Source organism: Saccostrea cucullata, unplaced genomic scaffold (assembly GCF_032062105.1).
Source record: "Saccostrea cucullata isolate Sc308-1 unplaced genomic scaffold, CSIRO_AGI_Scuc_v1 ctg262, whole genome shotgun sequence".
In the NCBI taxonomy this organism is placed as follows: domain Eukaryota; kingdom Metazoa; phylum Mollusca; class Bivalvia; order Ostreida; family Ostreidae; genus Saccostrea; species Saccostrea cuccullata.
Window position 1 is genome coordinate 186,205 of NW_026925668.1, and position 72,089 is coordinate 258,293.

The following is a 72,089-nucleotide window of genomic DNA, read 5'->3' on the forward strand; positions in this document are numbered from 1 at the left end:
GTATTTAATACTTATATTATTGTTCAAATATTCAACTATTTTTCAAAGTGTTAATTGGAGGTCTTTGATAGCAAATTGCTTAATTAAAAATACATATCTTTTCAAACTTGCTTTCACTGGGCAAGATGACAAGTATCATTTTTAACCATCTGCCTTCCTTCACTAAAACGATCAATCCAATCATTAATTAAGGATGTTATTATCAACCCATTCTGTTGCCGACATATGACCATTTCTGACAAATTAACTGTTCTTGTCATAAAAATTAACTCACATAAAAAGAGATATAAAACTCGGAAAAATCTTTTAACTTTTGTGTCAGAACGCTACGGAGGAGGTCACGTGACCGCCAATATCACGTGATTCGCGCATGCGCAGAACTATGGTTGATGTGCATTAAAATCGGGGAGGATTAATTTAAAATATAATCAACATTAAAACCAAATATTGTTTCTTGTATGGAAGTTACTCAATTAGTTTGCGAACTGTTTGATCACCCCTCGTATAGGAACTCATTTATCTCAATAAACTGTGTACAAATTATTATATGAGACTGCAGAGGGATTTCTAAGATATACAGTAAATTGTACAGTCGTTTGTTGAACGAGTTCGTCCGAGACAAACATTTTTCGTCACAAGTGACCTACATAGTGACGTCATTTTCACATTGTGACGTCACAAACAAGGAGAAAAACTTTATTCAGCATATGCTATTTATAGGCCTTGTGTATGGCTATGTGTGCACCGAATTTCAATCTGATCTGAATTGTGTGTTTATAGATATAGAGATAGATCGCGAACTTTTTGATCACCCTCGTATCCTGGTGAGCTTGAGATAAAAGATACCACAGAGTCTGACACATATGTTTCATATTTGGATGTTTTACTTGAAAAAGACGTTAATGGTAATCTAACAACCAAGCACAGGCACTTGTTTCGGGAATAAATTTTAACCCATAGTATAATAAAAACACAAGGTATCTAACTCCAAATTACACGGAGTACCCCCTCCCTTAGAATCGCGCTCATTTACACTTTCAGAGAAAAGGCAGTGGCAAGCTGTTTATACTTATGCCATCTACGATAATGTCCACACTTCATTACACTATGCAACTTTATATATAAACGCAACACCTTAATATGCATTGTAGCGCACCGAGCAGGTTGACGCCAGGTTTATTATATTGAATATATTCAAACATACAAACAAAGCAGTTTTGATATAACATTTTGCCAACAAACAAACAGGCAAAAACACATACACACAACAACTTTTTATATTGATGCAATAGAATCTAAGTCTTAAAGCCTCCTCTGCCGCCCAGGAAAAACCATAGATAAAAAATATTTTGAAAAAACTATGGAAACCTGTGTATCCGCGGCAAATGCAGAGTAAGCGAAAAAATTGAGTGGCGGACCCTCACTCATGATTTAAACATCCAAATAGCTTATTCTTAGTTTCAAAAAAAAAAAATTATTAATTCAACTATTTTATTTCAAAACAAAATTTTAAACACGACTTGCTCGGGAAAGCGTGCGCTAGAAAGTGAACTCTTACTAACCACCCGTAGATACAATCGAACACGTTTTCTCAATACTGACATTTCATTGGCTGAAACCTACATAACAATTTTACCTTAGTAACACCACACTTTCGTATTCGTTTACATGTCGTCAGGACAATTATTTTTCGCTATACTTCGTAACGCGAAAAAATGTAAGTCCACACTTCATTACACTATGCAACTTTATATATAAACGCAACACCTTAATATGCATTGTAGCGCACCGAGCAGGTTGACAATAGACATAACCAAAGAAAGGGAGAGAAAGGGACTAAAAAAAATATATATATATATGTAACTCACAACAACAATTGTTTTGATACATGTAACCTTTTTTCTAAAGAGTCTTTGACATAAACATTTTTACTAGACACCGATTTCCATCGCCCGTGCTTTTGTAAACACCTTTCATTAACACCAACATTTGCAGCAGCAGTTGCACCCCCTGATCTGAGAGAATGGAGACCAATATTAAATTTGGAGCTACCGTTTTTAAAAGAGTAACAATATTTTGCCTTGCTGCAGTATAACTAAGCTTCTTGTTTTTAAATATCAATTTTGAAAAACCATTACTTCTGAAAGCGGGCTTAAAAAGAAAATGATCAGAACATAAATCAATTTCCGCTTCTTTTGTATAACGTAGAAACATAGCATATGGACAAGCACTTGTGATACCTTTTGCAATAAGTACTTCATTTCCATCTCTATATTGATCGTTTTTGCATTTTTCAATAAAAATTTTTAAATAATTTTCTTCAACAATGATATTATTACATTTCAGAGAACTCAGTTCATCAAATCTCAAAAAACCAGCAAAAGCTATCAAAATCATAGATAAATTTCTCAATAAAAGAACATCTGTACTGTCAGTATACAAATCACACAAATCTTGTAACATCTGTCGGTCGACTGGATCTTTCCTGCGCACCGGTCTACCAGTTAAACGTTTTGCTGATTCTTGTAACGATTTCACAAAAGAATTTTCGGTAGGATCTGGATAACACTAATTTCATGCATCCATTTGATTGAATAAATAGCACTATTCACTGTAGAATACGACGCACCAGAATCTAGCAAATAAGTAATATACAAGGCAACGTGCACCGGCTGCGCTGGAATTTCACTTTGCTCATGCTCATTTATGAACTTCTTCCATCGTTGAAAACTATGTTTGTATGCCTTGTTGGTTCCGTCACTCTTCGATGATAAAAGATATCCACACATATGCTCACTAAAAGATCCCAACTTGCTGCCCAATGAAATACCACTCTCAGTAACTGCTTTGTTTACATGTAACTGCACTCCTAATCCTGGAAAAAATACTCAGTGCCATTAGAATACATATATTAAATAATCTTGCGCACTTACTGTCAATTTTAAAATTGAATCCTCAATACCAACATCTTAAATTTCAATGGAAAGTTTGCAAATACTGATTTGTTACTCTTGCCATGCGTTATTAATTTTTCATTAAGTAAATAATCATAATATTTTACAAAATGTTTGAAACAGTTTCCTTCAAATATCAAAGGCCAATATGGAGATGACTTCCACTCTGGAATAATCAACGTACCCGAGGCCTTCTCTGCAACCATTTTGTTAATAACTCTAGGTATAAAAATGGGCGGGGGAACTAACCAATTATTTTCACTTACCCATACCTGTGTAAAAGCATCAATTGCCTCTGTACCAGGACACCAATATTTTGAATTAAATCTTTCACATTTTTTATTGTAATGAGTTGCAAATCTGTCAACAGTATGAACTCCCCACAATTTCTCATAAATGTCAAATACCTCATCCCGAACTGACCAATCGTCCATGTCAGTTACACGGCTCAAAAAATCTGCCCTTTTGTTTTCAGTTCTAGGCTTCCATACATTGCAAACCCGAATACTGTTTTCACAGCAAGTATCAAATATTTGATTTGCAATAATTTGTAAATATGGTTTTTTGCTCCCAACTTGCATAATTTTTGAAACGTTTTTACTGTCCGAAATTACATTTAAATTTGAGTTTTCAATGATATTGACTTTACTTTTCATAACCCTTTTAACAGTTTCAAGTTCTCTCCATGTTGAGCTTTGTATTGCTTCTTCTTCTGTCCAATTTCCAACTACACTACCCATAAACACATTTTCATCTCTGTCATTCAAACTTTCAAAATAGCCACCAAAGCCTACATCTGAGGCATCGCAATATAAATACAAATTGCATACATCTGATGCGCTTACCAAATCAATTGAACAACCATTTTCGTTCAATGTTGACACACTTTTTCGCCAAAATTCAATTTCTTTCAAAGCTTCCGCACTTATTTTTACCTGAGATTCCCAGCTAGCTTTGCTTGATATACAGTAATACAAATATCTTGTTTTCATTCTAACTATATCACCGAAAACCACTTTCATGGATATTACTTGACCAACAATTTTAGCCAAAAATTTTACATGAAAATAAAATACATTTTTCTGTACCTCGCAATGTAAAGCGTCTAAACAAGAATTTAAACGTTGAATTCTGTCACCACTGATATAAACTTGACCTTTTTCTGTATTCCACTGCAGACCTAACCATAAACAATTTTGACTTGGAACCCAATTACATTTTTCTTCTGCAAACAAGAAACCCAAATTTTGAAAAAGATTCTTTATTGAATTACTTGCCTTTGATGCCTCATCAAAATTTCTGCCTGCAGCTATACCGTCATCTAGAAATGTTATAATTTTTATACCTTCTGACCTTAAGCGTTTCACAGGCTCTCTAAGAACTTTAGAAAATATGTACCCTGCTGTTGAAATGCCAAAAGGTAGTACATTAAAAACAAAATAAGACACTTTTCCATTTTCTTTCCATGAAAACCCTAAATATTGTCGATGTTCCTCGCATATTTCTAAATGGTGATAAGCTGATTTTAGGTCAAAAGTAAACATGAAATCTCCTATCTTAAGCATTTCCTTTGCTGTTATAGCATCTTCGTATCTAAACTTAAATTTGTGTAAATGAGGATTAATATGCCTACAATCAAGCACTAACCTTGGCTTACCGCTTTTATTTTTAGCCACAGTGAAAGGATTTACAACTGTAGGTTTTTCAGACACTCGTGACACGCACCCTTTTTCTAGCAAATTTTTTATCTCACCTGTAACGAAATCTGGCTCATCTCTCGCTGACCTATTGTTGTTTAATTCAATAGCCACAGGATTAGTTTTGAATGGAATTCTATAACCTGTCTTTATAACATCTAGGACTGTTTTACCTGTTCCAATTTTCTCCCACTCGTCATAGTGTGATCTTAAGCGACCAACTGGAGATTTTTTATTTTTCATATCAACAAAATGTGCAAATTTTGAAATAGATAAAATATTATCTAAGTTTTCACTTATCTTGTTTGACTTGTCATCTTTCTTTGTGCAATCTCGGCTCCAGTGCCCTTTTGCCCCACAGTCAAAACATCTGCCGGGTTTTCCACTGCCTGTTGACTTCTCGTCAGTCTCCATGCGAGTAACCGTTGCCGGTTTCTTTTGATAGGGCTCGAATCTAGATCTCTTCTTCCCGTTGAAAACTTTTCTCTCTGCCCTCATCTGCGCTCTGTACATCTTTTTCTCATCGTCTGAATCGTCTGCTATCGGATTGGCTTCATACTCTTGAACCACTCTCCAACCAAGCTGCGACGAATCTGCTAACTTAATGACTTTTTGGCGATTTTTAACCAGCTCAATACCTTCATTTATGCTGCTTTTGGCTAAATCTACACCGTCATCGCTGTTCAAATGTTCCCTTGCTTCCTTCAGTTTTGTAAGCACTTTTGCCTCATGTTTATATTGATTCTCGTTTCCTTTTTTCCGGAAAACATAATGTTCATTAAGATTTTCTTCTATTTTACTTATCTGGGAAGTTGAAATTTGTTGAATATTCTGCTGAAACGCTGTCAGACGACTATCCATCATATCTTTCAGATTGTCCAATAATTCCGACTGTTGACGCGACACAACTCGATTAACTTCTTCAGAAATTGCACCCTGTATCTGCCTGGCGTCCATGACCGAAAACACGACTTGCTCGGGAAAGCGTGCGCTAGAAAGTGAACTCTTACTAACCACCCGTAGATACAATCGAACACGTTTTCTCAATACTGACATTTCATTGGCTGAAACCTACATAACAATTTTACCTTAGTAACACCACACTTTCGTATTCGTTTACATGTCGTCAGGACAATTATTTTTCGCTATACTTCGTAACGCGAAAAAATGTAATTATCTACACAACTATATATGACTTGCTTGTCTTTGTTTTCTTTAATCTCCGTAAACAGCGTCAAAACTCTACCCGCCGAATAGAAAAGTCGAACTAAATCATAAAACGGTATGTGCTAATCTCAGGCAAAAAGAAAAATTAAAGAATGCGTGTGTTTAAAAATTCAATTCCAGATTTTATATATTGTATTGAATAAATAAAATTTCATTTGTGTCTTATTTTCCATAAAAACACTACGATGTTTTTCCTATGAAATTTCAGAAGCAGATTTTTAGCCAATCAAATTCGAGGTCTAATTGTTTGCCCGTGACTAGAGCATACCATTCTATAGCTGAGTTTTACTTTCCACTCGGCGAGCAGAGTTTTGAAGCTGATTACGGAGAAAAAAGAAAATAAAGACAAGCACGTTAGATATGGTTGTGTAGATAAATTATCGTAGAAGACATAGGTATAAACAGTTAACCCGTGCATTTCCTCTGAAAGTGTAAATGAGCGCAATTCTAAGGGAGGGGGGGGGGTACTCGGTGTAAATTGGAGTTAGATACCTTGTGTTATCCTTATACTTTGGGTCAAAAATTTATTACAGAAACAAGTGCCTGTGGAACCAAGCTCTATATCGTGATGACTTTAACTTTTCTATCGTCAACTTCCTTTACTTATGCAGCAATATACCTTCATCACCTGCATACGGAGTTTACATCTCTCAGTTGATTCGATACGCAAGAGCATGTCCCTCGTATGAACAATTTCTAAAACGAGGTAAATTAATGACGATTTGGTTAAACAAGAATATCAGCAGCCTCGTTTAAAGTCATTATTTCGTAAGTTCTAACGTTGATACAATGACCTCGTCAGCAAAAACAATTTATCATTGAGTCAAATACTGAGTGGCGTTTTCAAACTGATTGTTAGTCCATTATTCATACACTGAACTGACGACAGATTCTTCTGTTATTTCCCGATCATGACAAGGTAATCACAGCGGGTGTGACCGGTCGGCAGGGGATGCTTACTCCTCCGTTGCACCTGATCCCACCCCTGATATTTAAGAGGTCCGTGTTTGCTCTGCTACTATTTTGTATTGTTTTATAGACTTTCGATATGGAATACTGTTCGTTATCTCCAAGTTTCATCCTACAATGGGTAACTGTAACAGGCAAGACCTCTCATCTTACTTTGGTAACTGTAACAGGCAAGACCTCACATCTTTCATTTGGTAACTGTAACATGCAAGAACTGACATTTTACAATGGGTAACTGTAACAGGCAAGAACTGACATCCTACAATGAGTAACTGTAACACCTGATATCTTACAATAGGTATACAGTACAACTGTAACAAACAATAACTGACACCTTGTATGTACAAAGTATACCTGTATCAGCTGAAAACTGACAACTAACAACGTTACCTGTAACAGGTAAGAGCAGAGAGCTTACAGTGGTACCTGTAACATGACAACTTTTCACCGAAACAATAAAAATCACTGAACAGGACATAAATTATAGACACACTGTGATAAATAAAATAAAAATAAATTAACAGGACATAAATTATAGACACACAGTGATAGAAAAATAAAAATAAATTAACAGGACATAAATTATAGACACACTGTGATAAATAAAATAAAAATAAATTAACAGGGCATATATTATAGACACACTGTGATAGAAAAATAAAAATAACTAAACTGTACTTAAATCATAGACACACAGTGATATCGTCGGAAACCCACGAGTGATTACGTTCTGCGCCTCTCTCCATCACCCATATGATGGAGAGAGGAAGGAAGCGTATTCAGTCCTGGATTTCCGACGATGCACAGTGATAGTTAAACTAAAAAATCACTGAACAGGACATAAAACATACACACATACACACACCAATATACAATATATAAAATGAAACTCACAGATAAACTTCCAAATTCACTATATTATAAAAAAAAGTTATTTTTATATCAAAATGTTAATGTTTCTCTGTCTTTATTTTATAGAATAGATAAAGTTTAAGTTGAACAAGTATCGTAAATACGCGTACGCTATTTTAGACTTTACTATCTACGATATCAGCACCATTGTACACTCTTCGCATTCGTTAATTGTCAAGGTATCGGCATTAAATGGCGACCCGTGGTCGTGCTGGTCGTCTTGCATTACCTTTGGTGACACTGCAGATGCGTGCATTTGTGCTTGTTTGTATGTTGCACTAATCTGAGCAACTGTTGCAAGTCCCTTTGGTATTTTACTCTCCTGCATTTAAAGAACTAATTCTGTCGCTATCGAGTGTAGTATAGCATACGTCCTCTACACTGTTGACGATTGATTACACTGAACAGTGACTAAGTGAGCAGCTCTATACCTAGTGGCCCTCAGATATAGTAGAGACTAAACAAATATAGTGGACAAATTCTTTTACAAATCGTATTCAACTTTAATGATTAATGACGCAAAGAAAGCCTGGATTGTACATGTATGAATTACCTTTGCCTATTTAAATCGTAAATTATTCTAAAAATATAAAAATATAAAGAAAGTGTAAACTTTTTACGGTGTTCAAAATTAACTTCATCCTGCAACCAACCTAAATAGCTTTACATTTCTTTGACACTGTAAATCCCATTATTGAGAAACTTTAAATGAACCAGATGTCTCTGTCGAGACTGTAGCTCAACTGGTTAATACTAGTCTTATAACAAAGGAATTTAAGAGAAAAGTAGCAGTTGGGACTGGAAACTTTAAACAGCAATGAATAGAAAAATGCCTTAATGATCCTTGATTAATTCACTATTTCTGGCAATATTGCAATAAGAATACAACCGTAGGAATAGCTTTTAATAAAATTTTAAAGAATTTTCAATTTTAGTTAACATGGCAAGATCATTCATCAAAATAAATTAAAACAAAAATAGTCTATCTGCATGCTACATTATATTATCAACAAATAAAAACTGTATTTGTAATAGCAATTTAAATTATTTTATAGAAATTTCTATTTTTAGTTACCACGACAACACCGTTCATTGAAATCAAAAATCGATAAATAGAATTATGTATCTTAGTGTAGTCTACTTGTGTATCAAGTAGTATTGAAATTAGACCAAAATTAGAGGAGGAGTAGCATTCTAAAAGTAGTTCACAGATATTTCCATTCCTAGTTACCATGGCAATCATCGAAATAAAAAAAATCGATGCATAAAATTATGTATCTTAGTACAGTCTACTTGTGTGCCAAGTTATTTTGAAATCAGACAAAAACTGTAGGAGGAGTAGCATTTTAAATACATTTAACAGAAATTTCTCTTTTTAGTAACCACGGCAACCCCGTTCATCGAAATCGTAAACCGATGCACAGAATTATGTATCTTAGTATAGTCTACTTGTGTGCAAAGTTATATTGAAATCTGACCAAAACTGTAGGAGGAGTAGCATTTTGAAAAATTGGTTACAGACAGCTAGACAGACGGATGGACAACTAGACGGACGGACAACGGACGCATTACTATCGCATAAGCTCTTAATTCTGGTCTCTGACCAGTAGAGCTAAAATGAAAATCCGCACGGTTAGATTTATTCATCGTATTTGTATAATAACAACTTAATAAAATTTTGTATCATCTGTTCTGAACTGCTCCATAAAGGCATCCAGTTAAATGCAATAGTGAAAAGTACCACCAAGGGGTGTATGCATTTAACACTAACATCTTACCATTTAAAGAACCGTAACCCCTACTCAATGGATCGAAAACATCTTATGAAAATGAATACACTTGTAAGTGCATATTCAAACTAAAAACACACATATGCGAGATAAAGACAAAATTTTTTGGAGATTGATAAAGGGTATTTTTTTCAGTGACTATTTTTTCTGTATCAATCCAAATACTTAATAATTTTGATGCACGATTCACTGTTCTCTCCAACCCACAGGTTTTCGTCACTATCAATGCTGAGAACGAAGGGGTCTTTCAAACTGCAGTTGATGTACCGTAAGAACTTCCCGTTCCTGTCAACGACGTGGACGCAATCATTATTGCGATCAACAACAAGGATACGACAATAGTTGTCGGTATCTATTCCATGAGGATAGAATTCTTTGTAGCTGCGAGAGAGACTTCCGGTGTACCGAAATCGGAATTCCCCGGATTTCTTGGTAACGATGACAGCTGAGGCGTTCCAGTCTGACACACAAATGTCCCCGTTTCCATTTTCGGTGATATACATGTTGTTCCGGCCTACAGAAAACAGTGACTTTTTGTTGTCATCAAATTGAATTTCTTTTTTCAATTTGCCTCCAGAAAATATGCCAATCTTGGCCTCTGAGTAGTCGTTTCGTCGCATGCAGACCATCAATTCGTCTTCTTTGTTGAAGCAAAGACCAAATGGAATCCAGCCTATCATTTCTATCATCTTCTCGATGCGATCTTTTCTGACTAATTTAACACATTCATCCGTTATGTGTGGAAAAGCAACATCGCCGTGTTTGTTTACCGCAATGTCTTTCTGACTATTTCTCGAAATCGCCATAATGGAATTCAGCAGAGTACCGTGTTTGCTATACTGCTTAAGTTTTTCATCATCTCCATAAACCCACACTCCCTTTGTTGATTCACAACAAATTCCTTTTAATTTTCCGCTGTCGGTTTTTATAATAGCTAGAGGTTTTGGTTCTTCCAGTAACATGCGGGCTGATACAGCCGATACCCCACAGGTTTTACTTATGGCAAATTCTGGTAGAGTTGTTCGACTGGAGGGTTTGAGTGTCAAAATCTGGTTAATAATCTGTTCTTCCGAAATATCTGACGGAATTATTTTCGGTGGTAAGATGACTATTCTACTAGGAACAAGTCGCAATTCCTCGACCATTGAATCGTACTTTAGGAGATTCAAGATGTTGTTATCTTTCAAAAGTTTCTCGTTTTCCTGAATGCAGAATTCCACATGTTTTAAAATTGCTTGAATTTCTTCGATGCTATCCTGCATGTGTTTCTTGTCTTCTTTAATCATGCCATCAACATCCTTTCTAAATTTGTCTATCGTGACATCAACTTTCTCATGCCAAGCTTTCCTCAACTCTTCTAGAGTATCTGCTTCTTTCTTATTGCGATCTGCGTACTCAGAAAACTTTTCTATCATTTTCTGCACAACATTTTCATATTCACTTTTGAAATGCTTTAATTCCAATAAGTCGCTTTGGACGACGCTTTGAGTTGCTGTTGTAATTTTGGACAAATTGACAGTTCTGTGACCCTCATGGTTTCCCAAAAGACACTGAAAGCAAATAGGAACTGTGCAATCCTGACAGTACAGGACGTTTTCTTTCGAATGATCACTACATCTGTCTGGAGAGGAAACCTGTGGCTTGTACGGCTCAATTTCATGCTTCAATGCCTCATTTTCTAAATGTTTATTTCTACAGTCTCTGCAAAGGTTAAGACCACAACTTCTACAATGAACAACGACCACATTTGTACATTGACTACAACGAACGGCATCTTGGGCCATTTTTTGTGCGTTTTCATCACTCATCGTTCACTTGTACCTGAAAAAAAATTAAAGGAATGCATTAACAAATCGCTATTTTAGACAGGAATTTTTTGGGTGGAATATTTATAATTGCAGTAAAGCTTTTCAAGAGATAGCCCTTTGAAATATAGGAGCCACTCTCTGTAATAAATATACCTGGTCTATTAGATCCATGATAGGCATAGTCAAGGATTGTCATATGTCTTGATACTTAACGCTCGTTATAATTAAGCAAAAATGGTTACTATAGAATAGTATATTAGTAGTATAGTTTACAAACCTGTTATTAGCAAGCCTACTGCATGTTGTATTCATGCCATTAAGTCGAATGCTGACTGACGTTTTTTATTCTAATTGTTTGGCTATTACAAGTATTTACACACACTGAATATTAATTGTCGACGGATTTTCCCGTTATTTCTCGATCATGACAAGGAGCACACGGCAGGTGTGACCGATCGGAAGGTAATGATGATTCCTCCATGGAACCTGATCCCATCTCTGATGTCAAGTAACAATAGATACTTCAATTCTTATTTCGACTCGGTATAGCCCAGTGAACTTAAAAAACATGATACTATGAGTGTGGACAACTTGCTCGAAAAAGACTTTTATGGGAACCTAACAACAAGCCATAAAATAAACATTTCTCCATTTTTATAAATGATCCTGGGCGTCATGGAATTTTAGGTACTTATCGAGAATTGCTCTCAAAATCCACAAAGTTAAAGTATTTTATCCAAAATCTTTTACCTGAAAAGAAGAAAATACTTGCTGTAGCCTTCACCTCGACATTTCGGTATATCAACGAAGTATTGTCAATCAACAATGCTTATTTCTATTCTTATGTCGATACAATATATCCCGATGAGCTTGAGATAAAAACTACCACAAAGTCTAACACATCTGTTTTTGGATATTTTACTTGGAAAAGACGTTAATGGTAACCTAACAACCAAGCGCTATGATAAACGTGATGACTTTAACTTTTCAATCGTCAACTTCCCTTATGCAGCAATATACCTTCATCACCTGCTTACGGAGTTTATATCTCTCAGTTGATTCGATACACAAGAGCATGCACTACGAATATGTACGATTTCTAAAATGAGGTAAATATTGACAAACAATTTTATATATTTACATTTGCAAATATCTTTCTTAGATGAACCTATTGAAGAGAAAAATATGTTCAATTTAGTGTGAATGTTATTTGGGGGTCAGAGGTCATAGTGCGACCGAATCACAGAGCGAGGTGATATTTTGTTCCTGTAATAAATGCTATTTAACTCGAAATGCATGTATTCGTCTCAAATGTAAATATAAGTAATAAACAACAAAGTTCAATGGGAAATGAATGTTTAGTTGGTACGTGCTCAAATCTACCGAGAAGCCCTTCGGGCTTCACAGGATTTGATCACGTGACCAACTAAAAGTTCGTTTCCCAGATAACTTTTTAACATTGTTGTTTATTTCTTAATTAATGAAACAATAATATCAGCAGTCTCGTTTAAAGCATCATTTCGTAAGTTCCCTGGTCGATACAATGACCTTGTCAGCAAATACAATTTATCATTGAGTCAAATGCTGACTGGCGTTCTTCAAACTAATTGTTAGTCCATTGTTTACACACTGAATTGACGATGGATTTTTCTTTTATTATTTCCTGATTATGACGATGACCACACGGCGGATGTGACCGGACGGAAGGGGATGCTCACTCCTCCATCGCACCTGGACCCACCTCTGATGTTTTGGAAGTCCATGTTTGTTCTACTCCTATATTGTATTGACTTTTGGACTTAAATACTGTTCGTTATCTCCATATGTTTCATTTTAAAGGTAAGCTAACTTAACCCAAGCTTAGATCTTCAAATTTGTTGGGAATACCAGGAGGGCATCATCGATAGTTGGTAACGTGGGATAATTTGCATACCCAACTAGACAGTGATTCCTCATATTTCCAGTTCATTGTGATATAAAATTGTAAATTTAGATTTTATAAATGCTGTCTCATAGGCCACCCATGTCAGTTCCAATAATCTACATGAATGCCCACTGACGTCAGACACAAAGACAGCCGCGCGATTTATATAAAATACATGGTAAACTGTCTTGAAATATAAGCGATATTTGGGCGAGGGTAAGAAATCGTGATAGAGGGCGAGGCAAGCATCGCCCTCTATCACGTTTTCTTACCCTCGCCCAAATATCGCTCGCCCTCTATCACGTTTTCTTACCCTCGCCCAAATATCGCTTATATTTCAAGACAGTTTAATTACCATGTATTTTATATATATAAGGTCATTTTAGTATTTTCCTTTAACAGACACCCTGTCTATTCCGACATAAAATTTGTCTCCCAGTGCCTGGCCTTTCGCTCCTGCGAAATTTACATTCCGGTTGAATTGCCAAATAATCAACTCGATCATTACTAACTTTCAAATACACGTAGTTTATCACAGAGAAACAAATAGAAATGGAAATATATCTATATTTTGAAGTATTTTCAATACCTTAGCTCACAAAATATCAGAGGGAGAATACAACGTTGACAGTGGCGGATTTAAGGGGGGGTGGCTTTGCCCTGGACCCACTGGCGGCTTCAAGGCGGCCCCCAGACCCCCTGCCTAAATCTTGCGCCCCCTAACTTCAATTCCTGGATCCGCCCCTGGTTGAACTGTGTATGTCGCAACTACATGATCTGCATCTGCATGCTGCAGGTTTATACTGAATGAAGGAGAATACACTTATATTATACAAGTTATATCCATTTGCTTCTTTAATTAAACTTAATAATCAGCTTATACGTACGTATGTTTGTAGAATTCCACGCTACAGCACAGAGTTATGTAGTCGATATTCAACACGTCCGCAGTTTATAAATATCGATAACATAAATAATTGGATATCTGAAACCCGAGTTATTCCGCATGTGCAAGCACAATTGCTTCCGCCACGTTGGAAAAGTGCACTCTCTAAAACATAGCATGACCCGGCATGGCCTGACATGAGTTTGAGGTTGAAGTGAGGCTACCAGGCAGAATTCATATGCCCCCAACAATTGATTAAAAAAAATTAGGTGATGGAACAGTGACTGATATAAAAAATAAATTTTAAGAAATGTTGATTTCATTCTTACAAATTATCACTAATACTTTCAGTCAAATATTGACTGACAGCTTTTTTCACACTGTATTTTCCCCTTTACTAGAACATGACAGGGAGCAAAGGAAGGTGTAATATATCTACAGGGGAAGTTTAATCAGTCACCTGATCCCATCTCTGTTTTAAATGTCTAGATTTGTGTTCTGCTCGTAATTTATATGGTTCAAATGGACTATTAGAATGATAACTTAGCATTATCATGATTATAATTATATTCACATTCCATTTCAATCATACAGTTTGCTTGCCAGAAAGCCTAACATTCCCCAGCGCATTACTATATGATTGATATTCCTTCTCAATATTGGACATTTTCAATTGAAAAAAATTGATATACTATAAGTTCTACACTATGCTTCCTGTTTTCTGCACAGGGAAGTGCAAAAGGCGGAAACTCTGTCTCCAGTAGGGAGATTTTTTTTCCCCTGTTGTTAGCTTAATTCGTGCGAACCCAATTGTTTTTTTTTTCATCAATTCGCTTCATACAAAAAATTATGTAACTTTACTCTTTATAATAAAGCCATATTTAAAAGAATATTTGTTTTCCCTCTCCCGATTCAGGTTAAAGAAAGAGGGCGTTCAAGGCGTGGACAATCCCTACTCTGAGATAAAATGTTTCTAAATTTTCAAAAATCACTGAAAAGTTATATTTTTCTAAAATCATGTTCTCAGTAATGTCATCTTCAAAACATTTTTTTATTTATTTTTTTTACTGAACGACTTATCATTTGATAATCTTTATTTCAAAGTTGACAGTTAAGCATATTTAAAGGGAAAAGGGTTTACTTGAGCTATAAAAAAATGAATTTTGAACATGAATGGGTCAAGTCTCCATTCTTCGTTAACAATAACGTTAAATGATGCAAACGTAAATGTAAAATCTATTTCATGTGTTATAGAAAACGTTTTTCCTGAAAATTACAGCATATTTGCTGACAGGATAAGAGGAATAACTAGAAACGATCTCGTTGCTAGCAACGAGAGGTCTTCCGTCCGATTCTGGAAAAAAACTCATAAAGTCAAGCTGAGAAGTGATTAAAAATTTTGGTCACAAATTGAATCCAGGTCGCCAGCGTGAAAATCCAATCCGCTTTTTTCCCCTTTTATCCCCAACGCGCTAACCATTACGCTATTGGGAGTACTGCTCTAAATTACTTTTGCTACAGTACACCTGTCTAAGAATTATAAAAGACGTGCCATTATTCATAATTTCGCGCCAAACGCCACGTTAAATCTTCGTACCTTTTCTTTTGACTGATCTATTAAACAGGTGTGATAGTTTCAATGAAATTAAGAAAAAAGAACGTTCTCATAGCCTACATTTCGAGGTTTAGAAGATATATTTAACACATTGTACACATTCTATAGAAAAGTAACACAAAAGCAGGTGAAATGACTATAATTTAATTTTTTTTATTTCCCCTCTCAGAAGTGAACTATGCCGATTAGTTACACTTTCATAAAAAGGTTGAAATGTTTCGCCGTAAAACATGCCTCGCTCTACGACAGTCAAGGAATCAGATACCATTTATGTTCAATAACTTGATTCAGATCTTTGAGAAAAGAATGTTAATATAAACTCCATTAGACGATCTTATTAAAATGTTTTTCTTATTTTTGTCTTTTATATTCGTTTAATATCATACAAGTGTGCATGGGAAAAACAGTGGTTATACGTTTTATACTTACTATATACATGCATCGATATTGTTTCTTGAAAAACTATTACTTATAACTATGATTTAAGATCTGTTTTTCTGTCGTGCAAAACAGATGATAATAGGTATTTCTCATTTGCACATTTAGTCTTTTCCTTTTCTACTTTGAGAACCAACCAAAACCAGTTACAGAAGACGTTTGAGAAGACCCTGGAATAAATCTTTAGTTTGACTCAGAATTGTATCGTAATTACTACGTGATCTATTAACGCGCAAACCATTACGCTATTGGGAGCACTGCTCTAAATATACTTGTGTATACATTTGCAACAGTACACCTGTCTAAGAATTATAAAAGACGGGCCACTATTGATAATTTCACGCCAAACGCCACGAGTAAATATTCGCGCCTTTTCTTTGGACTGATCTATCAAATAGAGGTGATAGCTTCAATGAAATTAAATAAATAAAACGTTCCTATCGCCTTTATTTTATTTCGACGCTAAGAAGGTATATTTAACACATTGTACACATTACATAGTGATCTAGCCCAGTTAAACTAAAGCAGTGAAACGGAAATAAGTTTTAAGATTGACACGTAATTACAACGTACTACTACGTGAAAGTCCAGGTAGTTTTTTACATTTCATGTATCCTTATGTAAGAATGGTTTAATCAAACGCTCAGCTGCCTCCATAGACCTCTACTCGCGAAATGGCGGAGTTGACAGAGACAGCCTCCATCTTGGTCCCGCTTCAGATTTTTTAATGTTGATATCTAGAGTTTTGATTTATCAGTATTCAAACAAATTATATAGTAAGCATCAATAGAAGGGTCTCTATAAGCATTCCAAAAATAAATAAAAAATATTAAAAAACAAAAAAGTTAGAAAATACAATTTTTTTAATTCGTTTCTCCTAACGACAGGAAGTACCGACGACGAACGAAAGGTCGTGTCCTGGATAGTATATATCACGATCTATAACCCCTGAAAGTTTCACATTTATATCTTCTACCGTTCTTGAGATTAACCGTAGACAAAATGTCATTTTAAATTCAGAAAAATGTCCCATAACTTGGCACCAGAAGCGAATTTTCAAAAAATCTCTCGGAAAAAATAACTTCAGATAATAACACATAATATCTGCAAATTTCATGAAAATCCACCCAATAGTCTTCGAGAAATCGCGTGCACAAAATTTGGTGTACGGAAAAATAATAATAATAATAATAATAATAAGAAACAATAGAATCACTATAAGGTCTTCCGTGAAGACGGAAGACCTTAATAAGAAAAAACATATCGTGTCCTGGAATTTAAAAAAAAGTTTTGATTCGGGCCATTTTAGTCCGTCGGTCGGGAGAATGCAACCAAACAATTTTTTAAAGATGGCCCGATCAACATTTTGAAAAAAATATCCAATGCCTCTGGCTAAAAATTGATATAGCTCATTATCATATTTTACGCTTCTTAGTAATAAATAACTAGTCATATCAGGGGTCTATAATAAACGAGGGTTGTCCCAGAAAAACGCGAACATTTTCAATATCTTTTGTTTCACTAGGATAATAATATTAAAGATTGGCAAACATCATCATCAACATTTTTTGAATTATGCCTAAAAAATTTCATTGAAATGCCTGTTTAAATAAAAAGAATAGATGCGTACAAGGCGAGGACAATCCCCCTCTGAGAAGACATTTCTCAATTCTAAAAGATGTATTTTTCAAAAGTATATTGTTTATATAATCTTTTACACATTTAATTCTGTATTCCATTGTTTTAATATTTTATCAATAATTCATTTTTCACTCATGTTTTTAAGATATGGGAAAACAAAAAAGAAAAAGCTTCACGTATGATTCGAACTCTCTTCATAGCGCAGAGTTTGGTCCAAGACCGACTGCTTTAACCCCTACGCTACGAAGTATATGCATTATCGCCGTCTGTCAGTGTGATTTAAATGAACGGGTTAATTGAAGCGTACATTTTTTCAGATTTTTTCGATTTTCATATAGAATGGGTTCAGATTCCATTTTTTGGACGAATGAATTAGATTTCACATTTACTTTTCCATTTATACATTAACGAAGAATGGAGACATGACCCATTCATGTTCAAAATTCATTTTTTTATAGCTCTATCAAATCCATTTTCTACTAAATATTCTTAACAGTCAACTTTGAAATAAGGTTTATCAAATAAAAAGTCGTTCGGTAAAATAAATAAATAAAAAATGTTTTGAAGATGACATTACTGAGAACATGATTTTAGAAAAATATAACTTTTCTGTGAATTTTGAAAATTGAGAAACATTTTGTCTCAGAGCGGGTGATTGTCCACGCCTTATACGCCCTCTTTCTTTCCTCTCAGGTAAACGAATCTAACAAATCAGCTGTTGGCGCAACACTGAGGACGTTGACCAAAATGTATCTCGTAGTGTGGACTTTGTCCTGGAAACTGTGCCTTTAAAACATTCATTGAAGCATACATTCGGTTCTGAATTTTATTTTGTTTTACAAGTTTTACATCTTATATTCTATTGTTACCAAAAAATTGCGAAGTTAATATTTTTAATAGACAATTTCACAATACCGATCATAAACCTAACTGTTCGAATTGTTTAACAGCGGTCTTCACATATGCTTATGACGTCGACGTCCCGCTCTTGTCTTTTTTTCACTTCTTTATTAAAGTGGTCTATTCTCTTCGTTCGGATAACCAGTCAAGTCAACTTAAGAATCCCTTCCACCGGAGATAAACACGTTTCCGATACTTATGCTTGTGTTTTATCATCGTTAACATCCTTTTTCCCTATGAAGAGGAGTCATAGAGTTGCTTGATAACTTGGTGCTCCACATTACCACATTACCATTTCTAACAATGTCTAATTAAAAGTGCCTGGCTCATATTTTCATATATTTGTCCTTCATGATGTCAAATAAATGAATTTTTGAACACGAGTTCACCACATTATAGAGTATTTGTGTAGGTAAAATTTTGACATTATATTGCCGTATAGCCTGATGACAAAGAAACTTCATTGACAATGCTATTTGTACAAAAAAATTGTCGTGCGCCGCTTACCGATATTTAACATCTTATAAATGCTGTTTTTACATGCATATGACATCACAGGCCTATAAAATTTGGTCAAAATATCTAAAAGATGATTTTCCAACAGCTTGCAAAAAATTATTAGTTATGGTTGAATAGTATTTGTAATATTCAAAAAGTTTTCGTTTTTCTGGGGCAACCATCGTACTAAGTTGTCAGTCGATGTTATGGGAATTTTAATGATAATATTTGAAAATGCATGCGTTTAATTTATTTTTATAAATATTTTTTAAAATTCCTTTAACATTTCTACAGGAATCTTAATCATGACCTATACGAGGACAAGGGAAGCTCTTGTACAAACACAATACCAGTACTTGATTTAAGGAAATTATTAGGTTTTGATGTTTGAAAGGAAGTTTTTGGAAAAAATTAAAGGTGTTTGAACACATATAATTAGGAAGTTAATATTTTCTCAAATTTTCGGTATAATATCATGACTTATATATGGGGGCATAAAAAAATAAATAGAATAATTATTATTTTAGTTCAGCTGAGCTAAAAGCTCAAGTGAGCTAAAATTCTGATCACCCGTTGTCTGTCGATCTGTCTAGCTGTCCGTCCGTCTAGTACCGCATGCTTTTCGCATTTTAATCTTCCTCTTTAAACAACTGGGCCAGTTTTAACCAAAGTTACCACAACGCATTCTTTTTGAAGCAAAGAGGACTTTAAATTGTTAAATTGAAGGATCAGGCCTGTCATAAGGAGAGATAATCGAGAATAGACAAAAATAGGGTTGGGTCCTTGAAAAATCTTCTCAAAAAAAGGGGGGCTGCTTTCTAAGCTGAAACGTATGTGAAAGTATCTTGAGGTTGCGTAGCTTCTTTGTTGTTAAAACCATGACCCCCGGGGTAGTGCGGGGACACAATAGGCATTTCACAAAGATTAAATCTAACGAAGAACAGCAGGGCTAAAGTAACTCGGGCAAGCGTTGGTCCATGGGCCTGTTGTTGAAGAATGTTTCGTTAATTTCTAGTATTCGATATCAGATTTACTAAAATTTCAAAGACCAAAAGGATTTATCTTCCGGGTGGAATTTTATCTTTCCTTCAAGCAGTTGTGTCGAAGTCAAGAATACTCTTGGGAGACAAAACGGACCCAATGATCAAATTTGACTTCATCTATTCATATTAAGGATGTGCATTGCAGTATTTTATTCCCCAAGAAGTCATACTAGCATTACATTTTTTTTTTAATATGAGGTTTGAAAAAAAATTTCTATGACCATTCATTCTTTTAACAAAAAGTAACGTCTTTTAAATTAACTGAATCTACGACAATTAACATTGAAATTAGTTCTGTGTTTGTTCGTTTGTTTGTTTCTTTTTTTGGGAGGGGTCCTAGAAAACAAACTTTAAAAATCTCGGTGATAACTAACACACAGCCAAAAGCCGATACAGATCTTAACGAAAACCTAACAAATCGGAAGGTGACACAAGAAGTGCGGATGAGTACTTTCGTTGCACAATGCATCTCGTTTGTACATGTGCGTGATATGCTAAAGTCTACTGCTTGATTAAGGAAAAACCAGCAACTTAGATAAGATAGCCGGTGTTTCTGGTGAAAGTGGTTTTACAAAAATAATAATACTTAAGAGTTTAACAATGACATACAGTTTTAAATTAAAATTGATAATTTTCATAGAATGCTCGACGTATGGGGATTTCTGTTTCATCATGACAGTGTATGGCCTTACTAAAATAATTCGACTAGATTTTATTTCCTGACATTGCATCAACTATAGAACTTGCAAATTGACGATTTTAAACGAAACATTCAGATATTGTTTCTCTTTTAAAAGACCTCAATGCAAACCTGGAGTTGATCCTTACGTCGTGGGTTCGATTCCCACTGTGGGACGTGGAGACCGGCCCTTCGGGGGAAACCATATAAACCGAGGTCCTATGTCGTAGTAGGTGCTGGCACGAAAAAGATCCCTCCCTGCTCTATGACCCTGAGTGCTGAGTATAGGACAAAAATTGCAGCTCTCCACCGGCGAGTGGTGGCGTCTCCATTAGTGAAGAATTTTCGAGAGGGAGGTTAAACAATATACAAACAAACAAAATAAGTTTATTATAATGAAGCATATCATATGGGTTTACCTATCACACGAAATGTTTAAACAATTTATCCTAATAGAAATAGGGTGTTAATTGTCTGATTATCATCAATACAGAACTAGGAAAATGTTTACATCTTTTGGCTGGCATCAACAAAATTACTTCATTAAAGATCACTCTGAATTTACACATAAGTACACAAGAAGTTGATATTAAAAGGATGCTGAAGATCCTCATTGACAACATGAATGTAGTCTCCGGAGACCTAGTCTTTCGGTCATTAGGGGATGCTTTCCCCTCCCAAGCACCTGATCCCACCTCTGGAATTCCCGAGTGAACGTGTTAATTCGCATATTTGTTAAGTTTTAAAAAGATCGCCATATTCACCCTTTTTGTTTAAATTATCTTCAAACATTTTAATTTTTCCTTCATGACTCAAGTTTTGTTTTAAATATTTTTTCCTTTCCTAATTGTGTAATATCCTGTCGATATCTCCCGGAAAAACAGCATCCTTTTCTTACAGATTATTCAAACATTAAAAATTTACTTCCATGTGATGTTAATATACAGCTGAAACTTTCAATAAAATGAAGTTTTTCATAAATTAAACTTAGTATAAATCACAATAAAACAAATATTTATATCATATCTGTAGCCTACACAACACATTCAGAATACTGGAGGTTAAAATGTGAAGTACCTAACAATGATTGATGTTGATTTGTATTATACAGTATCCAAGGATTCAGCAAACCTCGGCTGATTCCGCCACCTTCATCAAGATGAAATACGAATTGTCCGAGGTTTGCCGAGTGAGTATGCCGTGCCAAGTTTCTCTATCCGCAATTTTAAATTCAAAACAACTCCAAAAAAGAAAAAAAAAACAAACAAAATTCAATTTTTCAATAAGAGCTGACAAAAATTTTATTTCATTAGTTATGAAATATAGTGGAAATTTTTCATGGTCATTCGCACAATAGGTGATTTAGTTGAATTTTGGCATTGACACTCATGTTGTTATACTAGTATATCATTAAGACCTTGGTGAATCGAGTCTGTATTACTACAGGTTCGTTTCTTGAGTCTATCATAAAATTCCGTACGAAAGTACTGCGTATATAACTAGTCCAGATATTTAATAACTTTAATTTTCTGCTCATCAAACTCTCCAACCCAAAGGTTTTCGTCACTATCAATGCTGAGAACGAAGGGGTTTTTCAAACTGCAGTTGATGTAGCGTAAGAACTTCCCGTTCCTGTCAATCACGTGGACGCAATCATTGTTGCGATCAACAACAGGAATGCGACAATAGTTGTCGGTATCTATTCCATGTGGATAGAATTCTTTGTAGCTGCGAGAGAGACTTCCGGTGTACCGAAATCGGAATTCCCCGGATTTCTTCGTCACGATGACAGCCGAGGCGTTCCAGTCGAATACACAAATGTCCCCGTTTGCATTTTCGGTGATATACATGTTGTTCCGGCCTGTTGAAAAAAATGGCTTGTTGGTGTCATCATATTGAATCTCTTGCTTCAACTGTTCTCCCAAATATATACCAACTCGGCCCTCTGAATAGTCGTTTCGTCTCATGCAGACCATCAAATCATCGTATGCATTGAAACAAAGGCCATAAGGAATCCAGCCTTTCATGTCAACCAATTTTTGTATGCGTTTTTCTCGGAGTATTTTTACACATTCATCCGTTATGTGAGAAAAAGTCACATCGCCATATTCATTCACAATATCTTTTTGACTATTCCCCGAAATCGCCGTTATGCAATCTAGCAAGTTGCCAAGTCTGTCGAACTGTTTCATTTTTTCATCATCTCCATAGATCCAAACCTTGTCTGTGGACTCGCATCAAATTCCTTTCAATTTTAACAATCCTGTGCTTTTGAGTCGATTGAATTTAGGTTCTTCAATGCAAATTAAACTATATCCATTGCAAAAACCGCAATAAAATTCCATTCAAGAAGGATTAAGCCAGGAACTATATTTTGTGGCGGCAGGTTTTTTAGAAGAAAATTATCAATTTATCCCTTTTGAACTTTAAACGTACTGTTAATTTTAGATTCCTATTTTTTCCATGCTGGTTGCACACAAAGCTGTTTTTTTGCAGTGAACTGTGTTGTACGTGTTCTAAAATATCTATTAAATTATTTCTTATGAATTGTTTTGACGAATTATGACAAATATAGTAAATATATTCTGAAAATCTAGAAAAAAGCTGAGCCAATTTTAACAGAAAATTGACAAATTTTTCGTAATATCTAAAAATTTACATCATATAACCCCACTTTTGTTGTTCTTTTCTGAAAATTGAAGATAATTTTGACCTATTTGTTTAAATTCAGCAGAAGTTTAAGACTTTTAAATAATTTTCTTGCTTATTAAATTTTTAATACCAGAAAAATCACATTTCATGAGTGCAGAAAGGTCAAATAATTGATTATGCGTAGCAATTTGAATTAAATATACTTATAGTTTATTTTGTTCCATGCTTTATTTGGATAGAAATATAAGAGGGAAGACGTTGAAGATGTAATTGTTTTATTAAGACGTATATTTCAGTGCAAAATGGTCATATTTAATGTACTGTAGCGCCAAATGAAGCATATTGACCCCCATATTTTGATTTGATTTTTAATTAAGCTATGTGTGTAGAAATTAAAAATATACTTGACAAAGAAAGTTTAAGACTTTGAATATCAGGATCAAACATCGTTAAGTCATTCTTGATAACAGTTTGCATACATTTTGATATAAAAAAAAACATGGAATTTTGGTTAACTGTAACAGGCAAGACCTGGGGCCCGTTTTACAAAAGAACTTACGACTAAGACCAAAAACTTCAGATTATTGTAAAAGTTTGCAAAATTAATAATTCTCTTTGAAATTGTTTGTGTAAAATATATCTTACAACATTCCTTTTAAAAAGTTTAAATTAGTTTTCGTTATTGTGATTATATAAAAAAGTTATATAAAGAATTAAATTTGGTCTTAAGTCGTAAGTCCTGTTGTAAAACGGGCTGCTGATATCTTAAAATGGGTATTTGTATCACGCAAGATCTGATATCTTACAATGGGTAACTGAATAACTGAGAAGACCTGACATCTTACAATGGATAACTGTAACAGACAAGACCTGACATCTTACAATGGGTAACTGTATAACTGACAAGACCTGACATCTTACAATGGGTAACTCTAACAGACAAGACCTGACATCTTATAATGGGTAACTGTAACAGACAAGACCTAACATCTTATAATGGGTAACTGTAACAGACAAGATCTGACATCTTACAATGGGTAACTGTAACAGACAAGAACTGACATCTTACAATGAGTAACTGTAAGAGACAAGACCTGACATCTTATAATGGGTAATTGTAACAGACAAGACCTGACATCTTACAATGGGTAACTGTAACAGACAAGACCTGACATCTTACAATGGGTAACTGTATAACTGACAAGACCTGACATCTTACAATGGGTAACTGTATAACTGACAAGACCTGACATCTTACAATGGGTTACTGTAAGAGACAAGACCTGACATCTTATAATGGGTAACTGTAACAGGCAAGACCTGGCATCTTACAATGGGTAACTGTAACAGACAAGACCTGACATCTTACAATGGGTAAATGTAACAGACAAGACCTGACATCTTACAATGGGTAACTGTATAATTGACAAGACCTGACATCTTACAATGGGTAACTGTATAACTGACAAGACCTGACATCTTACAATGGGTAACTGTAAAAGACAAGACCTGACATCTTATAATGGGTAAACGTAACAGACAAGACCTGACATCTTACAATGGGTAACTGTAACAGACAAGACCTGACATCTTACAATGGGTAACTGTAACAGACAAGACCTGACATCTTATAATGGGTAAACGTAACAGACAAGATCTGACATCTTATAATGGGTAACTGTAACAGACAAGACCTGACATCTTACAACGGATAACTGTAACAGACAAGACCTGACATCTTACAATGGGTATCTGTAACAGACAAGACCTGACATCTTACAATGGGTAACTGTAACAGAACCTGACATCTTATAATGGGTAACTGTAACAGACAAGACCTGACATCTTATAATGGGTAACTGTAACAGACAAGATCTGACATCTTATAATGGGTAAACGTAACAGACAAGATCTGACATCTTATAATGGGTAACTGTAACAGACAAGACCTAACATCTTATAATGGGTAACTGTAACAGACAAGATCTGACATCTTACAATGGGTAACTGTAACAGACAAGAACTGACATCTTACAATGAGTAACTGTAAGAGACAAGACCTGACATCTTATAATGGGTAATTGTAACAGACAAGACCTGACATCTTACAATAGGTAACTGTAACAGACAAGACCTGACATCTTACAATGGGTAACTGTAACAGACAAGACCTGACATCTTACAATGGGTAACTGTATAACTGACAAGACCTGACATCTTACAATGGGTAACTGTATAACTGACAAGACCTGACATCTTACAATGGGTTACTGTAAGAGACAAGACCTGACATCTTATAATGGGTAACTGTAACAGACAAGATCTGACATCTTACAATGGGTAACTGTAACAGACAAGACCTGACATCTTACAATGGGTAACTGTAACAGACAAGACCTGACATCTTACAATGGGTAACTGTATAATTGACAAGACCTGACATCTTACAATGGGTAACTGTATAACTGACAAGACCTGACATCTTACAATGGGTAACTGTAAAAGACAAGACCTGACATCTTATAATGGGTAAACGTAACAGACAAGACCTGACATCTTACAATGGGTAACTGTAACAGACAAGACCTGACATCTTACAATGGGTAACTGTAACAGACAAGACCTGACATCTTATAATGGGTAAACGTAACAGACAAGATCTGACATCTTATAATGGGTAACTGTAACAGACAAGACCTGACATCTTACAACGGATAACTGTAACAGACAAGACCTGACATCTTACAATGGGTATCTGTAACAGACAAGACCTGACATCTTACAATGGGTAACTGTAACAGAACCTGACATCTTATAATGGGTAACTGTAACAGACAAGACCTGACATCTTATAATGGGTAACTGTAACAGACAAGATCTGACATCTTATAATGGGTAAACGTAACAGACAAGATCTGAACTTATAATGGGTAACTGTAACAGACAAGACCTGACATCTTACAATGGGTAACTGTAACAGACAAGATCTGACATCTTACAATGGGTAACTGTAACAGACAAGACCTGACATCTTACAATGGGTAACTGTAACAGAACCTGACATATTACAATGGGTAACTGTAACAGACAAGACCTGACATCTTACAATGGGTAACAGTAACAGACAAGATCTGATATCTTATAATGGGTAAACGTAAGAGACAAGACCTGACATCTTACAACGGGTAACTGTAACAGAACCTGACATCTTACAATGGGTAACTGTAACAGACAAGACCTGACATCTTACAATGGGTAACTGTAACAGACAAGACCTGACATCTTACAATGGGTAACTGTAAGAGACAAGACCTGACATCTTACAATGGGTAACTGTAAGAGACAAGACCTGACATCTTATAATGGGTAAACGTAACAGACAAGATCTGACATCTTATAATTGGTAACTGTAACAGACAAGATCTGACATCTTATAATGGGTAAATGTAACAGACGAGATCTGACATCTTATAATGGGTAACTGTAAGAGACAAGATCTGACATCTTACAATGGGTAACTGTAAGAGACAAGACCTGACATCTTACAATGGGTAACTGTAACAGACAAGACCTGACATCTTATAATGGGTAAACGTAACAGACAAGATCTGACATCTTATAATTGGTAACTGTAACAGACAAGATCTGACATCTTATAATGGGTAAATGTAACAGACAAGACCTGATATCTTACAATGGGTAACAGTAAGCCTTTTATAACTTAACAACAAAATTTGGATTCAAGCCATGAAAATAAACAGCTTTCCATTTTTATAAATGATCTCTGGGCGTCATGGAATTTTAAGTACTTATCGAGTATTGCTCTCAAAGTCTAAAAAGTTAAAGTAATTTGTCCAAAATCCCGTGCGTGAAAAGAAGAAAACACTTGCTCTGGCCTTCAACGCGACATTTAGATACATCGATGACGTATTGTCAATTGAAATGGTAATTTCCATTCTTGTGTCGATACGATATATCCCGGTGAGTTTGTGATTAAAGATGCCAAGAGTCAGACACATCTGTTTCATATTTGGATATTTTACTTGAAAAAGACGTTAATGGTAATCTAACAACCAAGCACAGGCACTTGTTTTGGGAATATATCTTAACCCATAGTATAATAATAACACAAGGTATCTAACTCCAAATTACACGGAGTACCCCCTCCCTTAGAATCACACTCATTTACACTTTCAGAGAAAAGGCAGTGGCAAGCTGTTTATACCTATGCCATCTACGATAATTTATCTACACAACTATATATGACTTGCTTGGCTTTAATTTGTTTTCTTTAATCTCCGTAAACAGCGTCAAAACTCTACTCGCCGAGTAGAAAAGTCGAACTATACCATAAAACGGTATGTGCTAATCTCAGGCAAAAAGAAAAATTAAAGAATGCGTGGGTTTAAAAATTCAATTCCAGATTTTATATATTGTATTGAATAAATAAAATTTCATAGTGTCTTATTTACAATAAAAACACTACGATGTTTTTCCTATGAAATTTCAGAAACAGATTTTTAGCCAATCAAATTCGAGGTCTAATTGTTTGCCCGAGACTAGAGCATACCATTCCATAGCTGAGTTTTACTTTCCACTCGGCGAGCAGAGTTTTGAAGCTGATTACGGAGATAAAAGAAAATAAAGACAAGCATGTCAGATATGGTTGTGTAGATAAATTATCGTAGAAGACATAGGTATAAACAGTTAACCCGTGCATTTCCTCTGAAAGTGTAAATGAGCGCGATTCTAAGGGAGGGGGTACTCGGTGTAAATTGGAGTTAGATACCTTGTGTTATCCTTATACTTTGGGTCAAAAATTTATTACAGAAACAAGTGCCTGTGCAACCAAGCTCTATATCGTGATGACTTTAACTTTTCTGTCGTCAACTTCCTTTACTTATGCAGCAATATACCTTCATCACCTGCATACGTAGTTTATATATCTCAGTTGATTCGATACGCAAGAGCATGTTCCTCGTATGAACAATTTCTAAAACGAGGTAATTTATTGACGATTTGGTTAAACAAGAATATCAGCAGCCTCGTTTAAAGTCATCATTTCGTAAGTTCTATGGTTGATACAATGACCTCGACAGCAAAAACAATTTATCATTGAGACAAATACTGAGTGACGTTTTTCAAACTAATTGTTAGTCCATCATTCATACACTGAACTGACGACAGATTCTTCTGTTATTTCCCGATCATGACAAGGTAATCACAGCGGGTGTGACCGGTCGGCAGGGGATGCTTATTCCTCCGTGGCACCTGATCCCACCTCTGGTGTTCTTGAAGGTCCGTGTTTGCTCTGCTACTAATTTGTATTGTTTTATAGACTTTTGATATGGAATACTGTTCGTTATCTCCAAGTTTCATCCTACAATGGGTAACTGTAACAGGCAAGACCTCTCATCTTACATTTGGTAACTGTAACAGGCAAGACCTCACATCTTACATTTGGTAACTGTAACATGCAAGAACATGCAACTGACATCCTACAATGGGTAACTGTAACAGGCAAGAACTGACATCCTACAATGGGTAACTGTAACAGACAAGACCTCTCATCTTACATTTGGTAACTGTAACAGGCAAGACCTCACATCTTACATTTGGTAACTGTAACATGCAAGAACATGCAACTGACATCCTACAATGGGTAACTGTAACAGGCAAGAACTGGCATCCTACAATGGGTAACTGTAACACCTGATATCTTACAATGGGTATACAGTACAACTGTAACAGACAATAACTGACACCTTGTATGTACAAAGCGTACCTGTATCAGCTGAAAACTGACAACTAACAACGTTACCTGTAACAGGTAAGAGCAGAGAGCTTACAGTGGTACCTGTAACATGACAACTTTTCACCGAAACAATAAAAATCACTGAACAGGACATAAATTATAGACACACTGTGATAAATAAAATAAAAATAAATTAACAGGACATAAATTATAGACACACAGTGATAGAAAAATAAAAATAAATTAACAGAACATAAATTATAGACACACAGTGATAGAAAAATAAAAATAATTAACAGGACATAAATTATAGACACAGTGATAAATAAAATAAAAATAAATTAACAGGACATAAATTATAGACACACTGTGATAGAAAAATAAAAAAAACTGAACTGGACTTAAATCATAGACACACAGTGATATCGTCGGAAACCCACGAGTAATTACGTTCTGCGCCTCTCTCCATCACCCATATGATGGAGAGAGGAAGGAAGCGTATTCAGTCCTGGATTTCCGACGATGCACAGTGATAGATAAACTAAAAATCACTGAACAGGACATAAAACATACACACATACACACACCAATATACAATATATAAAATGAAACTCACAGATAAACTTTCAAATTTACTATATTATAAAAAAGTTATTTTTTATATAAAAATGTTAATGTTTCTCTGTCTTTACTTTATAGAATAGATAAAGTTTAAGTTGAACAAGTATCGTAAATACGCGTACGCCATTTTAGATTTTACTATCTACGATATCAGCACCATTGTACACTCTTCGCATTCGTTAATTGTCACAGGTGTCGGCATTAAATGGCGACCCGTGGTCGTGCTGGTCATCTTGCATTACCTTTCTTGACACTGCAGATGCGTGTATTTGCGTTTGTTTGTATGTTGCACTAATTTGTGCAACTGTTAAAAGTCCCTTTGGTATTTTACTCTCCTGCATTTGAAGAACTAATTCTGTCGCTATCGAGTGCTGTATGGCATACGTCCATCTATACTGGTGACGATTGATTACACTGAACAGTGACAAAGTGTTAAGTGTGCAGCTCTATACATAGTGGCCGTCAGATATAGTAAGAGACTAAACGAATATAGTGGACAAATTCTTTTTACAAATCCTGTTCAATTTTAATGATAAACGATGCAAAGAAAAATTGAAGCCTGGATTTGTACATGTATAAATTACCTTCACCTATTTAAACTGTAAATGATTAAAAAAAAAATCTAAAATATAAAGAAAATGTAAACTTTTTACGATGTTCAAACTTAACTTCATCCTGCAACCAACCTAAATAGTCTTTACATTTCTTTGTAACTTTAAATTCCATTATTGAGAAACTTCAAATAAAAAAAAAATGAAAATTCATACGGTTAAATTTATTCATCAAACTTATATAGATATGACTTAAGTTGTATAATATAATATGCAAGATTTTTGATAAAGTTTGTTTGTATCATCTGTATTAAATTGCTCTCTAAAGGCCCCCAGTTAAGTGCAATAGTGAAAATTACCACAAAGACGTGTATACATTTAACGCTTACATCTCACTATATAAAGAAATGTAACCCCTACTCATTTCGAAAACATCTTATGAAAATGAATACACTTGTGTGCATACATGCATTTAAACTAAAAATAGTCTAGGGATGGCAATTTATAACCGGTTAACCGATTAATCGTTTGGAACGATGGCAATCGGTTAGTCGGAAAAAAATAAAATTTACATAAATTTTAACCCAATTTTGATAGAAAATTCATTTTAAAAAAAATAAAGAAATACTTGCATAAGCGTTGATAATTAAGCGTTGTCATATGGGTGTAATTGTGGTTCTCCGGATTGAGATTGTACGGTAATTGGTCATTTTGTGTTTGAAGTGTTAATTATACTGTTAGAACACCAAGTCGTTACCCCCGACTGTCATGTATTTCTTTAATGATAATTAAATCAGCGTTTATAACTGCGAATTAGTATGTTTGTTTTTTTTTTTTTTTTTTGGCAGTTATTCTATCGAATAAATTACTAAACAAACTTTGCAAATTAAGTGATGTATTTCAGACTTAGTTTTAATTATGGTGACAACGCAGAATGAACGTATGTGAGATCTACATTGGAATAATACAGGGATGGGGTCAATTACTTTAAAAAGTAATTAATTAAATTACAATTACTTAGACTTTTTCTTCAATTAAATTACAATTAAATTACAGGCTTTCTAAGACATGTAATTAACTAAATTACAATTACTTTACAAAAGTAATTGATTAAATTACAAATTATATTTTCAATTTTTTGAATTTTTTATAATCATATGAATATACAGAACAGGGATCATTCACTTCTATATAAGCACAGCCTCTGCACAAACAATACAAGAAATAATATGCTAGTAGGCATTGTGTATCTTTGTAGTTTAAATCATTACTTTTATTTACAAAACAGTAAAGAACTATTCCAGAACAGTTTGATGCAATTGCCTCCACACAAAACCTACATGTACACAAATTGCATGGGTTATGATATTTGATTAACAGGATTTTTAATAGAGTAAAATAAATCGTAACCCCTCAAATTAAATATTTCTTTAAAGGTAACCTTTACATCCTAAATTGCTTCTTATGTTGAACATTTTTACTTTTTTATATAATACTTGTACAAAACATATCTTTTTCAAATACTAAATTCATTCAATAAATTTTATTTAGATGTTAAAATAATTATCAAATTGAAAGATTTTCTTTTCTCAAACTAGCGGAGCATTTTTAATCGAAATAATTATCCCCATGCATTAGCTTTGTCATCATAATCATGGATACGTCTTTAGAGGGATTGATTTGTTTTGATTGCAATTTACAGCTGTGATCTAGAGGGCAATTATCTCTTAATACCAACAAGAGAGAACTTCATTAATGACACACACATTCCTTTTTTTTCTTGACACACACATTCTTATTCTACTACATTGATCAAATAACAGAGATTGAAATATGATAAATTATGAGTGTTTCATAGCTGAATAGACTTATTAAAGAATGGTGGTGCAAAATTTAGATAACCATATAAGAAAAAAATCTAATTTTATATAATGATTAGAAAGAAACTACATTATAATCATAAAATAAACTGTCTTCTGTATAATTAAAGGACCAAGGATATGGTTTGCAATAAATAAAAGAGAGTAAAAGGGGGAGGTCATGGTGACAATATATCATGCGTGTGTATTATATAAAGTAATTGAATGTAATTTAAAAGTAATTGAAATTACATGGTATTTTTTCAGTGTAATTAATTAAAATACAAGTAATTGCACAAATGTTCAATTACAAATTATATCCAATTACTTCAAAAAATGTAATTAATTACAGTCAATTACAATTACTTTTTTCAATTACCCCATCCTTGGAATAATATCAATCATTCGTGTTTTTCTTTTATTTTTTCACAGTCTATATTTAAACTTAAGTTATATTTAGAGTACGAGTTTCCTACTGTATCGGAGATACAGGGCGGGACTTGAGGCGAGAGCGATAGCTCGAGCCGGGCCCTGCCCTGTATCTCTGATACAGTGGAAACGAGTATTCTAAATGACTTGTGACATGACCTTTCTAATGACCTCACTAATTTACATTCGTGTTTGGGTAATATCTCTCAACCAATCAGATGATTTTGGCAGAAAGTTGATTTAGTATCCCATTTTAAGCATTCGCAACTGAAATGCCGAGTGGGGTGGACGTGCAGGTATTCCCGGTATAGCTATTTACAGATGTACATGTACTATTATCTTAAAATTGTGACATGACCCAGGGGCGGATACAGGATTTGTGGTTAGGGGGGGGGGGCGTGAATAACTTTGTTGAGGCAAGGGGTCTGGGGGCCGCCTTAAGGGCCCCAGTGGGTCCAGGGCGAACCCCTGGTGGGGGCCCAGGGGGCGAAGCCCCCGGAAGCTCCTGGGTTTTCGTGTATTTTAGAGTAAAACCAGGCAGTATAATAGTGCATATTTTTCATTTTTTTTGTTAAAAGTGGCATATAGGTTCGGATGTTTGAATGATAATATTGTATTGAATGTTTCTCAGTTCTCATTGTATTGTAACACATGCCACCATAATAAACGATTTACCTACTTAGTACTTACTAATAGTGGTATTGGTTAGTGATGTAGCAAAGTACGCCGTGTTTATCACTAGTTATTTCATACTTTGAATGGGGGGACCAGGGGGCGCAGCCCCCGGAAGCTCCTGGATTTTTGTGTATTTTAAGAGTAAAACCAGGCAGAATAACAGTGGTTTGGTTGGTCTTGTACCAAAATGTGGCATTATAAATATTAGTCACATCATACTTTGAAAATTTTAGGGGGGCGTGCGCCCCCCACGCCCCCCCTTAAATCCGCCAGTATGACCCGGCGAGTTTTCATTTGAAGTCAGGCGTACTGTAACTGCGATATAGAACACTTTTTGTGGGCGTTTCTTATGCAAATGAGCAGAAACTGTACTGTATCTGCAAAAAATCAACGATACAGTACGGTTTATTTTTAGCGATAACGGAAAGCTGTATCCGTAACGAGACACAATAATCGTTCAATTCGCATAATAGCACCGTTATTATTTACTCAAAATTTGAGGTGAATTAATAATAAAATTTTACAATATAAAGTTATGAATGTCGGGTTCAAAATTTTTAGAAAGGATGGAGTGGGGCAGTTCACAAATGATTACTTTGCCCCCCCCCCCCCCCCCCAAAAAAAAAGGGAAATCTGATTTCGTGGGGGTAGATTTATAATCAACCAAGACACTTTGTGCGTGATATCGTTACTTGTTGTTAAATTAAAAAGCGTATGTATACAAGTTTAGCAACAATAATTTACGAAAGCGATTTAAAAAGAAAAAAACCCAAAGGAGGATGGGATTGGTGCACCATGGAGTGCTGGATCCCCCTTTGGTTACTCTACATTTTATTCAAAACATGAAGGTAAAATCCCCACCCTTTCATCTGTTTATTTTAATTTTTTGAATGACGACCGGTGGAGGACAGAATACGATCTGCCCGAAGATTTTTTTTTATTTCAAAAATATTCCCACACCACATGATTGTTATATATCAAAATGTTTTGCATTAAATCGTTGCTTAAGTCAGCAAGAGCTGAATAGAGAAAAAAAAAACCCTACGCAATCAAATCTAAATTAATACTTAGTTTTTTGGAAAACAAATTGCATCATCTGATTGGTTGAGAGATATGTATATACTCAAATACGCTTGTAAAGTAATGAGATCATTAGAAAGGTCATATCACAAGTCATTTAGAATACTCGTTTCCTACTGTATTGGAGATACAGGGCGGGGCCCGGTTCAAGCTATCGCTCTCGCCTCAAGCCCCGCCCTGTATCTCCGATACAGTAGGAAACGAGTATTCTAAATGACTTGTGATATGACCTTTCTCTATTCAGCCCTTGCTGACATTTATTTTTTAAATTTAAGCTACGAATTAATGCAAATAAATTTAATATATAAGAATCATATTTTTGAAACAAAATGCTTCGGGGATATCTTATTCTGAGAGAAATGCCCGACAATGTCCTCCACCAGTCGTCATATACAAAATTGAAATGAACAGATGAAAGGAGGGGAGAGGTATTTTACTTTCATGTGTTTAAAAAATGTAGAGAAACCAAAGGAGGATCCAGTACTCACAGGTGTCCCCCAACTTTAGGTTTTTTTTTCTTTCTTCATTTTTGTAAATTAATTTTGCTAAACTTATATACATACGCTTTTTAATTTATCAACAAGTAACGATTTCACGCACGTAGTGTCTTGGTTGGATTATAAACCTACCCCCCCCCCCCCACCCCCGAAATACGATTTTCCATTTTTTTTTGGGGGGGGGGGTCAAAGTAATCGTTTTTGAACTGCCCCACTCCCTCCTTTCTAAATTTTTTGAATCCGACACTCATAACTTTACGTTGTAAAATTTTATTCTTAATTAAATCACCTCAAATTTTGAGTAATTAATAACAGTGCTATTATGCGAATTGAACGATTCTTGTGTCTTAATATGGTTCCATACCGCTTTCCGTCATCGCTAAAAATTAACCGTACTGTATCGTTGATATTTTGCAGATACAGTACAGTTTCTGTTCATTTGCATAAGAAACGCCCACAAAAAGTGTTCTGTATCGCAGTTACAGTATGCTTGACTTCAAAGGAAAACTCGCCGAGTCATGTCACAACCAAATATAATTCAAGATATCAATTTCGTTTCCTGCACTTATGATCTCCTCCTGTTGCTTTCGATGAAATTTCCTGATACAGACTTAATACTAATAACACTTGAACTTTGGCTAAAAAAAATTTCGAACTAAGGGAATAGGTTTTTTTTCCTTTAATATGAAGCAAACCTTTTTACATAATCGGAAAGGTATAAAAGTGATGATTGCAAAGAATGCTTTTTGGCATTTATAACGAAATAACTGGTACGATTAATCATCTACTCCCCGCCCCTCTATTCAACCAAATTTTTATTCCTGAGAAAATGACGTGTAGGCTACAGCCTTTTTGCCTATATGGAATATATGCCACTGAATGTACCAAATCCTAGAAACGGAATTTTTTGGGGGTACCTACTAGTTAAAATGTCTGTGTAAATGTTATATATATACAGCTGAAACTTTCAATGAAATGAATTTTGTCAAAAATTAAACTTAGTTTATACAGTTCTTTTGTATAAACTACAATAAAACAAATATTTATATCCATATCTGTAGCCTACAGTGCACATTCAGAATACTGGAGGTTAAAATGTGAAGTACCTAACAATGAAGTACAAATTGGTCGAGGTTTGCCGAGTGGGTATGCTGTGTCAAGCTTCTCTATCAGCAAATTTATATTAAAAACAACTTTAATCCAATTTTTCAATAAGAGATGACAAAAATGTTCTTTCCACTAGTTAAGAAATATAGTGAAAATTTTCATGGTCATTCGCACAATAGGTTAAGCATTGATTCTAATGTTGTTATACTAGTATATTATATAACTTTGTGAAATCCGATAATCTGATTGGTCAATACGAAGTACTTATTTTTTAATAACGACCGCTGAAAGCGAATAATGACTCGCACGAGCTGCCTCGTTTTCACTTTCGCTTTAGACAAACATGGAAGTTCGCAAGTTGTAGGTAAGAAAAATTTAAAAGACACAGTGAAGAACTCTGAGGCTGATAATACAAAACAATTACAAGGATATCTGTCGCTATTTTTCGGGAATACTTAGCACATACCATTTCATGGTTGAGTTCAACTTTTCCACTCGGCGAGCAATATGATAATGATATGGGTTAAAATTTATTACCGAAACAATTTCCTCTGAGTGATATTCAATGAATTCTGAAACATTTACATTCAACTTATTTATGGTTAATACTATCTCTGTAAACATAAGGAAGATATACATTGCACTAAAAAAATTTTGGAAATTACTATTTATATAATATAATAAATATGGACTCAATGCACGGTCAATATGCATTTATAATGACCCAGGAAGACAGATATTGACCTCAGATACATGAAGTATATCGACCTCGGGCTAGCGCCCTCGGTCGATATACTACAGGTATCTTCGGTCAATATCTGTCATCCTGGGTCATTATAAATGCATATTGACCTACATTGAGTCCATATTTGTATAATATCATTAAGACCTATGGTGAAGAAGGCAATCGAGTCTGCATTTCTACAGGTTCGTTTCGTGAGTCTATCAATAATCATTTATTCCTTAAGAAAGTACAGAGTGTATAACTAGTCCAGATACTTAATAACTTTAATATTCTGCTCATCACACTCTCCAACCCAGAGGTTTTCGTCACTATCAATGCTGAGAACGAAGGGGTCTTTCAAACTGCAGTTGATGTAGCGTAAGAACTTCCCGTTCCTGTCGATCACGTGGACACAATCATTGTTGCGATCAACAACAAGTATACGACAGTAGTTGTCGGTGTCTATTCCATGTGGATAGAATTCTTTGTAGCTGCGAGAGAGACTTCCGGTGTAACGAAATCGGAATTCCCCGGACTTTTTGGTCACGATGACAGCTGAAGCGTTCCAGTCTGACACACAAATGTCCCCGTTTCCATTTTCGGTGATATACATGTTGTTCCGGCCTGTTGAAAATAGTGGCTTGTTGGTGTCATCATATTGAATCTCTTGCTTCAACTGTTCTCCCAAATATATACCAACTCGGCTCTCTGAATAGTCGTTTCGTCTCATGCAGACCATCAAATCATCGTCTGCATTGAAACAAAGGCCATACGGTATCCAGCCAGTCATGTTAACCAATTTTTGTATGCGCTTTTCTCTGAGTATTTTCACACATTCATCTGTTATGTGAGAAAAAGCCACATCGCCATTTTTATTCACAGCAATATCTTTCTGACTATTCCCCGAAGTCGCCGTTATGCAATCTAGCAGGTTGCCAAGTTTGTCGAACTGTTTCATTTTTTCGTCATCTCCATAGATCCAAACCTTGTCTGTGGACTCGCAGCAAATTCCTTTCAATTTTACGCTGTTGACTCTAAAGGTAGCTAAGAGTTCCTCTTTCTCAAGTAACACCCGAGCAGATATGGAGAAATCGCGGCCATCTTTGGTGATAGCAAACCCACGGAGAGTGACTCGGGTGGAAGGTGTGACAGTCACAAGCTGTCGCATGATTTCTTCTTCTTCAATATCCAGAGGAGCGATTTTTGCTGGGTTGATTTCTGTTCTGTTGGGAACAAGTCGCAATTCATCAACCCTAGACTCATATCTTAGAATGTTCAAAACATCTTCATCTTTTAAAAGGTTTTCATTTCTCTTTATTAATTTGTCCACATTCTGCAAGGTGGTGCGGATTTCATCAACATTATCCTGCATGATGTTCTTGTCTTCTTTTGTTCTGTCAGTTATGTCCTTTTCCATTCTGTCTATAGCTTTATCTATGATGTCATGCCATTTCCCTCCCAATTTCTGTAAAAAAATTCTTCCTTGTTCACTGTCTTGCATATACGTCAACAATCCGTCTTCAATTTCTTTAAGGACCTTTTCATATTCTTCTTTAAAGTGTCTTAATTCCTGCAAGTCCTCGCTGACAGCGCTCCGAGTTGTTTTATAAATTTCGGATAATTCCTCGGCGCTATGTCGTTTGTGATTTTTCAGCAGACAATGCGAACATATAGGAACGTGACAGTCCTGACAGTAGAGGTCACAGATTTTTTTGGGATGATCCTTGCAAAAATTTCCAACTCCTTCTGGAGAAGCCGCTCTCTGTGTATACGGTATGAGATCATGGTTTTTTAGAGTCGAACTTTTCTGCACATGGTGGCTTATACACTGCTCACAGAGGTTTACATTGCAACTTCTGCAGTGCATGGCAACAGCGTTACTGCACAGAGAGCAGCGTATGACATCCTGCGCCATCTTCTCCTGATCATCACTGCTAATCATCTTCACTATATCTTAAAAAGAAGGAGGACTCAGTATTATCAGAAATTACGTACTGAATAACTTCAATAAGCAATAACCAGTTAACTATGTAATAAATGGAATGTTTAGCGCTCTCAGTAATTTTTTTTAACGATAAATCTAACATCACTCAGAAACAGTCTTATTTTTTTAAAGTACCAATTTTATTCATTTCCATAATGTTCATTTGAAACGTTTTTGATCTGACCTTTCTTAAATGTTCACATATATTTTCTTGTTGAACTTTTTTATATATAACTTCCTTGTATTTAATGTTATTTGAAAATTAATATTTATCTTAAGAAGAACAGATTATTAAATTGGTCGAATTCTAATTAATTAAGCTCGATTCAAGATGACAATCGGGGATCATACCTTTCACTACACTCTTTAATACAAAATACCTTCTGTACTCACCTAGAATTGGTCACCTCGACCTGATAACATGTTAGAATGCTGTTTGACTGTGCTGTGTGTGTCGATGCGGATGTACATACATGTTCAGCTGTATCATACAGATGCGTTTTTTTTCCAGCTCGTTTTATAGCATAATCTAAAACGAAGACATGTCTTCATTCTCTGATCTGCTTCAAGAAGAGAGAAACACATTTGCCCAAAACACGCAAAATACTAAATAGTTGTAAAACTGTCTTGTTGAAATACAAAACACTGCTTTTTTTAAATTCGGAAATGCATGTCGTATGCGGGTCACTTTCAAAAAATTTCACTTTTTTGTCTTTTGATCAGAATGATAGGAAAAATATTCTTTAATGTGAAATTGTTTTTCCCGTTGGTTAATATACATGGTCATACAGCTTATATGTTATTTTATTTCATCTCTCAGACCTGTGTTTTATAAAAAAATATATATATATATATATATATATATATATATATATATATATATATATATATATATATATATATATATATATATATATATATATATATATATATACACTAGACAAAATTGCTAACGCACCATTTGTTAGTTCTTATTTGTGAATTGATAATTTGCCGAGTGGGTACTAGTGTATATAATATGCCATTATTTCTAAAACAGTGGGATTGACAAATGTCTTGGTATCATGAAAAGACCCTTGAATGACCTTCTTGTCCAAAAACCAATTTCCAGATGTGCACTGCGCACCATTTTTGCCCAGATATGAAATTCTTGACCACTAACGGTGGTTTGTGAAGATGCCACAGGAGTAGTTTCCCAGTTATAAATTAAATTATAAACAATCATTGACTCTCACATCGTCTAGTAATCATCCGGTGCCTCAATATCCATACCAAATCCACTCAACTTCCGGTTGACCTAGTTTTGTGGAACAATTTTTGTTATTGTATGCTGCTTACTTAAAGTCGTGGCTACCTATAGTAAACATTTTTATGGTTGTTAATCTATCTGTAACAATTTATCATAAGTGGAATTCATTTTCTTTTTATTGTTTTCATTTTTTACAGATTTTTCTAAAGGAATCCCTGCAGACGCCTTACTGTGTGCTTTAGCACGCTCTTCAAGCGTCAAATGCCACATACGCTGTAACTTTTTTTCTGAGTTTTTAATTAGTACAAATGTGAAGAACACAAATACAAAGAAAAAATTGGATTTTTTTTCTTCGAAAATGGAATAGACACGATTTTATTTTTTTCTATGAATTGGTCACACTTCAGTAAACATTGTACTTATTTATAAGGTTTGACATTTATATGCCTTACTTTTTGTTAAAGTAGCATATTTATATATCAAATACATCATAAACAGTTTTTTAAAAGTATAATATTAACTCTCCTAGGTGGTGCGTTAGCAAATTTGTCTAATGTATATATATATATATATATATATATATATATATATATATATATATATATATATATATATATATATATATATATATATAGAGCACTAAAAATGACCAACGACACGAACAATAAAAATTGTCAAATTTTCGGGACGCCCTGTCCCTTCCTCAGGACAAAGAAAAAAGTTAAAAAGTCATAAGAACAAAGGAAAAAGAGAAACAAAAACAACTAGCACTACTACTAAACTACTAAACACTAGATATTTACATACTTAATTACATGTTGAGTTGGAAAATTTAAAGAACACTAATAAAGAAAGAAATTCGGACCGCTATGAAATGCGTCCGGTCTATCGGGTATACTCGGGTGAAGTGCGATTTACATAATTGAACGAATTAATTATGCTAATTAATTACGACAATCAGTAAATCGTACGTTATTTCATTCTCTCAAAATGGCGTAACTTTACTTAATAAAGAATAATGAAAGAAAAATCATATAGTAGGAATATTTAAACATATGAATTGTGATCACTAATAAATTTTGAAATATTTAAGGACTTATTATCGGGAAAAAATAATTAACGAAGGCGTAAGCAATACTTAGTTATGTGGTTGTTCGAGTTCGAGAGTTGGTGGCACAAATTAACTGTAGAGTTTACACTAAATTGAGAGAATAATTTTGTTTAGTATGATCAGGAATTGGGTCTAATTTACGTTCATTCTGGTGAAGTCATTCAACTTGTTAATACCATTTGGGCGGAATGACTTCAATCTGTGCATCCAGAACTTTTCTTTGCTTTTCCTCTGAGCATCTGTCCATCTTGGGTTATGGTCAATCACCACTACTGTCATGTCCTCCCATTTGTGACCCTCAAGGTTGAAATGTTCCCCAACGGGTTCATTGAGTTTTTTGGTCCTAATGGTCGAACGGTGGTTATTGACTCTCCTACGGAGATCTCCTGTTTCACCAACATACTGTTTGGAGCAAACTTTGCAAGTGATGAGATAAATGCAGTTGTCAGTATGACAGGACAAATTCCCTAGTATTTTGTAGCTGCGACCTGTAACAGGGCTGTTAAAACTGTCTGTGCCAGTGCTGTGCTTACAAAGAAGACATCTCCTGTCAGAGCAAGTTTTAAAGCCCCCGTTAGGTAATGGGTTGTCCAGTCTGGTTCTTACTACCATGTCCTTTAGATTCCTTGGGCGTCTGTATGCAGCCAATGGGGGTTCCTTAAAGACCTCTGCCATTCGTTTGTTTGAATGGAGAATTGGTAGGTTCTTTTGAAGGATACCGCTAAGGTTCTTAAGGACGGGATGGTATGTGGTTACCAGAGGGACCCTGTCGCTATTGTCTTTTTCCTTGTAGCGTAATAGGTTTTGTCTGTCATGTTCCGCCATCTCATCAATAGCTGTTTGTATGGTGCGGGCATTGTAGCCTCTTTTGCATAAGTGGGACTTAAGAAGATCACTTTGCTCCTGATATAAGGCAGGGGACGAACAGATGCGTCGAATTCTGGTGGCTAGACCCTTAGGCACTCCCTTAAAAGTGTGTGGGGGATGACAGCTAGTGGGCATAAGATATAGGTGGGAGTCTGTGGGTTTGGTGTGGAGACTGAATTCGATTTCACCATCAATCAGGGTAGATGTAGTATCTAGGAATACGTTTTTCGAATTAGATACGTCTACTGTAAATTTGATCGACTGATGAAAGGTGTTGGCAAACGTAATGAATGCCTCGAGGTTCTCGCGACAATCCACCCACTTCATCTCTATATCGTCAATGAAACGCAACCAGCTATGAGGCCTAAATGGTGCTTGAAGTAACAAGTTGCGTTCCAGTCTGCCCATGAAGACATTGGCATAAGAAGGTGCCATTTTCGTACCCATAGCAGTGCCATTAACTTGCAGGTAATGTTCTCCATTAAACATGAAGTTGTTGAACTTGAGAACATGTTCAAGGAGCTTAGCAAGGGACTCCGTAGAAGGAACTTGTATGGATCTACTATCCCAGACTTCTCTACAGGCTTCGATACCCTCATCGTGCGGAATATTGGTGTACAAAGATGTGACGTCCATAGTCACGAGGAGGGTATGATCTGGGAGGCCAGTAGAGGGCGTCTTGTTAATGTAGTCCGTAGTGTCCTTAAGATAGGATGGCAAACTTTCTACGTGTGGACGGAGATGTAAATCAATGAATTCAGAAATTTTCTCCGTGGGGTGTCCAATTGCGCTGACTATGGGGCGACCTGGCATGCCTTCTTTGTGTATTTTAGGAAGCAGATAGAATTGTCCTGGTCTACAGGCAATAGGATTTAAGGTCTCAAAGACGTTGATACCAATCTCATTTTTCTCAAACATATCGTCCAGAGTTTTGGTAATGGCGGTTGAGAATTCTTTAGTAGGGTCAGAGTCCAGTTTCTTATAGAAACGTTCGTCTGAGAGTTGTCTTTGGGCCTCCGCCATGTAAGTCTCTTTATCCATTACTACAACTGTAGAGCCTTTGTCTGCTTTCTTAATTACAATGTCATCCCGATTTTTTAATGATTGTAAGGCAGATCTCTCCTCCTTACTCAAATTGTCGGGAGTTTTGTCTGGCATTGAAAGGAGCTTCTCTATGTCTGACTCAACGGCATCAATATACGACTCAAGCGCGCCGCACTTGCCAGGTGTAGGTTCCCAGGCACTCTTTGGCTTATAGAGTTTGTGTTCCTCTAGGTCCTGTAAATCTGGCTTGGAAGAGTCGTATGAATTTGCTTCGGAGTCTTTTCTAGAGAAGTGCTCCTTCAAGCGAAGTCTCCGAAAGAATGCTCGGGTGTCCTCTCTGACTTGTTTTTCGTCGACCTCATGTGGCGTGGGGCAGAAATTTAGCCCCTTTGAAAGAAGTGAGGTCTCCGATTCGGAGAGAGGAGCACTAGATGTATTGAGCACTGGGCAGACGTCAGGAGTTTGTATGGGTCCGTCCCTCGGGATTGTCTTAATGCGTTTGAAGCGTCTCGAGCGGGGTTTGCGTGTTTTATTAACTCTGACCTCTGACCAGTTGTTCCTAGACCGTGGAACACTGTCGCGGAGAAATTTCTTCTTCTGAGTCTTGTTGACTTTATTTGTTAGGGCCATATTATAGGTCTCTATAATATTATGGGCTTCACCAAGATCGGCCTGGGACATAATATCGTTGAGGGATGATTCTAAGGACTCGATCTCACTCTTCAATTGTCCTAACTTGTGGATATCCCAAGAAAGACAGAGTGACATCAATTGTTTAGAACATCTCCTTGTTATAACGTCCCAGCGTTCCTGAAAGCGTTTGGAGATTGGCCCTATGTTAGGTGTAACATTTATCTGAAAGCCTTTCGGTATAATGTCACACTCTAAGTAGGTCTGTAAATTGGAGACCCGGTGTTCAGTTTTTATAGATTTTTGGTGTTCTTTCTTTAGAAGTTTAAATGTTGGGTTATCTTTAATAGACATATTTGAAAGGAAATTACAATTGCCAAAATGATAAGACTACTTTTAAGTTTTAGTCGTATGAAGTCGAAAGATTCAACGAACGATTGTTCTGTATTGTAACGGATTTCGTAGATAACTCGTGCACGAATTCAAAAATATTAAAAACAAACGGTACGTGAGTAAAAATCGAAAGGGAAAAGCGGAAAGATCTTATTTGCAAAGGTTGGAAACAAGATAAATAGTAAAAAAAGTCAAATGATGAAAGAAAACCAAAAATAAATGATAAGAACAGAAAATATAAATAAAGAAATGATGGATATACGGGTGGATCTGTGAAGATACAGTTGGCGATAAAGGATATAAAAAGCACTAAAAAACCAACAACACTGTATATCCTAAATGTCGGATCTATCAAGTAGATACAAGGTCACGGATGGAAATTTATATAAAGATGTTCTAAACAATTGATGTCACTCTGTCTTTCTTAAATTGGGATATCCACAAGTTAGGACAATTGAAGAGTGAGATCGAGTCCTTAGAATCATCCCTCAACGATATTATGTCCCAGGCCGATCTTGGTGAAGCCCATAATATTATAGAGACCTATAATATGGCCCTAACAAATAAAGTCAACAAGACTCAGAAGAAGAAATTTCTCCGCGACAGTGTTCCACGGTCTAGGAACAACTGGTCAGAGGTCAGAGTTAATAAAACACGCAAACCCCGCTCGAGACGCTTCAAACGCATTAAGACAATCCCGAGGGACGGACCCATACAAACTCCTGACGTCTGCCCAGTGCTCAATACATCTAGTGCTCCTCTCTCCGAATCGGAGACCTCACTTCTTTCAAAGGGGCTAAATTTCTGCCCCACGCCACATGAGGTCGACGAAAAACAAGTCAGAGAGGACACCCGAGCATTCTTTCGGAGACTTCGCTTGAAGGAGCACTTCTCTAGAAAAGACTCCGAAGCAAATTCATACGACTCTTCCAAGCCAGATTTACAGGACCTAGAGGAACACAAACTCTATAAGCCAAAGAGTGCCTGGGAACCTACACCTGGCAAGTGCGGCGCGCTTGAGTCGTATATTGATGCCGTTGAGTCAGACATAGAGAAGCTCCTTTCAATGCCAGACAAAACTCCCGACAATTTGAGTAAGGAGGAGAGATCTGCCTTACAATCATTAAAAAATCGGGATGACATTGTAATTAAGAAAGCAGACAAAGGCTCTACAGTTGTAGTAATGGATAAAGAGACTTACATGGCGGAGGCCCAAAGACAACTCTCAGACGAACGTTTCTATAAGAAACTGGACTCTGACCCTACTAAAGAATTCTCAACCGCCATTACCAAAACTCTGGACGATATGTTTGAGAAAAATGAGATTGGTATCAACGTCTTTGAGACCTTAAATCCTATTGCCTGTAGACCAGGAAAATTCTATCTGCTTCCTAAAATACACAAAGAAGGCATGCCAGGTCGCCCCATAGTCAGCGCAATTGGACACCCCACGGAGAAAATTTCTGAATTCATTGATTTACATCTCCGTCCACACGTAGAAAGTTTGCCATCCTATCTTAAGGACACTACGGACTACATTAACAAGACGCCCTCTACTGGCCTCCCAGATCATACCCTCCTCGTGACTATGGACGTCACATCTTTGTACACCAATATTCCGCACGATGAGGGTATCGAAGCCTGTAGAGAAGTCTGGGATAGTAGATCCATACAAGTTCCTTCTACGGAGTCCCTTGCTAAGCTCCTTGAACATGTTCTCAAGTTCAACAACTTCATGTTTAATGGAGAACATTACCTGCAAGTTAATGGCACTGCTATGGGTACGAAAATGGCACCTTCTTATGCCAATGTCTTCATGGGCAGACTGGAACGCAACTTGTTACTTCAAGCACCATTTAGGCCTCATAGCTGGTTGCGTTTCATTGACGATATAGAGATGAAGTGGGTGGATTGTCGCGAGAACCTCGAGGCATTCATTACGTTTGCCAACACCTTTCATCAGTCGATCAAATTTACAGTAGACGTATCTAATTCGAAAAACGTATTCCTAGATACTACATCTACCCTGATTGATGGTGAAATCGAATTCAGTCTCCACACCAAACCCACAGACTCCCACCTATATCTTATGCCCACTAGCTGTCATCCCCCACACACTTTTAAGGGAGTGCCTAAGGGTCTAGCCACCAGAATTCGACGCATCTGTTCGTCCCCTGCCTTATATCAGGAGCAAAGTGATCTTCTTAAGTCCCACTTATGCAAAAGAGGCTACAATGCCCGCACCATACAAACAGCTATTGATGAGATGGCGGAACATGACAGACAAAACCTATTACGCTACAAGGAAAAAGACAATAGCGACAGGGTCCCTCTGGTAACCACATACCATCCCGTCCTTAAGAACCTTAGCGGTATCCTTCAAAAGAACCTACCAATTCTCCATTCAAACAAACGAATGGCAGAGGTCTTTAAGGAACCCCCATTGGCTGCATACAGACGCCCAAGTAATCTAAAGGACATGGTAATAAGATCCAGACTGGACAACCCATTTCCTAACGGGGGCTTTAAAACTTGCTCTGACAGGAGATGTCTTCTTTGTAAGCACAGCACTGGCACAGACAGTTTTAACAGCCCTGTTACAGGTCGCAGCTACAAAATACTAGGGAATTTGTCCTGTCATACTGACAACTGCATTTATCTCATCACTTGCAAAGTTTGCTCCAAACAGTATGTTGGTGAAACAGGAGATCTCCGTAGGAGAGTCAATAACCACCGTTCGACCATTAGGACCAAAAAACTCAATGAACCCGTTGGGGAACATTTCAACCTTGAGGGTCACAAATGGGAGGACATGACAGTAGTGGTGATTGACCATAACCCAAGATGGACAGATGCTCAGAGGAAAAGCAAAGAAAAGTTCTGGATGCACAGATTGAAGTCATTCCGCCCAAATGGTATTAACAAGTTGAATGACTTCACCAGAATGAACGTATATTAGACCCAATTCCTGATCATACTAAACAAAATTATTCTCTCAATTTAGTGTAAACTCTACAGTTAATTTGTGCCACCAACTCTCGAACTCGAACAACCACATAACTAAGTATTGCTTACGCCTTCGTTAATTATTTTTTCCCGATAATAAGTCCTTAAATATTTCAAAATTTATTAGTGATCACAATTCATATGTTTAAATATTCCTACTATATGATTTTTCTTTCATTATTCTTTATTAAGTAAAGTTACGCCATTTTGAGAGAATGAAATAACGTACGATTTACTGATTGTCGTAATTAATTAGCATAATTAATTCGTTCAATTATGTAAATCGCACTTCACCCGAGTATACCCGATAGACCGGACGCATTTCATAGCGGTCCGAATTTCTTTCTTTATTAGTGTTCTTTAAATTTTCCAACTCAACATGTAATTAAGTATGTAAATATCTAGTGTTTAGTAGTTTAGTAGTAGTGCTAGTTGTTTTTGTTTCTCTTTTTCCTTTGTTCTTATGACTTTTTAACTTTTTTCTTTGTCCTGAGGAAGGGACAGGGCGTCCCGAAAATTTGACAATTTTTATTGTTCGTGTCGTTGGTCATTTTTAGTGCTTTATATAAATTTCCATCCGTGACCTTGTATCTACTTGATAGATCCGACATTTAGGATATACAGTGTTGATGGTTTTTTAGTGCTTTATATATATATATATATATATATATATATGCATTTAAAGTAAAATTTAACTGTAAATCAAGTCACATTGATTTTACAGCGCGCTTCGTTAAATGATAGGGAAAATATTACCCTGTGTACATATGTACAAATTTTGCACGTCATATCAATTGAATTCATTCACAGATTAATTTAATATGGGTGTTTTACTCATGCCGCCCACTAAATACTAGTATTGGGCATTTAACATTCAGGAAGTGACATGTCCAACCAGTTTATGTCATTCCTGTTACCAAAAAGAAAATATTAAAATAAAAATTATCTCACTTTCCTTTAGGAACTGTTTTCACGATCCTCAATATATCATCATTTTCTGTTGTCTCAAGTTTATGAGCGCCATGATTTGAAAGTGAATAAAGAAAAGGTTCAAAAGTCGATAAGTTTGTCTTATTGGTAGTGCATAATGAAAATATTTCCTATCTGTTACCTTCATAATATGCAAGTACTCTTTAAATTGTTTATTCTGCTAGAACAATTAGATGAACTAAGTTACAAAGAAATGCATGGTTTCAATGTCTCGATGATGCACAAAGAATACAATATACTAAATAACAGGTGATTTATATCAGAAACGTCCATCCTGTTACCAATAACATGGTAACAGTAAGGAAAACTGGACTTCATATCTTGAGTTTTAACAATAAAAACAATTAATTTTATTTTTCTAAGTAATATAAGTTTAATTACACATGTTAAAAAACTTCGTAAATCATATTGAAATATGTCTGTGCTTCAAATACATGTAGTGCCATTATGACTTAAACATCACTCTTGTAACAGAATGGACAAAAATTGTAACAGGAGGGACATTATCCTGATATTCATATACCTATTTTAGTTGTATCATTTGTTTTACCTATAATTATGAAAATTTCTTAGTTTTGCAACAGCATGGAGTACCTTTAATGGATAAAAAAAAATGAAGTGATATATATTTTAATAGCACTTTCCAATTAAATTTCGTAACAGGATGGACATAAAGGTCTTTAAAAGTCACGAATTTGCCAGATTTAACAATATCATGTTTTTATTCTACATATCTTTCTCTTTTCTTAACCAGTAAAGTTATAAGAAGTCTAATTTTTGTTTTAATTCTAGATTTCGTTGTCCATCCCGTTACACTGTTAATTTGTCCATGCTGTTACTGTTTTGTCCTTCCTGTTACCCGAGTCCTTACTGTTACCAGTATGTTTTCCTAGTTTAGATTGCTTTGGCAGAACACCTGTTTAATTAACTTTCTGTACTTGTTTATTCTCATTACCAAAATAATGTACAAGTATGTTATTTTTTCAACGATAGTACATAAACATTTCGCAATAAGGTTTTTCATGAAGAGATTTTGCTTCTGCTTGGTATATGGTACTTTGACATGCTTTTAAACGGTCATATATTAGATAAATGTAAAGCATCTTGGCATTCAGTGATATTTTTAAAATTTTTATAACAATATACAAAAGATTATTTGATGAACATTTTGAAATAGAGTTTTGCAGCTCTTTTTATGAAAGTAACAGGAAGGAGATTAAAGTTTACATGACTAAGATATAATGTCAATATTTGTTTTAAAGAAATATTTTCTTTTTTGCAATGCGATAAATTTTAGTAGTTTAATACTGTGTTATTCAAATAGAGTTGAAAAAATCATAGTCAGACCACTTTTATTTTTCAAAAATATGTCATTCAAAAAATGGATTTTTTTGAAAATGACCCATACCAAGGACCCTGTGGTATTCATCGACTAATTAAGAATCAAACACATTTGTGCGGTCACACTCTACATCTTATGTATAGCGCTCCGAGGAAGATTATTTCTGCATATAATCCAGCGTTAAGGAATCTCTAAACACTGCACACTAAAGAGATGTTCATAGGGTAGTTTTATGCAGTTAGAGTGATCTGTTCTTAGAGGCAAAATAGAAATAAAAATGGTTATTTACAGTTAATTACACAATCTTTAATAGATTAAAATGTTCTGAATTAGCATTATATTAGACTAAGAATTCGTAAATGAATTCATTTTTTCCACTTATTTTCTTTATAGAAGTAACCATCAGTGATTTCTGCTTACGAATAGTCTTTTGTCTTTGGACATTTTTCTTGCGGAAATAAGGCTGGTACCCTATGTTGAAAATAAACTAAATAGTCCCAATATGCATACCTTTTTATGATATACTCATACTGTATTTTTTCTAAGTCCAAAAAGCACTTTTTATTGGTGTTTAGAGCTTCCTTAATTAATCCATTTTTCTTTTATAATTTGGATTCTATCATCATTTTTGATAAATGACATTTATGGAATCACAAAAACTGTTTTGTTGTTGTTTTGGCACAAAAACTAGCTTAACTGAGGGCAGTTTTTTGGATTGGAAGAAGCTTCGCTTAAAAGTTATCTTTCCAGGGCAGCAACGATAGTTGGAAACATGGGATAATTTGCATAATGGGCGAAGTCCATTATATTATGCATATATAAGAACAAGTGATTGGCAATTGTGGCCCCACCTTACCCCTGGGGCTCATGATTTGAACAAACCTGAATCTACACTACCTGAGGATGCTTCCGCATGAGTTTCATCTTTCCTGGCCCAATGGTTCTGGAGAAGAAGATTTTTAAAAAGATGCCATTAATTTTTCATTTATTCATAATTATCTCCCCTTGGAAGAGGCCTTGGCCCTTCATTTGAACAAACTTGAATCACCTTTACCCAAGGATACTTTGTAGCAAGTTTGGTTGAAATTGGCCCAGTGGTTCTTGAGAAGAAGATGAAAATGTGAAAAGTTTACGACGACGATGACAGACAACAGACAAATTTTGATCAAAAAAGCTCACTTGAGCCTTCGGCTCAGGTGAGCTAAAAATTGTTTACAACAGCTAGACAGACACCTTACTATCACATGAGCTCTTACGGTCTCTGACATATAGTGGTAAAAAAGGAGATAGGATCCAAGCTGTGCAATCAGTTAGCATTAGAGGGCATCTGAAGAAGGCATCAAGACAGCATGAGGGCTCAAGCAGTTGAAGATTACTCCATATATGTTTAGACTCCTATGAAGTATACATGCTTATAGACACCCCCTCTCCCCACCACATTTTTTATTCGTCTTTTTTCATAAATTGATTCTCTAATACATGTTTACAATGTATTCCATATGAACAAATTTGAAAAATAACGTAGATTTAACATTTTATAAAAAATCATACCAGAGGTATCTATAAAAACTTAACATTTTACACATTTTACATTATAAATAGAGCAAATTCTTACAAAATCATGCAAGTGTTCGTATTAAACAACTTGTACTAAAATATTCATCCACTGCCTTGTATATGAACAAGGTGAATACATGTACATGTTTGTACATGTTACCACATCACTATCAAACATTGTTCTTTTTGATGCAGGAACAAAGTTTTGAGCGGCGTGAGGGATTTTTCTTTTTATCAGTTTTATTATCTGTTGAATCCTCTTCTATATCATCAGTTTTATCTGTTTCATTGTCACAGTTTTTCTTCTTCCCCTTGAAGTCTGTGAATATTAACTTTGATATTTCATCCATTCTGTTTTTAGATCTCCATACCTTCAAGAGTTTATCATCTCCTGCAGTGACCAGTGTTTCCTGGTCCTGGGGGTGGAATGTCACGGCATTCAGTCCATAAGTCTGTCCGTTAGAGTCTTGGTGAATGATGTTGGACTGTATCTCCGATCCATAATGATGGTCCCACAAATGGCCCTGAACAGTCTCATCACCTCTGTAAGGAAAACAAGGCAGGACTGTGCAGTTCTAAATTTTTTTGGGTAACAATACTATAGCTTTGAATTTTTCCTGGTTTTAAATCAAAACATATGAAAATAAAAATGAATTCTTTCTTCCCTTTTATCAAAAATACTTTTTCAGTTCTAGGGTCATCTTTAAAATAATGTTGGTTTGCTCTCTCCCATATGGTGAAATAGTCATCAAACTATAAACTGGCAGCATTCTTTTTCCCTTGCATTTCATTTCAGAACTCTTGGTTTAATCCAGATTGTGATGTAACATAAGTAAAGTCAGCTTCGGTAAAATGACACACATAATTACTGACTATTCAGACAATAGCACGTTTACTGACCCCCTCGATAGCAACTATTTCCATCAGCTTGGCCTCCAGAAATAGTTGCTGTTTTGGGGGAAGACAAACTTGGTATTGTCCTCATAGCCAGTAAATAGTGTATATCATTATGTGATAAACACTTAGCATAGTAAAATTATACTTACATAGCCACAAAATCTTGACTAAGATCAGGAAAGATGTAACTAAGGTGATCATCAGAGGAACAGGTACCCCCCACAAACACTGTGTTCCAACACTGGTCTAAAATTACGTCATAAACAACGGTCAAAATTTCCAGCTCATACCCCCAGAAATGTTCCATCTCCTTCATATTACGAAAGCTGTACACAATATACCTAAAACAATCAAAAACATAAAATATTAAGGAGAGGTATTACATGTACATATTCATATTAGCAAGCTCAAAAAATTATATCCCTCCATGTCTCCATTTCAGGTATTAGGAATCTGAAAGCTTCAAAATTAAGAATATTTTGTTGTGGAAATAGTATAAGAATACAATTTTACTAGAAACACAGGGTTAGTAATATTTTGAGATGGCAATTTGAAAAATATGGAGAAATAAGTCCTGAAACAGTGCACTTTTTTGTGCATAATAAATATCTAAACTTCTTGGCATTGTACCTCTCCAGTCTGTCAATAAATATATATTCTTATTCAGAGAGCTACAGTTCTCCCTTACTCAGAATTATTTTACTTGGCTTTTCCTTGGGAAATAGATCTGATATCAGGGAGCCATGGTAACTACCTGAATAATATATATGAATCTATGTATACTTAAAACTTCAATATACCTGTGATCCAAGCTGGTTCTGAGGCCAAGAATTCCAGCATCCATTTTTAGTTTTTTAAATGGTTTTGCAGAAGTTGCCTCCCCTTCCTTTACAGCATAGAAAGTAATAGAACACCTATCAATGTCGTGTCGTGAGCTGTGTACGAGCTGGATGATCTTCCCTCCCGTGCCTTGTATCCCTCTAAGAACCTCGCAGTAAGGTCGAGATTCTTCCTCTTTTGTCCTCTGATCTTTAGCATTTTCTTTCTGACCCTGAGAATCTTTAGCCCTTCCTCTGGCATCCTGAACCATTTTGTAATAGACCGCAAAATCATCCATATCGTCTAACACAGAATCATCATCCATGCTATCATCACTACTTAAATCTTCATCACTGAGATAATTATTTCTGGGGTTAAGATTAAATTCCTTCTCATCATCTAGTTCATCCCCATCTACTTCAATATCAGATACATTGTCCCCACTGTTGGCTGGTTCACACTTTGTTTGGTCTTGCAGACAGTCAGATGAGCCTGATTTGACTTCCTCATCATGTTCATTTGTGAAGTCATAATATTGACTTAAATCTCCCCACCTCCTGGGGTCCACCACTCGGATGAAGTCGTTCCTTGACCTATAATTACGTGCCACCAGAACTGTCTTTGCCTTACTTTTACACTTCACAAACAGTTCCTCTATTCTCTTGCCTTTCTTTTTAACTGTTGAATTGACCTAAAATAAATAAATAAACTCACAAAAAATAAGCCTGTAAAAGATGCATATAAAAATATATATATCAGTTGAAAAAGTTAACAGTAGCATTGAACTTTAACTTCACTGAAAGACCCTGAATATGATCTTCAAAACCATGATCTTCTCAAACAGATAACAAATCTTTACCACATGAGGTAAACAAGAGGCTCATGAGCCACATCGCTCACCTGTAGAAACTATGTGCATGCTGTTCTTAACCAGATTTCTCCCCTTGTATTACCTTCTTGGTGCCCAACCTACAACCAAGGGTCATGATTTTCACAATTTAGAATCAGAACTACCCCAGGATGCTTCCAAATAAGTTTCAGCTTTTCTGGCCCAATGGTTCTTGCGGAGAAGATTTTTTAAAGATTTTTCCAATATATTTTAATGTAAAACCAGGATTCCCTATTGTGGCCGCACCCTACTTCCAGGGATCATGACTTTTATAATTTAGAATCTGCATTTTTTTTTTTTTTTTTTTTTTTTTTTTTTTTTTAATTTCCACAATACAACTTTCAAATAGTATTATATTTACAAAATCATTGTGGATTTTTATTAAACATTCACTCACTGATTCTTCCACCTCACTCATCCATTTCAGTATCACCTATTTATGAATTGTACAAAAAGATGATTCAATATACATATACATATATATGCATGTTTATATATTACACTGTGTTTACTATCACTATAAGTATACTTATAAAAAAGAAAGAAAAAATACAAACAAACAAAAGTAAAAGTTACAGTGTCCTTTTATGAATATCATATAAATCTAATCATTTATCAAATAGATTGTCTAACAATTGCCATCTCTTTTTAAACTGGGTGTCTTCCATATTTAATGCAAACAAGTATTTTTCAAAATTATAGTATTTATATATCATTTAATTTCCATAAAATACTTGATTCTGATTGGATAAAAAATTCTTTTGATAACTGCATCAACAAAATCTAGAGTTCGCTTGCACTAAGCAGCCGGAACTACTTTGACAGTCGTTACATGTATATTCCCGCTTCCAGATTACTTTTTGAAGGAATGATTAATACTTTTGCTTTAATAAATTATTTTCCTGAATTTCGGAACCTGTCCGTTACGTTCCTGACTTACTTTCTACTTTCGTTTTTTTTTCATTTTGAATTATTCCCCTTTGCTAAACAAATGAAATCGTCTGCATGACGACAATACAGTTACGGGAAAGAAGGGAAGAAATCGTTTAATCGACATACTTTGCTTAAATGTTTGACTTTGAGATGTCTGGTATGAAACAATAGAACTCTGAAAAAAATGTTTTATTATGTTACCAAAGCGGGGAAAACCGTAAATCTGTTAAATCATGATCATGGGAAACGAATGATCGAGGACACTATGAATATTGAGGACGGAATTCTTTAGTCTTGAACTACCGGCGGCAGACTCTTTCAGGTTTTACAACATTGACATGTTGTGATATACTGGTATATTCAGTTTGAAATTCAGATGAAAAGATGCGCAAATGAAATCCACAGTTTCTGTGACCTAGAACTGTTAGGATATTTGAGTAGCTTCCCTTTACATTTACGAACTTAGATAACTTACCGGAGAAAATATACCCAGAGGGATAACACAACAGGTAGGTTTTTTGTGTTAAAGAACTGTAAATTATTTCGGAGACTGTTGGTAATCACACGACAATATTTGAGAACGTTTTTCGTTGGCATGGTTAGAGCCATTTTGAATTTTCAGCAACGTTAACGTTATGGCGATGTATTCGTGCGCACTGTTTTTGATGCATAAATTTAATTAGAAATATGAAAGAATCCTTCATTTTATCAATTTAAAATCATAATTAAATGATAAGAAATGAATGTAATATTTTTTTCTTTGATCGATGTATCAAAGAAAAATTTGGACGGAAAACTTTTTCATCAATGCGCTACGCGCATTGATGAAGTTTTCCGTCCAAATTTTTCTTTGATACATCGATCAAAGAAAAAAATATTACATTCATTTCTTAAATTACATTTTTTACTTCGTTAAATATCAAAGGTTTACAGTTTCTAGATTTTTGGTATATATACTGTTTTACAAGCAATATAATGACATTTAAAGATGTGTTTTCTTTGCCAGAAATACCTAATATAACAGAAATTGGGTCTAAGTAAATATTTTTTCCAGTTTTCTGTAAAATCCATTCTTCTAAACAATCCCATATTCCCTTAACAGGAAGACAGTAATAAAAAAGATGCTTCAAAGTTTCCTGCTCAAGATTACAGACAGAGCACAATGGATTATCTTTAATTTTAGATAAAAACAACAATTTACAGGTTCCAAGAATTCTATGTATGATCTTATAATTAAACCATTTGAGATTTGAATCTTTACTTATGTATTTCAAGTTTGTAAAAAGATCTCTCCAATTAAAGTCATTCTGCAAACCTAAATCTCTTGTCCATTTTGTAATACATACAGGTTGGTTATAACGCTTAGATAAAAAGAAATTGTATCATGATTTACACCCGGAATCATCACGACAAAGGACCTGAATATGTGTAGGAATGTACATTCCAATAGCTGATGTTCTACGTTGTTTAACTTCAGGCCATTTTTTCAGAATGGAAAGTCTAAGCCCTTCATAATTAGTAAATGGAATTAAAACATCATAATTAATGGATATACAATTAAAGGATAACAAATTACCTTCGGTATCCAATAGATCAGACACAATATGAAAACCTTTTGCATATAACTGTTTGTAAAAAACAGATTTACTTTGTACTCTGATACTACTGTTAAACCATAAAGGTTCTTTCAAGACCTGAAGAATATTTTCAGGTTCAAATAAATGAATAAATTCATTATAGTCAGAAAGGACTTCTTTCCAAAACATGTTATTTGTTGTTTTACTAAAATATAAGGCATATTCTGATCCGAACTGTAAAAGTTTTGTAATATTACAGCCTGTAGATTCCATAAATATTCTAGACCAGGTAGAATCCGTATATATTAACCTCCTGATCCAAGTGAGCTTAAGTGCCTTAATAAATGTTGGCAAATGTGGCATTCTAAAGCCACCATCATCATGATCTAAAATCATTATATTTCGAGCTATTTTATCATTTTTATTGTTCCATACAAACTTAAAAAAAGATTTCTCAAGGTTTTTCATAGTTTCATCACATGGTTTTGGTAAAGTTAGCAATAAATGTGTAATTTTTGAAAGAAAAAGAGATTTTATAACTGTAATTTTACCCAGAGGTGTTATATGTCTTTTTTCCCAGTGGCTCATTTCTTTGTTTATATCATTAATTCTGTTAATAAAATTTATCTCTTCTATATTGTCAAGACTGGCATTAAATGTTATTCCCAATATTGTAAAGTTCTCAGATGTCCACTCTAAATTATATTCATTGCACAAATTGTCATTACAATTAATTTTTGAACCAATCCATATGGCTTTTGTCTTAGATAGATTAGGCTTTAAACCCGAAAATTTAGCAAACTGGAAAAGAAGATCTAGTGCACTCTTCAAACTTTTTTCAGACCCATCCAAAAATATAACTGTATCGTCTGCATATTGTAATAAGCAGACTGTTTCTTTACCAATTTTTATGCCCTTAATATTTTTATTTTGCCTTATAAGATGACCCATTATCTCTACACAAAGATTGAAAATATATGGTGAGACAGGGTCTCCTTGACGACACCCTCTGCCTATGCAAAAGAATCTGGAAAAAATACCATTCTGCAAGACACATAATGTGGCATTTTTATATAAAACTGAAATCCATCTAATAAAATCACGACCAAAGTTAAAATATTCAAAAGTCTTGTACATAAATCTCCAGGAAATAGTGTCAAAAGCTTTCTCAAAATCTATAAGTAACATCATCCCTGGGATTTGTTTTTCTCTTGAAGTATGTAGAACATCATAAATAAGTCGAGTATTTTCGCCTATGAATCTCCCTTTCAAAAACCCCTTTTAGTTCTCATGTATTAAATAATCTAAAACAGTTTTAAGTCTATTTCCAATGCATGCAGATATAATTTTGTAAGTAACATTAAGGAGAGAGATAGGTCTCCAATTTTTTAAATATTCCCTTGGCTTTTCACCTTTTGGTAGTATAGATAAAATTCCTTGTTTCTGTGTATTAGATAATTCTCCCTTTAAAAAACCAAAGTTTATAGATCGTATAAAATCACCAATATCCTTCCAGAAAAATTTAAAGAACTCTACGTTAAAGCCATCACTGCCTGGACTTTTATCATTTTTCATATTTTTCAATGCAAGTGATGCTTCTTCCTTGGTTATCAGACCCTCTAATTTGGAAGCTGATTCCTCATTTAAGATGTGAATGTTGTCCTTAATTAGTAAATTGTTTAAATTTATATCTAATAGAGTATTATCACAGGATGTGTATAGATTATGATAAAATTTTTCAATTTCTTTAAGAATTTCTTGTTGTGAAGTTATTGTTAAATCGTTTTCATTAATTAATTTTGTTACTGTTTTATTAATGTAATTTCTTTTTTCTAGACTCAAGAAATATTTTGTAGGTTTCTCACCATATTCTACCCATTTAGCTTTTGTTCTTACAAATAGACCATTTATATAATGCTTTCTAAGTTCTTCCAATTTAGATTTTGCTGTAGAAAGTTTTTCATCAGTATCTTTAGAATCGTTAAAATTTCTGATGATTTCTAATTTTTGTATTTCCTCTTCTAAAAGATTTACTTCTCGGTCTCTTTCCTTTTTCTTTCTAGAACAATACTTTATAGTGGTACCTCTAATCTCAAGTAGTAGCATTTCTAGGAATAATTGATCATCAATTATAAAATTAATTTCTGTGTTTTCTATATCCTTGATAATTACACGATTATATGGTGTAACTGCATACTGAAGTTTTATCTTATTTATTGTGTCTTTAACTAAACTTATATAGTTTTTATCTTTTAGGAGAGAGTTATTAAACTTCCAGAACCCTTTACCCATCTTAAACTCTGAAAATAAAATATGAAGTTCAATAATTGAGTGATCAGTTCTGTACCCAGACTTTATATCAACCTTATCTACAAAAGCCATTAGTTCATTTGATATCAGAAAGTAGTCAAGTCTGGCCTTTTTTACTGGATTGTTTTTAAACCAAGTGTATCTTTTAATATTATTATATTTAGTCCTCCAGGGGTCACACAAACCTTGGGTTTCTTTTAACTGAAGCAGGGTCTCTCTTGCTTTGGGGTTATTGATGTTGCGATAATTATAGCAATCTAGAGTAAAGTCTTGAATTAAATTAAAATCTCCTCCCATTAACACAAATTCACCCTGGAAATTCTCAATTTTATCTCTGATCAGACTATAAAAATCAGGCTGATCTGTATTAGGTCCATACAAATTTATTAATAAAAAATCATATTTTTTTGTTAAGTTAACTTCTAAAATAACCAGATTACCTGTTTCATCTATATATTTATTTGTTACCTTATATTCAATATTATTGTTAAAAAGTATTGCCGTTCCTCTGGCATCTGATCTACCAGGACTGATATATACATCAAATCCCCATAATGATCTAACAAGGTTTATGTCATTTTCAGTAAAGTGGGTATCTTGAAGAAAATATATAGAAAATTGTTTTTGTTTTAAATAATTGAGAACGTCTCTCCGTTTCTCTATTCCACCAAGCCCTCTACAATTGAGGGACAATACACTCAGACTCATTGATCGAAGATATTTACATGTATGTCAATGGACGACTGTACAGTGACAGCGCAGAACATGAAAAAAATATTTACGTATAAGTATTGAAATTTGGTGATACTGATTTGATAGGTAACACTCTCACAACTTACACACATACTTACACACCGAAAGAAACAAACAAAAAATGTCAAGTAAGTCCCGTTACAAACAGAATCTGCATTATCCCAGGATGCTTCCTCATAAGTTTCAGCTTTCCTGACCCAGTGGTTCTTGAGAAGATTTTAATGACCCCACCTTTTTTTGTCTTTTCTTGATTATCTTTCCTTGCAATGTGACTCAGCCCTTCATTTTAACAATTTAGACTCCCCTTCATCTAAGGATGCTTTATGCCAAGTTTGGTTAAAATTGGCCCAGTGGTTCTTGAGAAGAAGTTGAAAATGTGAAAAAGTCTACAAACAGATGGAGGGACAGCTAGCTAGACAGACAGATGGACAATGGACGACAGGTGATTACAAAGCTCACTTGAGCTTTCAGCTCAGGTGAGCTAAAAATGAATGGTAAAGGTTGATTACTGTACACAGACATATAGAAAAGGTAGAAAAAAAGAGTCAAAAAGGACACAATGTTTAAGACTTGAATCCTCTCAACAATCTTAAAAGATCATTGGAATATCTAACATTTGGCTTAAGTTGATCAAAAGTCAATGAGACGTAATCATTAGATGTTTCAACTATCATAGCATAGCAAAGGTCAAGGCCACATACCTCATGAGCCTCTAGTTTGAAGTAGTTGCCTTGATTAAAAAATCGATTAGCAATCAAAAAATGTGTGTCATTCAACCAAGCACCCCTGAAGTTTGGGAACTCTCCTTTAACTGCATACAGCAGACTAAGATCTGAAATGAAGATTTGTAGTCATAATAATCAATTCATATATGTTCACACAGTCAAAATCTCAATCAGAATATTCATATTAAAACAACTGATAAGTTTTCATTGAGTAACAATATTCAGAGCAAGACTGCATTGTTAGAAACTAAACATCGGCATACCAGGGACGGAGACAACAGCAGCAAAAATGCTTCCCTCAAGGTCAAAGATATGTGTCAGTCCCGTGATCAATAACATTGTCTCGGACTCGTTAAACTCACAAAATCGAGTTTTAGGTGGAGGGTTGAAGAATGGGCCAACTGTATTTTGTAAGGTTACTTTACTGCCATAATTCCATAACTAAAATAAAAAAGAAAATGTAATATAATTGTAAAGATATGAGGTAATTGTAATCATTAATCACTGTTACAGTAATTAATAATGTGCAACATAATTAGTTAAAACTAGATACTCCAAGTTCACTTGCTTCTAAGACATACAATGAAACACTAGAAGCATCATCCATGCATCTCTGATTAATACAGGGCATAGAGACACTGATATTGAGGCCTTAGAGTTTTACATTCATCAAGGTAAGGTAAAAGCGATGTCAAGTCAAAATAAAAAAATATTGATGCAGTTGAATACCTGTTATCAATATTTACCAGCTTATGAAGTTTAATAAAAACAAGAATTCTGAGAGTATGTCAAAAGCAATACAATCCCCTACCGGGATACCCTTTTCACTTTAGGATACAAACTCGTTTGGTACATTAATTTAGTGCATCACGAACCCAATCATAATCGCAATCCCCTTCCTCCCGGTCAAAAATCAATGACATGGAAGTTCTAAAACTATAGTTTAACAAGAGGCCTATATGGGCCTTATAGGTCACCTGAGCATCATGCAACAACTTTCCAGTGATTGAATTTGGTTCATATTTTAAGCCAGATACTATGGCATTCACAATCTTATATTTTATAATTGTTATATACTTAACAATTGCTTAGTTTGGTTACTTAATACCCATACGCAAGGCAGGGGAACAAAAAATGCATTTCAACTAATCAGTAATATTCAGCAATAATCAGTAGTGCCCCTACCACACATGAACCCCTGACCCTAGGTCCACACATTGCACAATTTTTGAAAAGGCACCCTTGCTTTTCAGAAATATTTGATTAATACCAAGGAACAGATTTCAAACAATTAATTCATTTTCAGTACATAAGTAAAGCCCCCCCCCCCCCTTTTATGGTACCTCGGACCATGGGGCTTTGAAATTCACAATTCTGGAAGAAGGGCTCTTGCTCATCATAACTATATAAGTAGTTCATCTGCTTAATACCCAGGAGCAGAGAAATTTTCAAAGAATTCATGTAATTTGACTATATAATCAATAGAACCCCACCCTAACACCAGAACCCCTGACCCTTGGGCCATAAAATTCACAATTTTGGAAGAGGCATTCTTCCTCATCATAACTATGTACTTAATTAGTTTATTTAATATCCAGGAACAGAGAAAACGATTTTCAAAGATGTAATCTATTTTCACTATATAATCAATAGAGCCCCACTCTAAAGCCAAAACCTCTGAACCTGGGGCCATATTCACAATTATGAAAAAGCCATTCTTGCTCATCAAAATTATGTACTTAGTTTGTTTAATACCCAGGAGCAGAGAAGATTTTTAAAGAAATAATGTATTTTCACTATATAATCAATAAACATCCACCCTAACACCAGAACCCCTGACCCTGGGGCCATAAAATTCACAATTTTGGTAGAGGCACTTTCGCTCATCATAACTATGTACATGTATTTAGTTAGTTTATTTATTACCCTGGAGCAGAGAAGATTTTCAAAGAAATATAGCATTTACACTATATACTCGTTTTAGCCCCGCCCTAGCACTAGAACCCCTGACCCCAGGGCCATGAATTTCACAATTTCGGTAGAGGACTCAATGCTAATTACAGTCATATCAACAGTTTGACTGCCTGATGTCTCGGAGTGAAGAAGAAGATTTTTAAAGATTGCACTAATTTTAGTGGTTTTGGTCCCACCCCTCAGGCCCCAGTGAAATTCATAATTTCTGTTCCCCTTCACCCATAGATGCTTTGTGCCAAATTTGGTTGAAATTGGTTCCGTGGTTGCAGAGAAGAAGCTGAAAATGTTCAAATGCACAGGCAAAGTCCATGTTTTGCACTTTAAAATCCAAATTGAGAGTCGGATCAAAAAGTTAAATAGGAGGTGCACAATACCACTACAGTACCGACCGAACACAACCTAACAGAAAGCGAACCCGGAGCGGATCCCGGGTTCGCTCTCTGGGTCCGCTCCGGGTTCGCTCTAGCGGACCCCGAGCGAACCCGGAGCGGACCCAAAGCGAACCCGTAGCGGACCCCGAGCGAACCCCAAATTCAGTAGCGGTCCCAGAGAGCGAACGCGGGTTCGGTATTTCTTTACAGAGCTGTCAATCAGGATTAGCGATTAACCAATCAGCGCATCAACCAATCAAAATAGCGTATTGATCTGTCGATTGGGATATAAGATCGAACGTGTTGATCTAATTCGATATAAATCCAAACACTGTGCATACGGGCAAAACGTGTGAATGTGCTGTGTAAATCTATTATGATAATTGAAATATTATTTAATATTTATTTATTTTAATTCTCCGGGTTGTATTTTATATGTTTTAATTTTCCAGTATATACATTATTATAATTATACATGAATATTTACGTATGTTTTTTATTTTCTTTAGTTTTTTTACCAGTATTTAAAGTCCATTGGTAAATAAATTGGGTAAATACATCAGTCAATGCATAAAAATGGAATTCAATTGATATTACAATTTTTACTGACAAAAAAAAAAAAGGAGAAAAGAAACGTAGTTGGTCTTCGACAATGTATTGTAAAATTTCATCATCTCAAGATACTAACAGTTCAGGAATATTAACGTGCCCAATATTTAAATGTAAATCGATACAGGAGATGAGAGAGAGAGAGAGAGAGAGAAAGAGAGAATAACTGTAAACTCTCATCATTAGACTTGATTTTAATAATAAAGCCTGATGACTTTTATTTAAATTTCTATGAGTCGTCCTCCCAATACTGTACTCAAATTGTTTTCTATAAGCTGCTGCAGCTATTTTTTTTCAAAAAATATACATGTACAGGAAGATGTATATAAAGAACTAAAAATGACCAACAGTTTTCGGGACGCTCTGACCCTTCCTCAGTACAAAGAAAAAGGTTAAAAAGTCATAAGAACAAAGGAAAAAGAGAAACCAAAAACAACTAGCAAAACTACTAAACACTATATATTTACATAGTAACATGTCGAATTGGAATTTATATAAACACTATTAAAGAAAGAAATCCGGACCGCTACGTCTGGTTTATCGGGGTATACTCAGGTGAAGTGCGATTTACATAATTGAACGAATTAATTACGCAAATTATTCACGACATTTAGTAAATCGTACATTGTTTCATTCTCTCAAAATGGCGTAACTATACTTGACAAAGAATAATCAGTCTGGAGAAATATAATATAGACATATGAATTATGATCTATTGTAAATTTTGAAATGTTTGAGGACTAATTATTGGGAAAAAATAATTAATAAAGGCGTAAGCAATACATAGTTATGTGGGTTGTTTGAGAGTTGGTAACGCAAACTAACTGTAGAGTTTAGGGTGGAATGACATCAATCCGTGCATCCAGAAGGAAGATTTTCATATACACGCATTTTTTCATGCCCAAGAAGATCAATAATTTTGATGTAATTTTTGAATAATTTAATGTAACACGTAAATTGAGAAATCATAAATAAAATAATTTCGATTTTTAAAGACAATGTGTATGTGAAATAGGGGGCATATATTAATATACTCTTATCGGGTCGGGAGAACAATCATTATTTGCCTTTTTCTTTATTCTGATAAAAATCCTACTCGCTCCAAAATTCTGACCGTGAAAAAGATCTAATATACAGTGTATTTTTTTTTTTTTTTAGAAAATGTCCGGTAAATATTTATTACGAACTTTTAATGTGTAACTACTATTAATGAAATCTAAATATATCAGATGTACAAAAGGTTACATGTAATTTATAGATGCGATATCATAATTCACGTGTTAAGCAAACATTTAAACTAAGATTTAGCAAAACGTAAGGAATAACAAATTAATGTATTTTTAAACTATATAAAGCATGACTTTAAAAGGTATTTAGTTTACATTTCTTTCGACCGTTTCACTTGTACGCCATTCGATACACTGAAAATTAATTCAACACTCTTTTCTTCCTCTTCTTTTTTGTTTTGTCGTTAAAACTTAAGAAAAATAAATGCCTTATAATCCGCTGTTAAATTAGTTTGAATTTCTCGGGATCGAGAAATTAAGGAAATCAATTATTCATGTACATGTAAATCTACGTCGAATGATGTACAGTTGAATTTTAGAAAATTTATCAATGTTCTCCATTATATCACTGTTTACATGTACAGTGTACATGTCCGCATCGTCGCATAAACAACAATGATCGATCCACAATACCATTACTGTATTGGAATATACAAGGGGCAGGGCTTATTGGCGGTGAGATTAAAGCAGGGTCCGCTTCACGCATCAGTGCTTAAAGCGGTCCCAGGAAGCGAACGCCGGGTTCGCTCTAGCGGACCCAGAGCTGACCCCGAGCGAACGCGGAGCGAACCCGGAGCGCACCCAAAGCGCACCCGGAGCGGTCCCAAAATTTCTGAAAGCGAACCCGAAGCGGACCCCGAGCGAACCCGGGGTCCGCTCCGGGTTCGCTCTGGTGTTAGGTTGTGTCCAGTCGGTACTGTATGTAATAAAGAATCTGTGAAAGTATCATTAAATTTTACTCAGTGGTATAGGAGGAGCTGTAGATAAGAAATGGATTCCCTTCAATATTATAGAAAGAATTGTAGTGTCCATGTTTAGTTCTAGGAAACCCGTAATATGTGTCCAATCAAAAAGTAAAATAGGAGGTCACAATGGCACTGGTCTCATTAAATTTCATTCAGTTGTATAGCATGGGTTGCAGATAAGAGATGGGGACCCCAAAGCATAATGGACGAACATACCGACAGACAGACAGACATAAAGTCAGACGGACATCCAGATCACTATATACCCTCCCATTTTTCAAGCATGGGTATAATAAGGCTGAGTAATTCAGAAGTAAACTTTAGCAAAGTTTACTTAAAATTAAAGCAATATAATGCATATATTCTTCTTAAGTAGTAGATAAGAAAAACAGGAAAAAAGAACAGGATGAAACCTAGTGGTAAAGGAGATACCAGGAAAACAACAGGAAGAAATGGTAATGTTCTATAAATAGATTAAGTGAGTTTTTTTCGTCTTTCATTAAAATATTAATCTAAATTTTCATGGTTTTGTGTTAAAAATGTCTCAAATCAAAGTGAATCCCTGGAAGAGTAAAACAAAAAAAACTTATATGCTACATGTAAGACTGTAAAATTTATTGATAAATTAGTATTCAATGAATGTGGTTTACAAATAATATTTTAATATTTGAAAAATTCAAAATATCTAAAAAAAAAAAAAAAAAAAAAAAAGCACAATATGAATTAGAAATCATAATTCTAATTTGAGAAATAATTGTATAATTCTCAGCAAGATTTTCATATTAGCAGAATATCACTAAATGTTGATTTCATCAGAGCATTATGAAATGCAATGGAAATATAAAATATTGGAATTTAAGAAAACAATTTGTCATCATGCTGGCTTTCTTGAAAAAAATATTTCATACAAATGTAATTATTATTTTTAAAACACACATTTTGTTCAACCTTTTTTTTAATTACTCTGACATTTCTTGTGCTGGCTTCCATGTTTGTGATACTTATAAATGTTTTTACTAGCATTGCCAATTTAAATCAGTCAATTCCATGCCTGATGAACACCAATGAAAACAAATGAAATGTAGGCAAAGCTTATTCTTCCCCCCAGTGTGAAATAAAAAATGTCAGAGCCGTCCAATATATCTCAGACAGGTCCAATATCTCATTCAGCTGTCCAACTGATTTCTTTTTCAAACTGGCAGTGTGTTTTTTTTTTAAGATTAGAAAATGCACAATTCATTGGATAAAAATTGTAACCAATCACAATGGCAGGATATTTATTTATAAAACTTGATTTAAAACACTATTTCCAAATAAAATAAGCAGGGATCACTTTGGGCTGCGCCTTTGCGCCATTGGCGCTCAATATTTGTAAATGGCGCACTAAGAAATTAGAAAGGGGTCAGTCTGGCGCATGTCTTACAGATATGGCGCTATAAGATGCAAAATTGTGGGTCGAAACTCTTAAATTGGTGCATTTTAGGACCGTTTTCAAGCTGACCGATTGTATTCATGACGTATCTGAGCATACTGTTACTCGTTCAATCAGACTCTTTGTAGCCGCGTATGTTCTTTACACCAGCAGAGCGTCTGATTGATCAAGACTAAAATCGGAATTGTACATGGAATATTTCCTTCGTTTAGATTACCCTACTAGATTTTTTTTTACCGAATACTGAGTCAATTATATTTATTAAAATTATATGTAATGATTTAAATAATAAACACTTGAAAGTAATACTCCACTATGTAATATGTTCTAATATTTCTTAAAACTTTGATTATTTATTTCGAAACAAAACAAGTACAAGTTACTCATTGTGTATCCACACACTTGCCCGAAATGCCTCCAAAGCGAAGATTGCCAAGACAACGAAAGCTTTCGTTTGTTTTACAAATAAAACGACGGAAACTTTTTCATTCCCAGACTCGGCAGAGGTCTCTGATTAAGAAGAACAGTCCAAGACGTTGACTCCTGATGTCAACGGCAACGATGTTCGTCATTTCCAGTCCAAGTGGCTAACTTTGCACCCGTGGTTGGAATTTGATCAGATGGGACTAAAATGTTTTCCAAACAAATAAAAAGTTTCTCATTTAAGTTTTTTGCTCCGAGTTCTCTGCATACAAAACGAGTCCCTACCATTTGAACCAAATTTAATCTGCAACTGCCCCAGGTCTATTCAGTAGAGAAATGTGCATGTAAGTTTGCATCCTTTATAGTTTAGCTCTTCAACAACTTTCGAGAACTAAATCAATAAAATCAAAGGGGCGAGGAATTAACTTAGGTGTTCTGTTTATCAATTTTTTTAATACTCTATTGTATGAACTCAAGTCTAAAACAATTCTCCAATATGACATTTTTCAGTACTGAGATGAAATTTAAAGAAAAAAAAACTTTCTTTTATATTTATAATATTATTCATTTTATTTTAAAAAACTGAAATTGGTTGTGTCAGAAATGGCATTTAAAAACCCTCGAAGACCCATCAAATTTACTTGAAATTCATCACAAAATAGCATGAAATATCAATTTTTCCCGGGGGGCTTCGCCCCCCTGGACCCCCTACCGGGGCGTTGCCCCTGGACCCCAATGGGGGCCTAACGCGGCCCCCATATCCCCGGCGTATGACCCATGGATTTTAATGTTGATGGGCCATTGGCCCATCAACATTAAAATCCAGAGTGATCCCTGAAATAAGTTATTTTATTGGCTGAACTTTCAACAATAAGGAAGATTAATTTAATGTGTTTTCAAGAAAAGATGACTCATTTATTTTTAATTTCTAAATTTAGGGGGGGATATGACAGATAAAACAAGAGGCCCAGGGGCCACATCGCTCACCTAAACAACTGGCTATATAAAAGCAAAAATCAGTTTAGTACTGGAAAGTTTAAAAAATATATAAAACTGGGTTAAGGGGAGGGGGGTGTATTTGAACAAACATAAATCTACATTTCCTAAGGATGCTTTTGAATTAATATGACACATAATGGCAGTGGTATCTATGACCAACCATGGCTTTGCTGTTCCTGAGAAGAAGATTTTTCCCATTTATTCCTATGTAAATTTTGATCCTCCAGTGTGCCCCCATCCTACCCAAGGAGGTCATGATTTGAACAAACATAAGTCTACATTATTTTATTTAATAGAGGAATGCTTCCATATAATTATGACCAATCATGGGTTTGCTGTTTTTGAGAAAAAGATTTTTTCTCCTGTATTCCTATGCTAAACTTTGATATCCCATTGTGGCCCCATCCTAACCCCTGGGGTCATTCCTTGAACAAACTTGAATCTACAATACATGAGGATGCTTCCACATGAGGTTCATCTTTCCCGGCCCAGTGGTTCTTGAGAAGAAGATTTTAAAATATTTTTCCTATGTATTCCTATATTAAAATTTGATACCTCATTGTGGCCCCACCCTACCCTCAGGGGTCATGATTTGAACAAACTTGAATCTATACAACATAAGGATGCTTCCACATGAGTTTCAGCTTTCCTGGCCCAGTGGTTCTTAAGAAGAAGATTTTCAAAAGATGCCATTAATTTTTCACTTATTCACAATTATCTCCCCTTGGAGGAGGGTATGGCCCTTCATTTGAAAAAAAACTTGAATCCCCTTTACCCAAGGATACTTTGTGCCAAGTTTGGCTGAAATTGGTCCAGTGGTTCTTGAGAAGAAGATGAAAATGTGAAAAGTTTACAACGACAACACTGACGACGACAACGACAGACAACGGACAAATTTTGATCAGAAAAGCTCACCTGAGCCTTTGGCTCAGTGAGCTAAAAACTAGTGTACAAAGTCAAGAAATCTCCAGCCCCTCTATAAAACTGAATTTTACAAAAAGGTCTCTGACCATCCAAAACAAAAGATATTGATAATTAATAGGGATGTCAAATCGGTCAATTTTTAATACTCGGTTACTCGGACGTTTTTCCGATCGAGTACCCGGGTACTCGGTAAAAGTCTAAATAAATATGAACAAGTTAATTGATAACTGTAAAACATTGAAAAAAAAAACCACATGGTCTGATGGGAGGCTTACCTGTTAATGTGTTGTAACAATTATGACAACTTTGTGCCCGACGAAATTCAATCTAACATTTTTTTTTAAGTCCAATTTATTTATCAGATAAATACGAGAAATAAAATCATAAATGGCTCACAGTGGTTTTGTTTTAAAAAAAATAATCTGTACCCTAATTGTAATGTAACTCTATCAGTGCGTTTGACGTATAAGTGATAAGTCGTCAGAGCTACATGTACAGTATCAACTTGATCAAGTTCTAACAGAGCGGATTTACGATCTTCGTACACTTTTCGATCATTGATTTCATTAAAATTACGAGACGGTATGTTGTAGTTTGGTGCAACGATGGACATAAGATTTTTAAAACCTTTGGATTCAACCATTTGCATTAATTGGCACGTAATCAAACGCATCCATATCAACAATCGCACGTGCAATATCGTCTGTCTCTCCCGAGAATCTACGGCTTCTGGAGAATTGACAAAATTATCTAATTTATTTAAACATAATAGACCTTAAACGATGTTCAATGAAAACAAATAATTAGAGCAAACTAAACATAAGGGTAGAAGACAGCCGAAGGTGAGAAAAGCCAGGTAGGTAGCAGGTGCTTGGTCACGGTAATTACTGTATAAACACTGCCACAGGCGACAACAGTCATTTGGAGGCTCAGGAAACCCTAATTACTGTATGTACAAGTGCAATGAACATTTTTCGTTTAAAACCGATATTTTAATGCATAAATAAATAAGCTTAGAAATATTGTAAAATATACATCCGAGTAACCGAGTACCGATTTTAGTATTCGATACTCGGACGTTCGATCGAGTACCCGGTTAACCGGGTACTCGTTGACATCCCTAATAATTAATAATCACATTTTCTAGGATAACCCTTGTAAGAAGTTCTTTTTGATGATTAATTATGAAAAATAATAATCGATCATCAGAATCAGTAGCATTTTTTCGTTGACAATTGATGTTTTCTGATCATCAACACAACGTATACACTACAAGCAGTTCTATTTTAGTTTCTAAGATGGTAAAATATTGTACAGAAAAGTGTGAAAGCATTGCTTGTTAGCTGTCAGTTTTAAACATCAATTTAGTATGAGGATATTCTATCTCTGAGTACTGGTATTAAAAATCTAAAAGAAATAATATTGTAAAAGATTATGAAATCTTTTAAAATGCATATGATTTGTGTTTTCTGTTATTTGTTTTATATTTGAAATTTGTTACAATGCTTTACCATAGGATGAATTAATTCATTAAATATCATACAGTTTTAAGTCTCAAAAATGTTTTTGCCATTTGATGCTTGAAAAGTTGCAATTTGATTTCGGCCATATATTACTTTCTTGATGTAATATCTGGAATAATTTCTATATCACAGTCAGTATTTTAATGATATGAAGATGCTTATAAGTAATGAAATTTTATAAACATCTCATACAATTTTGTATTTGATATATTTGGTCTTTTTTTCAAATAAAAAAGTATATATTTATGTACTAAATTTTGATAACAGGACAGTTATAATTTCAGCAATACTTCGAAGGTATCTGATATTACATGTACATTGCAAGGCATCTTATATTTTTAATTTTTAAATGTGTGAACGTACTGTTCTTTTTTTTTGTTTCTGTGACTTGTGTGTTTACAATGAGATTTGTAAGGGAAGCGACCCTACCCGGCATGTTCCATCTTTCCCTACAGAAGCTAGGTATCGTCCACTGGGAGAAAACGACAGGTAGTACACCTCATCTGTGTGGCCGGTCACTTCCTGTGACAGCTCGGTGGGGACGTGGTACAGGAGGCGCTTGTACTCTCCCCTCCAGCTGATCTTGTCTTGGGCAAGCGGGGCATTCTTCTTTATAACCCTTGTCACCAAATCTCTCCACAAGACTTCATCACTGGCCACTCTGTTCCATTGCTAAAACATAAAAATAATTCATAAAATCAAAAAAAGTATGTCCTAAAATGTATACATACATGTACCTTAATTCTTTTTAGCCGGGCTTATGTCATCCTGTTCAAGGCAGGAAGTCCACCCCGTAGTCACCATTTTAAAGTTATGAGTAAAAATATAGTTCTTACTCTCAACTGCTTTTGAGGTAATACAAACGCTAAATAAAGCAACAAAAATAAAACAAAGTTTTTCTATATAAAACATTAGTAATGACTTTGAAAACTTCAGTCCTAAGTCAGAGAACATAGTTCATTAGCGTAAGGATTTTTGATAATTAGTGTTGTCGTAGTTCTCTACACATACGAGGTAAAGCGGGAGAGGGAACCTGGCTGGCCTGGAATGTTTACATTCAACTGCGGTACCAGATTGATTCTGATTCTGACAGAATCGGACCATGGTATTAGGAACGAGAACTCGCTGTCAGTATCTTGTCATTTATATTGATAGTTTTAAAATAATTTTTTCATCAGAATATAAACATTTGATTCATGTAAGAAATTCATTCTACTCTGTAAATGAGCCTGGATCTCTGTACTTCTGAGTACTTTGATTTAAACTTTGTGATAAGGAAACATATGAGGTTAATTGTCTGTGAGTTGGCTGCAGTAATATAAACATGTAGTTGAGCACGGAAATCTACCAATTACACCTATCTAGTCACCCATCTAGAAAACACAGGTCAAATGCAGAATCCAAATCATTACATGAATTCACAGTATTGATCCTTAAAAGCATTTAAGTTTGATCAAGATATACACTTGTAAACATGAAAGCTACCTCGGAATTGACCTGCTAAATATTCCGGGACATGGGAGGAAATGCACATTTACTCAATTAATATTTATACATTTACATTTATGATATTGCTTAAAGTTTTTTTAAGTACTCAGGGGTAGAGTAGAATATTTTCTAAGCCTTCACTGCATTAATGCACTTTCCTTTGTTATCAATAAAGACTTATCAAGACACCAGAACCCCTGACCCAGGAGGCACAGGCACTTGTTTCGGTAATAAATTTTTAACCCATAGTATAATAATAACACAAGGTATCTAACTCCGAATTACACTCAATATCCCCCTCCTTAGA

The 72,089-nt window shown here is 35.0% G+C and overlaps 4 protein-coding genes and 2 long non-coding RNA genes across 6 annotated transcripts in view; all 6 read right to left on the reverse strand.

The window, feature by feature from the left end:
- Positions 1 to 2,678: 2,678 nt before the first annotated feature.
- On the reverse strand, positions 2,679 to 5,824 carry LOC134269565 (uncharacterized). Its single transcript, XM_062751767.1, has one exon. It carries the CDS (start codon positions 5,705 to 5,707, stop codon positions 2,942 to 2,944), a length of 2,766 nt encoding a protein of 921 aa, XP_062607751.1. The 5' UTR covers positions 5,708 to 5,824; the 3' UTR covers positions 2,679 to 2,941.
- Positions 5,825 to 6,249: 425 nt separating this feature from the next.
- LOC134269574 (uncharacterized) lies at positions 6,250 to 30,601 on the reverse strand. Its single transcript, XR_009992606.1, has 3 exons — positions 30,462 to 30,601; positions 7,025 to 8,190; positions 6,250 to 6,988 (listed from the first exon to the last, which is right to left on the reverse strand). It is a non-coding gene; the product is annotated as an uncharacterized LOC134269574 (long non-coding RNA).
- On the reverse strand, positions 8,734 to 14,406 carry LOC134269572 (uncharacterized). The gene is made up of 2 exons (XM_062751777.1): positions 14,169 to 14,406; positions 8,734 to 11,370 (listed from the first exon to the last, which is right to left on the reverse strand). The coding sequence occupies exon 2, from the start codon at positions 11,355 to 11,357 to the stop codon at positions 9,702 to 9,704; it is 1,656 nt and encodes a 551-aa protein (XP_062607761.1). The 5' UTR covers positions 11,358 to 11,370; positions 14,169 to 14,406; the 3' UTR covers positions 8,734 to 9,701.
- Positions 23,907 to 25,273, reverse strand: LOC134269573 (uncharacterized). Its single transcript, XR_009992605.1, has 4 exons — positions 25,067 to 25,273; positions 24,765 to 24,990; positions 24,504 to 24,690; positions 23,907 to 24,164 (listed from the first exon to the last, which is right to left on the reverse strand). It is a non-coding gene; the product is annotated as an uncharacterized LOC134269573 (long non-coding RNA).
- Positions 30,602 to 37,097: 6,496 nt separating the features above from the next.
- Positions 37,098 to 39,420, reverse strand: LOC134269575 (uncharacterized). The gene is made up of 2 exons (XM_062751778.1): positions 39,309 to 39,420; positions 37,098 to 38,884 (listed from the first exon to the last, which is right to left on the reverse strand). The coding sequence occupies exon 2, from the start codon at positions 38,871 to 38,873 to the stop codon at positions 37,194 to 37,196; it is 1,680 nt and encodes a 559-aa protein (XP_062607762.1). The 5' UTR covers positions 38,874 to 38,884; positions 39,309 to 39,420; the 3' UTR covers positions 37,098 to 37,193.
- Positions 39,421 to 51,069: 11,649 nt separating this feature from the next.
- LOC134269576 (uncharacterized) overlaps positions 51,070 to 72,089 on the reverse strand; it is a 23,156-nt gene continuing 2,136 nt past the window's right edge. Inside the window, exons 3-8 of the mRNA XM_062751779.1 lie at positions 70,724 to 70,966; positions 60,271 to 60,448; positions 59,984 to 60,114; positions 52,802 to 53,511; positions 52,151 to 52,342; positions 51,070 to 51,647 (exon numbers count right to left, since the gene is read on the reverse strand). Of these exons, the coding sequence (XP_062607763.1) occupies positions 51,275 to 51,647; positions 52,151 to 52,342; positions 52,802 to 53,511; positions 59,984 to 60,114; positions 60,271 to 60,448; positions 70,724 to 70,966 (1,827 nt within the window). The 3' untranslated portion in view covers positions 51,070 to 51,274. The remainder of the gene's footprint in view (positions 51,648 to 52,150; positions 52,343 to 52,801; positions 53,512 to 59,983; positions 60,115 to 60,270; positions 60,449 to 70,723; positions 70,967 to 72,089) is intronic.

What these genes read in the sequence shown, in the direction of transcription:
- LOC134269565 (XM_062751767.1), bottom strand. Translation starts at nt 5,707, where the DNA reads ATGTCAGTATTGAGAAAACGTGTTCGATTGTATCTACGGGTGGTTAGT.
- LOC134269572 (XM_062751777.1), bottom strand. Translation starts at nt 11,357, where the DNA reads ATGAGTGATGAAAACGCACAAAAAATGGCCCAAGATGCCGTTCGTTGT.
- LOC134269575 (XM_062751778.1), bottom strand. Translation starts at nt 38,873, where the DNA reads ATGATTAGCAGTGATGATCAGGAGAAGATGGCGCAGGATGTCATACGC.